Source organism: Chelonia mydas, chromosome 1, assembly GCF_015237465.2.
Source record: "Chelonia mydas isolate rCheMyd1 chromosome 1, rCheMyd1.pri.v2, whole genome shotgun sequence".
Classification (NCBI taxonomy): Eukaryota; Metazoa; Chordata; order Testudines; family Cheloniidae; genus Chelonia; species Chelonia mydas.
The window spans coordinates 2304070-2375770 of NC_057849.1; the positions used below are offsets into that span (position 1 = coordinate 2304070).

Sequence of the window (71701 nt, forward strand, 5' to 3'; positions counted from 1 at the left end):
TATATTGATGACATCTTCATCATCTGAACCCATGGAAAAGAAGCCCTTGAGGAATTCCACCATGATTTCAACAATTTCCATCCCACCATCAACCTCATCCTGGACCAGTCCACACAAGAGATCCACTTCCTGGACACTACGATGCTAATAAGCAATGGTCACATAAACACCACCCTATACCAGAAACCTACTGACCGCTATTCCTACCTACATGCCTCCAGCTTTCATCCAGACCACACCACACGATCCATTGTCTACAGACAAGCTCTACGATACAACCGCATTTGCTCCAACCCCTCAGACAGAGACAAACACCTACAAGATCTCTATCAAGCATTCTTACAACTACAATACTCACCTGCTGAAGTGAAGAAACAGATTGACAGAGCCAGAAGAGTACCCAGAAGTCACCTACTACAGGACAGGCCCAACAAAGATAATAACAGAACGCCACAAGCCATCACCTTCAGCCCCCAACTAAAACCTCTCCAACGCATCATCAAGGATCTACAACCTATCCTGAAGGACGACCCATCACTCTCACAGACCTTGGTAGACAGGCCAGTCCTTGCTTACAGACAGTCCCCCAACCTGAAGCAAATACTCACCGGCAACCACACACCACACAACAAAACCACTAACCCAGGAACCTATCCTTGCAACAAAGCCCATTGCCAACTGTGTCCACATATCTATTCAGGGGACACCATCATAGGGCCTAATCACATCAGCCACGCTATCAGAGGCTCGTTCACCTGCACATCTACTAATGAGATACATGCTATCATGTACCAGCAATGCCCCTCTGCCATGTACATTGGCCAAACTGGACAGTCTCTACGTAAAAGAATAAATGGACACAAATCAGACATCAAGAATTATAACATTCAAAAACCAGTTGGAGAACACTTCAATGTCTTTGGTCACTCGATTACAGACCTAAAAGTTGCAATTCTTCAACAAAAAAACTTCAAAAACAGACTCCAACGAGAGACTGCTGAATTGGAATTCATTTGCAAACTGGATACAATTAACTTAGGCTTGAATAGAGACTGGGAGTGGATGGGTCATTACACAAAGTAAAACTATTTCCCCATGTTTATTCCCCCCCCCCCCGCACCCCCCCACTGTTCCTCAGATGTTCTTGTCAACTGCTGGAAATGGCCCATATTGCTTATCACTACAAAGGGTTTTTCCCCCCCACCCCGCTCTCCTGCTGTTAATAGCTCACCTTAAGTGATCACTCTCGTTACAGTGTCCATGGTAACACCCATTGTTTCATGTTCTCTATGTATATAAATCTCCCCACTGTATTTTCCACTGAATGCATCCGATGAAGTGAGCTGTAGCTCACGAAAGCTTATGCTCAAATAAATTTGTTCGTCTCTAAGGTGCCACAAGTCCTCCTTTTCTTTTCACATATCCCCTATCATCCTCAATCATCACGGACAGTAGAAAGGATGAATCGAACTATTAAACAAATAAGATATTGAACAGAACCAGCCCCAGGACCGACCCTTGGGGCACTCTGCTTGATACTGGCTGCCAAATAGACATGGAGCTATTGATTGCTACCCTTTGAGCCCGATGATCTAGCCAAGTTTCTATCCACCTTATAGTCCATTCATCCAGCCCATACTTCTTTAACTTGCTGGCAAGAATACTGTGGGAGACTGTATCAAAAGCTTTGCTAAAGTCAAGGAATAATAATAAGGTCCAGAGTAACTTAGATAAATTGGAGGATTGGGCCGAAAAGAAATCTGATGAGGTTCAAAAAGAACAAGGGCAGAGTCTTGCACTTAGGATGGAAGAATCCCATGCACCACTACGGAAGAATTCCATGCACTGCTACAGGCTGGGGACCAACTGACTAAGCAGCAGTTCTGCAGAATAGGACCTAGGGGTTACAGTAAATGAGAAGCTGGATATGAGTCAGCAGTGTGCCCTTGTTGCCAAGAAGGCTAATGACATATTGGGCTGCATTAGTCAAAGCATTGCCAGCAGATCAAGGGAAGTGATTATTCCCTTCTATTCCACACTGGTGAGGCCACATCAGGAGTATTGCATGCAGTTTTGGGCCCCCCACTACAGTAAGGATGTGAACAAATTGGAGAGAGTCCCAGCAGAGGGCAATGAAAATGATTAGGGGTCTGGGGCACATGACTTATGAGGAGAGGCGGAGGGAACTGGGGTTATTTAGTCTGCAGAAGAGAAGAGTGAGGGGGATTTGATAGCTGCCTTCAACTACCTGAACGGGGGAGGATGGGGGGCAGGGGAAAGCTCGGCTGTTCTCGGTGGTGGCAGATGACAGAACAAGGAGCAATGATCTCATGTTGCAGTGGGGGGAGGTCTAGGTTGGATATTACAAAACACTATTTCACTAGGAGGGTGGTGAAGCACTGGAATGGGTTACACAGGGAGGTGGGGGAATCTCCATCCTTTGACGTTTTTAAGGCCTGGCTTGACAAAGCCTTGGCTGGAATGATTTAGTTGGTGTTGGTCCTGCTTTGAGGAGGGGGTTGGTCTAGATGATCTCTTGAGGTCTCTTCCAACCCTAATATTCTATGAATAGATTTGACTACTCGTAGGACAGAATGGAAAAATAGGATCAAACAAAACCAGATGTGAAGAAAAATCGTTTGAGGTAAAATATGAAATATGGTGCAAAGATGGCAAAAATGTGACTTGGGAATATCTAAAGCCAAATATTTGGAAGAGGAATGGAGGTTCTTTTACATACTAAGAGAAGATGACCTGATGTTTGGGCTTAATTATGATCAGAACAATCTGAATATGAGTACTCTGAACTGTACCTTTTCGAGTTTGGGATTTGATGTAGTCACTCTAGATGTGACTAATGAATAAGAAATGGCTAATATTCATGTGAAATGGAATGAGTCAATGTCTCTCAAATAATGTTGATATGGTATAATGGATTGTGTTGACTCAGGAAAATAAATTGGGGAATATATTTTCAGGCATGTGATCTTTTTTTTTATTTATTAATCAGATATCACTAAACAGAACTGCACCAAGAATCATGGCAGACGAGCATAGGAGGGGAGAAGTAAATGAAGCCCCAACTATTGTGGATCAAACAATCTGTTTGGAAGGAGCGCAAATAAATGCAAGTACACAACATCCAGAGTGTATGCCATATTCCTGGCCTCTATTACAAGCATGGAAACAACAATGGGGAGATGGTACTATAAGAATTAAAAGAGGTCTTACATTAGTGGTGTCAAAGTTTTTCATAATTCGTTTCTCTGAATAATGAAAATGTCATTTTACTGTGTGAGAAGAACGACCAATCTGTTTCACCCATGAGAACAATCTTCAGTAGGGCATCTAGTGTCTCATATTAACATTGTCTCTCCATCTAGGCATCTGCACTTCAACCATCACCCTAGACCCCGGGCACATGCAGAAGGTGAGGGGAACATACAGTACATGCAGGAGACACCGTTCTGCCTCAGAGTTGGACACCTTCTCCCCTACTCCATGTCAGATTCCAACACAACCAACTTCACCAACCCCTCCACCTTCATCCTGCTGGGCATTCCTGGCCTGGAGAAGGCCCATGTCTGGATCTCCATCCCCTTCTGCTCCATGTATGTGATAGCTGTCTGGGGGAACTTCACCATCCTGTTCATTGTGAAGATGGAGCCAAGCTTCCATGGGCCCATGTACTATTTCCTCTGTATGCTGGCTGTCACCGACCTGGTCCTGTGCACTTGCACCCTTTCCAAAACACTGAGCATCCTCTGGTTCAATTCCAGGGAAGTAGATTTCAATGCCTGCCTCACCCAGATGTTCTTCATTCACTGCTTTTTGGACATGGCCATGGCTTTTGACCACTATGTGGCCATCTGTGATCCTCTGAGACATTCCATCATCCTGAGAAATCCTGTTGTGGCCAAGATCAGCTTGGCTGTGGTGATGCATGGCTGCATGCTTGTAATGCCCTGTCCCTTGCTGGCAAGGCAGTTGCCATATTGCAGAACCAACATCATCCCCCACTCCTGCTGTGAGCACATAGCTATGGTGAATCTGGCCTGTGCCGACATTCACATCAATAGTTATTATAGCCTCATTAATGGCAATCTTGGTGATCGGTCTGGATGTATTTTTTATCGCTGTGTCCTATACCCAGATCCTCAGGCCATCTTCAGCCTCCCCACAAAGGACGCCCGGGTCAAGACTTTTCAGACCTGTGCCTCCCACCTCTGTGCCTTTTTAGCCTTTTACATCTCAGGTCTGTTCTCCGTCCTCATGTACCAGATTGGCCAGAACATGGACCTGCATTTAAATGTTCTCTTTACCAATGTGTGCCTCCTGGTACCCTCCATGCAAAACCCCATCATTTTTTATGTGAGGACCAAACAGATCCGGGACAGGCTGCTCCAGCTCTTTACTCATAAAGGGACCTAAAGTTTTCTCCTGGAGCTCCGTGGACAGCTGGCTTTTGACATGGTGCTGGGCCCTCCTCCTTGAATCCCTGACTTGACAGTCAGAAAGACATTAATCCCCTTCCTGACCTTACTGTGTACAGTCAGGGTGACAAACTGGGGAATCAGTCTATGTACAACTCATTGAGTTGACACCTTTTTAATTGCTTGTATTGGACCCCCAAGCCTCCCTCCTTGCCCCACTTCTTCCAACAAGGCCCCGCCCCTGCTCTGCCTCTTCCCCTCCAAGGCCCTGGCCTGGTTGCTTGCTCCTCTCCTCTCCTCCCCACGTCATGTGCTGGATCATCTCCTTGTCCCTCCTCCCCCCACCCCCATTTAAGGTTTTGGTAGGGGTGACAACTTTAAACATGATTCAAGGGGCTACTTAGGCACTAAAAACTATTTTTTAGCAGATAACTTATCAATTATCTGACTGGAGAACGGTATCTAATTCCTATGTGAAAGAAAGAAAAATAAGCAAATATTAGACCTCCTCAGCTCTGGTACAAAAATGTTCTGGCATCTTGGGGCAAGGAGGGGCAACCAGGGGCCTATGTAGAAGATGTTTTTTTTTTCATGGAGGGCTCTTATGCCATCCCTGGCTGGACTCCAGCATCAGTGCCCCAGTGAAAGGGGACTGGTGAGCAGTGGGGAAGACTAGAGACCCCTCTACAGGTGACCCAGGAGAGCCAGGAGGGACAATGGGAGATGTATTGGGCCCTGCATGAACAAATGGGGCAGCTGCTCTATGAACAGCAGGCCCTTGTAAGACTCCTGAGGAAGGAATCCAAGAGAAAAGCCCCGCAGCAGGGACAGGAGGCCAGTGGTGGAGTATAGGGCTTGTTACTCCTGCAGGAGGTGTGGACATTTAAGGAGGAATTGTCCCTACTGGGATGGGGGCAAGGAGCCTCACCAGAGAAGGGGAAGGGACGTGGCCCTGGGAATGCCCGCTGGGTGAGGAAACCCAAGGGACAACAGACATGTTGAGCCTGTGGGCAACACGGACACCTACAGTGGGAGTGCCCAGGCCCAAGATGGAGGGTCCAGTTGAACCCCAGTGAGAAGGGGCCCAAGGCAGCAGAGAGGCAGGGAGTCTGCTTTGGCTGCCATGAGTGGGGCCATATTAAGGGGCAGTGACCCTTCTGGGGAGGGCAGCCGAAGAAGGAGGTGCCTGGGGACCCAGAAGTGGCAAAGATGAGCGAGGTCAACATGGAAGTGAAGGCGGTAGACCTGCCTGAGAGCCACCAGCATGAGGTGGCAGAAAAGGGGACGGAGATGGAGTGGGCCCGGTGAGAGGTTGGGACCCAGGCTGTGAGGGAGCAGGCTACAATGGGAACCAAGACCCTGACATTACAGGGTCAGGAGGATGTTAGCCAATGGACGTGGCTGACGGCTGTGGAACAGGCCCACTAGACAGCAGAGGTGGAGCTGCAGATATTCCACAAGGAGAAGGAAGACCTGACCCTGAAGCTGAAGGAAAATGAAGAGACGCGAGGGCGGCTGGTGGGACATCTCTGGATTGCACATGGTAGAGGACTCCCCTACCCTAGGGCATGGTATTTTGAGTGGGAGGGTGTGGAGCAGGATGGTCACCCTGCTCCAGTTTGGACGGGGTTAAAAACAGCCCTGGGAAAGGGCTGCCCCGGGGAGTCAATCACAAGCGGGCTTGAGGCAGGCAATCAGGGCCCAGCAGGACGAGTATAAGAAGGGCTCCTGGGGAAAAGGAAGTGAGTCTTGCTCCAGCACTGGAGCAAGAAAGACCTAGCTGCCTGGGAGAGACAGGGGTACCTTGGACAGAGCAGTGCTGGGGAAGAGCAGACCGAGCTGGCGAGCTCTGGCCTGGCTACCTCCCAGGCTGAGGCCTTGCAGCAAAGGCCTGAGGAGATACTAGGGAGGCAGCTAGGACCTAGGGGTGACAGTGGACGAGAAGGTTTGGACCTGGTTGGTAAGTTACCATGCAGTTCTTCTGGTAATTGCATACCCAGCTATCTATGTCTCTAATATCAGAGGGGTAGCCGTGTTAGTCTGGATCTGTAAAAGCGGCAAAGAGTCCTGTGGCACCTTATAGACTAACAGACGTATTGGCGCATAAGTTTTGGTGGGTGAATACCCACTTCGTCGGATGCATGTAGTGGAAATTTCCAGAAGCAGGTATAAATATGCAAGCAAATATTTATACCTGCCTCTGGAAATTTCCACTACGTGCATCTGACGAAGTGGTTATTCACCCATGAAAGCTTATGCTCCCATACGTCTGTTAGTCTATAAGGTACCACAGGACTCTTTGCCGCTTTTATGTTTCTAATGATTGAATCCCCCATAACTATTAACTGTTTCTCCCTAATAATTGGAGTTGCCTCCTCCAGAGAGTTATCCTCAGTATGAGAGGGTCCCAAGACACCATCTAGAAGGAGGGTCCCAACTGCTCCAATTTGATGTTTTCCTTCCCTGAGACTTTCATCCTCCCCAGCAGCACAGAGGCTGTCAGACCAGGGGTGGGACCATTCTGCTCTGTCCCAGGAAATCTCATCTATGTAGCTCTCATCTCCCTTAGCTCCTCCAATTCAGCCATTGTGGTCTCCAAAGTCCATACATGGTCCTTAAGCACCTAACTCCCTCTGATTTGGGCTTCTAGGGGCTTGGCTGATGGGATGGAGATGGGGGCAGTCAAGGCTGATTCCCCGCTCTGGCACTTAGAGAGCAGAAGGTGGGGACCCGCAAAAGACCTTAAAAATACCTTGCCACTCCAGGCTTGTATTAAACTCCCAGGGTTACAGATTCTCCCTGGCCTTGGGTCGTATTTCTGCCACCACCCAAGTGCAACACCTCCTGAGAACCCAGGAAGTCTCCCTTGGGAATTCCTTCCTGTGAGACAACCTCAGCTCCTTCACCCCTCCTCTAGGGAAGAATCGAGAAAAGAAATGAGGAAAAGAACCAGCTCTTGCCACCCGCTGAACCTGGTGCCCTTTGTTTCTGCTAGTAGATAACTGAATAATACGCACAGACACCCTCTTCTTCTTAAGACACAGGAATCAAATCATGTTCTTAAAAAGGTGATTTTTATTGAAAAAAAAGAAGAAAGAAAACACACCTGGAAAATCAAGGCTGTTGATAGATATTAAAGAGCAACTGGAAAAGACTAAATCCCAGGAATTGCTTCTCTGGGGTTCAGCTTAAAGATTACAAAATGGAAAAAGCACCTTTGTTTAGCACAGAGGGCTCCACAAGCCCAAAATAAAGAGAGAATCCTGATCACATCTAACAAAACATTTTGTCCTACTTACATATTTGTAGTTTCAAATGAATAATTCTAGGTAGGAATGCTGAGGAATTTTCATGCCTGGCCCAAACTTCTTACAGCATACCTCTGGCATGGTCTCTCCAGCCGAGAGAACAAACCAAAAAACAGATGACAGAGCAGAAGTTTTTTTTTCCCAATTTGAAAGTTTCTACCCTTCCCATTGACTCTTTTGGCCAGGTGCCCACTCACTTCCTCTTACCTAAGCATTTCAGTGAGACTTCTTAACCTTTACAGGTAAGGCAATAGTGTACAGCTACTAAGAAGGATTTTTATTGCTAACTGACTAGCTGGGTGTCCATAAAAGTGTGCTGCCCTCCCCCCACATTTACCACAGAGGCATATTTTCATATGGGATTGTCATCTGTGAGCCCTCTCCTGGAGCGGGATGCCTAGGACAGATCAACGTTGTCTCATAAGAGACCCGAGAGAGACATGGGAGACCCAGATCCAAAATCTCTGCTCTATCTGATTTCAAGCAGGGACTTAAACACAGGTCTCCCACATCCCCCAGGAGTGCCCTGAGCACCAGGCAAATGGCTGTTCTGTGTGGAGCTCTCAGTCTGTCCGTCTGGAGCTCTTCTACTTTATAGAAATAAACCTTAAGTGGCACAGGGCTTTGAATCTGGGTCTCCCACATTCCAGGTGAGGGTGCTAAACCGCCGGGCTATGGGACATTGTGGGTGTGCACATGCAGGGACACACATCCACACACATACATGGATGCATGTGAAAAACACACAGACACATGAACGCACGTGCCCACACACGTGGACGCACGTGCATGTAGACACACGTATTTCCAGCCTGCAAGGCTGCATCCAGAAGTCATAATGGATTTGGCCTCTGGTGGAACCTTAGGCTCCTGCAGGGTCAGGCAACAGATGAGCCGGGGCTGAGAAACGAAGTGGTGCCTAAGTTCAGTATTTACCCAAGTGCCTTTGTGGATCTAGCCCCTGGAAACATTTCTGGAAGATGCTTTAGTCAAACACAAGTTGAGGTTGTTCAGTTCCAAGGGGGCTGGCTGGTGACGCTTGGAGGAAACAGCTGCATTCCTGGACGTCCACCTCTCACTTTCAAAGAACTCTTTCCTCTTTTCTTTGTACAAGGAGAAGGTTCCTGCAGCAAAACACATTTTTATAGGCTCTTTCCATCCTCCAGTGGCTCTCGTGTCCCAGCTGCTTGCCCTGCTAGGACCCTGGCAATGCCCCTGTATCATCTTTGTGTCTGAAGATTATTGGTTATGTACTGGTATCAGTGGAGCAGTGCCAGTGAGTGTCCAGAGCAATGGTGCTCAGGGGTCAGGGCTCCTGGTTTCTATTCCCAGCTCTGCCACCAACCCATTGTGAGGCCTTGGGTAAATCACTTTACCTCTGCATGGCTCAGTCGGTCCTTGACATGGGGATGACGCTGCCTAGCAGCCTAGCGAAAGAAATTCGAGATGTGGTGACCAAAAGTGTCATGCAGAGCGTATGTTAGACTCAGCTTCCCTGTCCAGCTTCAGCCCCTAAGAAATGGGTGCCCTGTAGCTCCAGCTAAGGTGCCGTGTACATGTGTAAATACCCGGCTAATGGCAGGTGTGCTGTTTATCTCACTCCCGGTGAGCTGTCAAAGCCACCCCGGCCTCTGCCCGGCACCCACCTTCCCAGCTAATGCAGGGGCTGATCCTTCTGCCTCTCTCAGCTCTTGTCCACCTAGGTACCAACCTGATCCCTTGCCCTGCCCCCAAGGCCAAGCTCAGGGAAAAGGGCTCCCAGCCCATCCCCATTGCCAGTACCCTGCCTGCTACGGGCTCCCAGCTGGGAGGAACAAAGGGGAACTGAAAGCTAAGGAAATAAGCCACACAATTGTCTCTGGCCTTAGAACTTTGTAGCTGAGCTTTAGGGCCCACAAGCTGTATGATGCAGAACCTCGCCCACCTATAACACAACCTTGCTCCCAACCCTCAGCTGCTTTTATACGGCTTCCTGGCTTCCCTCTCTGCTCCTTGTTGGTTCCAGCGCTGCAACCCCGCTGCACTCACTGAACGCTCCTTCTCAGGCTGCAGCAGCTCCTGTCCCAGCCCCGGAGCAGAGGGAGCCCAGCTGTGGGGGAGGGTGAGAGAGAGGTGGAGATGATACAGAGAGTGACAGGGGAGGAGAGAGGGACAGGGGCAGAGCCTTAGGAGAAAAGGCAGAGAAGTGGGTGGGGCCTTGAAGGAAGTTGGGGAGCAGAGGCGGGGCATCGGGGGTCTAGTTACCAGAAATAAGAAAGGTGGCAACCTTATGAGTTAAAGGGTTTGTCACGCTGACACAGCACAGTATGGTCAGGAAAGGATTTAATGTCTCTTTGGCCAGCCAACGATTCAGGAAAGAGGGCCCAGCACCCTGTCACCTGCCAGCTCCCCACAAAGCTCAGTCTGAGAACCAGAGGACCAGGAGAAAACTTTAGTGCCTTTCTGAGTAAAGAGTGGGAGGATCCTGCCCCAGATCTCTTTGGTCTTTATCCCATAGATAATGGGGTTTAGCATGGGGGGCACCAGTAGATATACATTGGCGCTGAGAATGTGGAAATACAGGGGCATATTCTGGCCAAACCGGGATGTGAGGGAGGAAAAGAGACGTGGGATGTAAAAGGCTGAGATAGCACACAGGTGAGAGCCGCAGGTCTCAAACGTCTTGAGCCGGGCATCCTTTGTGGGGAGGCTGAAGATGGCCCTGAGGATCTGGGTATAAGACATGGTGATAAAAACCACATCCAGACCAGTTACACAGAATACCACAAACAGGCCGTAGTAACTACTGACGTGGGTGTTGGTGCAGGCCAGCTTCACCACGGCCATGTGCTCGCAATGCGTGTGGGGAATAATGTTGGTTCTGCAATATGGCCACTGCCTGGCCAGGAGGAGATAGGGTAGTACAACTATGCCACCACGCAGCATCACAGCGAGGCCGATCTTGACCACCACCGAGTTTGTCAGGATGGTGGAATGTCTCAGGGGATGGCAGATGGCCACGTAACGATCCAACGCCATGGCCACAAAAATCCCAGATTCAGTCATGAAGAAGCAGTGAATGAAGTACAGTTGGGTGAGGCAGGCACTGAAATCGATCTCCCTGGAATTGAACCAGAAGATGGTCAGTGTTTTGGGCAGGATGGACGTAGACAGGACCAGGTCAGAAACAGCCAGCATGCAGAGGAAATAGTACATGGGCTCATGGAGGCTCAGCTCTATCTTCACAATGAACAGGATGGTGAAGTTCCCCAAGATGGCTATGGCGTACATGGCACAGAAGGGGATGGAGATCCAGACATGGGCCTTCTCCAGGCCAGGAATGCCCATCAGGATGAAGGTGGAGGGGTTGGTGAAGTTGGTTGTGTTGGAATCTGACATGGAGTAGAGGAAAATGTGTCCAACTCTGAGGCAGAACGGTGTCTCTTGCATGTACCGTACATTCCCCTGACTTCCTGTATGTGCCCAGGCTCTAGGGTGATGGTAACAGTAGAAATACCTGGATGGAGAGACAATGTGAATATGAGACACTACATGCACTACTGGAGGCTGTTCTCACGGGTGAAGCAGATTGGTCGCTCTTCACACACTGAAATTTGACATTTCCATTATTCAGATAAATGAATCATGAACAACTGACCCTCCTAATGCTAATTCCATATTTTATTGTGGTCCATGCATCAAATAATTCCTACACATCATGGTTTAGGAACTCTTAATAGACACCAGCAGGAAACACAAATGTCAATACTGGTTATCCCTAATTGTTTCTTAATGAAATGAAAGCCAGGCTCGGGAGTTCATGCTGTAGGGAGTTCACAATTCACATGGTTGCTCAAAATCTGAGAGTGGAAAAAAAACTTTTGCCAAGACATGTGCCAGAAGAAACATCCCAGCTAGAACACATCTCAGGGAAATGACCTGAGCATCATTGATGGCAGCTCCACAGAAACTCCTGCTTATTCGCAGCAGTGAGCAAAGAAAGAACATATCTGGATGCCGAAGAAATGAGATGTGCTCTATTTCGGTCATCCAGACTCTACTCTAAAGGGTATAGCAGTTATAAAGGGGCTTTCCACGACAGGCTGTGAAAATGCTGGAGGTTGCCATGTGCAGACAGATTGAAAAGTCTGGGACTGTTTAATTGAGGGAAAGACAAACACACGGTCATATGATACAGGAGGGAAAAATAAAAGATGGAACTGATCACATTTAAATGGGCAGACAGAGAACTGTTCCTTACCAGTAATATCTATAGACACTTAGTGTTTGAAAGGGGACTAATCCCGCAAACTTGAGGCAAATTATCAGAAAAAAATGATTTGGGAGGAAAAAGGTAGACAGCAAAATGGGAATGGAACTTGGAAGTTCTTTGAGAATAGTTTATTAGATTGCGAAAAAGCTACAATTCCATAATCAATGAGGGAGAACAACTTTAACTAAAAATCCAATCCAGTGGTAGAGGGAAGTCAGTAATCAGTGGGGGGAAAGGAATATATAGCAAATGGGGGGTGGGGGAAGGGAATACAGATAGCCAACCATACAAATTGGAAGTTATAAAAATTGATAGGGAATGTTAAAGACATAAGGGAAAGCTCCATGCTTGGAAAGACTAAGGATCAGAATAGGAGGTTAGTGAGTTTTTTAAATCCTAGAAAACCCTAGAAAAGATTTAGGCCAATTCCTAGAGGGAGAAAGGCATCTTGTTAATATTGCAAAAAAGGTAGATTTGTCTGATAAATATTTCTGTTCTGCACTGGGAGAGAAGCAGCGCGAGACGCCCATAGAACACGAGGGGATGAAATACTGTCCAGTTCATTAGGAGTAAAGGAGGATGTTAAACAGCAGCTGCAATAGACCATCGAGTTACAAACACCCGAGTTGCCACACGTCTCATTCGGAACCAGAAGTGCGCAATCAGCCTGTGCTGGTGTTAGGCTGATATAGCTACAGCTCTCAAGAGGGTGGATTTTTTTTTTGCTATTGCAAAAAATACAAAGGCAATTTCTGGTTGCATTAGGAGAGGCATAGTATGCAAGTCACGGAAGGTGATACTACCTCTCTATTCCTCACTGGTTAGGCTTCAGCTGGAGTACTGTGTCCAGTTTTGGTTACAAATATATAGAAAGGATGTTGAGAAACTGCAAAGGATCCAGAGGCGAGAGACAAAGATGATCAAAGGGATGAAATACAAGCTGTACTATCAAAGGCTGATGTTTAATTTAGAAAAGAGGAGATTGATTAGGGATGTGGCAACGGTCTTCAAATACTTGAGAAAAGGTGTTCTATCTTGCCACTGAGCTCAGGACAAGAGGCAGGGGGTTCAAACTCCAGCAGAGCAGATTTAAATCTCAGGGAAATCTTCCCAACTGTAAGAATAGGAGGCCTCAGGAGGTTGTGGAAGCTCCTTCAATGGAGAGTATAAAAAGGAGGCTGGATAGCCATCTGTCTTTGATGGTTCAGAAGCAACAAATACTGCATCTTCACAGGGGGTTACACTAGCTGACGTTTGTCATCCATTTTCACCCGGTGACTTTATGTTTCTATGATGTAAAATCATAGTGAAGACCAGGTCTTAGTCACACACAAGTCACTGGGCTCAATTCAGGGGTAACGGGGTGAAATTTAATGGCCTGTATATTACAGGAGGTCAGACTGGATGATCTAATGGTCCCTTCTGGCCCTGAACCCTATGAATCTATTGAAAAAGAAAGTAGATCAGACCTTTATATTTACTCCTTCTCACAACACATGAACAAAGGAACATTCAATTTTATAACACTCTGAACATATAATACTGATAAAATAAAATTATTTACATAATGCATATTTGGCCACTGGAACTCCTTGCCAAATACATTATTGGAACAAAGAGCTGAGCTGAATGGGATTCACAAATGGATTGGCCATTGTAGGTGGACCTGGTGGCACCGCTTTTAGTTATGGCTGTCTGACACCTTGAATTAGAAAAGCTCATTTTCTGATGCTTGTAAGTTTGCCAAACTTTAAGTGTTGGAACTTAAATTTCCTACGCTGGGTGTCTCCTTCTGGCTGAATTGCTTTTTGAACGTTTGATACATAACAGTTCAGCTGACTTCTTGAATGAAACTAGGAGAGAAGATGTCTTGTCCATGTTGAAAAAAAAATCATAATTATTCCAGTGAGGAGCCCGAGCACCTCCATGCTTTCCAGCAGATAAAAGTCAGGTAACAGCCCCCCAGTTAGCAGCCAAAGGTCTGAAATACAAGAGCAGGAGGTGACAGTGTCTGTGCATTAATGCACTGCTGGCTCCTCAGGTCTTTAATCAGTTCTTACTCCAAGGTGAATTTTGCCTTTGTGGGACCTAGGCAAACTATGGGCCACTGAAATGCAGCAACCTTGGAGTTGGAGGCCATCAGCAAGGGAGGGCACCAAATGGTGGGAAATTTTGGCCCATAATACTGGAGCAAACTCGTCATCAGCTGGAATTACCCTGGTGTACAGAGTGGAAAGGTTCACAGACCTATTCTCTACCCCATCACGCCCACATAGCTCTGGGTTTGTCGAGCAGGTGAGCTCCCCAGCAAGAGATGGTACCTGTGAATCCTGAGAGGGAAGTGTCCTCCCTGGGAATCCCCCTCAGGTATCTGTATCCCACACTTCACTCACCCCAGCATCTGCAGCAGTATCCCACACTAAGAGTGGACACAGGGGTGTGCACCATTTATAATCTAGCTCTATTAAATCCCAGTGGGTTCGCTTTCCCTCTAGAGGAGAAGTGAGCATCTGAATGTAAACAAACTGGAGACAAACCTGTCTGCGCTTCTATGCTATTTGTCCAGCATTAAGAATAAACAATAATTAAGAGACCTTCCCAAAGGGAGAGGAGAACTCTTGGGCTCTCTGCTGAGTCACTGAGGAACTGCCTGCTCTGTGTATTTGTGTATATTTAAAAATGTAGTTGATTAGGAAGAAAATGAGGGATAATGACTAGACCACCTTAGGGTCTGATATCCTGTAAATGCCCAGGATAGTGGGGTAGATAGCAGACAGATCTGCAGACAGATGACTGAGGGGAGACACAAACACTTTCTGCAGGCACACGGAGCTGTCGCCATGGGTTCAGAGATCAGTAATTCTCACCAGTAACTGTTATCATACTTGGCGACACCTTTAATTGAAGGATCTTGAAAACACGTAGCAAAGGAAAGTCACTTTGAACATATCTCCATTATATAGATAGGTAAACTGAGGTACGGGGTTATGTGATTTAGGCAAGGTCATACAGAGAATGACAGACAGAATCCATGAGTCCTCACTTCCCTGCTGTTATCACTGTTTCTCTGTCAGTAACTGAGAGCATGACAAGAAGGAAATGGACTCACAGTCTAGCAGGGCCTGTTCATTGGGTGGGACCTGGAACTGGGGTACTGTTGAGCCCTCTGGCATACCAGTCTGCGCCCCCTCTCACAGTGTGAGGCTGTGACAAGCTGCAAGCCTCTCCAGGTCATACACTTACACAGCCGCACAGAGACAGGAACAGAGCCAGCTGCAGTTACATGAAAACTTTCACTAGCCACTCATGAACCAACAATAGAGAGCCAGTTCCCTCCAGTTCCCCAGCCTAGGACCCCAGAGTCTTTCCCTGGTCAGAAGACTGACCAGTGTAAGTTTATTACCCTGTCTGCCCCCACTCGGTGTGGAGCAGAGTGTGCACCACCCTCTACTGCTGAGCATAATTCCCATTTGCGTTTCAAAGAACACACTAGTATAGGTAAAAAAAATAGAACAGATTCATTAAGTATGAAAGGTAGATAGTGATTATAATGAATAGCATACAGATTAGGGCTGTCGATTGATTGCAGTTAACTCACCTGATTAACTGAAAAAATTAATCGTGATTAATCACATTTTTTCACACTTTTAAACAGTAGAATATCAATTGAAATGTATTAAATATTTCTGGATGTTTTTCTACATTTGCAAGTCAGAATACAAAGTGTACAGTGCTCACTTTATATTGTTATTTTTATTACAAATATTTGCACTGTAAAAATGATAAAAGAAATTGTATTTTTCAATTCACCTCATGCAAGTACTGTAATGCAATCTCTTTATCATGAAAGTGCAAAACTTTAGCGCCTACAGGTCCACTCAGTCCTACTTCTTGTTCAGACAATCGCTAAGACAAACAAGTTTCAGAGTAGCAGCCGTGTTAGTCTGTATTCGCAAAAAGAAAAGGAGTACTTGTGGCACCTTAGAAACTAACCAAAGCTTATGCTCAAATAAATTGGTTAGTCTCTAAGGTGCCACAAGTACTCCTTTTCTTTTTAAGACAAACAAGTTTATTTACATTGTTCAGGGATAATGCTGCCTGCTTCTTATTTACAATGTCACATGAAAGTGAGAACAAGCATTTGCATCGTACTTTTTAAGCCGGCATTGCAAGGTATTTACGTGGCAGATATGCTAAATTCATATGCCCCTTCATGCTTCGGCCACCATTCCAGAGAATATGATTAAATGCTGATGATGTTACAGAAAAAGGGTTAATTAGATTTGTGATTCAAATCCTTGGGGGAGAATTGTATGTCTCCTGCTCCATGGTTTTGCCTGCATTCTGCCATATATTTCATGTTATAGCAGTCTTGGATGATGACCCAGCATGTGTTCCCCGTTTTAAGTACACATTCACCAGAGATTTGACAAAACACAAAGAAGGTGCCAGGGTGTTGTTTGTGGCAGAGACTGTGACACCTCCCCCCTTCATTTACTGCAGGAGTGTTAGTCACTAAGGTGGTAGTTTCCCTGCTGTGACAAGCTTTGAGCCTTTCTACAGCTATTAGCTGAGGAGCAGTATCCCCATAGGCATATATTTTATCAACGCTAGGCATTTCCAAATATTTTAATTATACCACACCTTCTGCTTGGATAATTTGGTTTGTTCAATACCTATTGTGTCTTTCAACTCCTCCCCGAACCTTAACCTGTGACTATTTACTGTTTTTCCTTCCCCCCTATTGTCTCCTTCAGTATGAGATTTCAGTGTAAAGTCATGTTTGGGATTGTTAGGGGGCTTATTCCTTCACCCACTTACTTCCCTGGTCCTTCTCGCATGAACAGAGAACAACAATACCCGAAGTCCAAAGGTGCAAACAATTCGATGTTTATTGGGGTGAACTTCCAGCAAGCACAATCCCAGTTTCCTTCCTTAGTGTCCCCCTTCCCAGCTCTGACACCACAGAGCCTTACCTGTGGCCCTGTTCCCATTTCCCCCCTTCGCCAAGCATGATTCCAATTTCCCCAGCCCCTTTCCCTGTTCCCATTTCCCCCCCACTTCCTGACTGACTGCAGACTATATAGTAAAACTTGAGATCTGCTTAGCTATACCTTAACCAATCATTCTCCTGAAATTTAACTAACCAATCCTAACATATTGTAACATGATTACGTAACCAATTATATCCCACCGCCGTAATTAGTTTACACCCAGCAAAATTAATTATACAGCAGACAGATACAATCAGAGAACCAGACAGAGATTATGCAGACAAACAGTAGGGAAATGGGGACTACAATGATCGAACAACACATGCATCCGATGAAGTGAACTGTAGCTCATGAAAGCTTATGTTCAAATAAATTTGTTAGTCTCTAAGGTGCCACAAGTCCTCCTTTTCTTTTTACAGAAATGAGGATTTCACATCCCAGCTATTCATAAGTGAGTTCTTGCCAGACAGGATGCTATCAAACTAAGTTTCCTTTTACATCCTCTAGGCACTTCCCTTTCTCTGGAGGCGATGGGCATTATCAGGACAGGATTGTATCCTCACAGCCCCATAGCACCTTTTTTCAATGTGACTAGGTTGGAATGTGAGGAGGTGACCGGTCGCTTCCCAGCTTATGGCTGCCTCTGCTGCTTAGCCAAAGGCCTTAGCCTAAGCACAGGGCCTCAGACTGTCACAGGAAGAGAAGGCCCTTACACCGGCAGACAGTGATTTTGATTCTTTCTTGTATACCTCTAGAACTAGCCAAGTGATAAGAATACACCTAAATTCTTAGAGTCTAGGCCTTTACAGACAGGCCTGAAATCTATATCCTAACGGGTCTTGGTATGCCAGGCTCTGGTGAGTTAAGGATCTAAGGGGAATTTGCATGCTGGCTATCCCTCTGTGGAGCTGCTTCCCAATCCCAGGGTTATGACCTTCCAAAAAATTCACTCCCCCACCCTGTCTAGTGGTTTCCCTGAGATCCCCACTGCCAGCATTGTGACTCCATCCCCCTTTTCTCAAGGGTTGTGATCTGTGCTCTCACAGCTAAGAGTATGTCTTTTCTCAGCAACCCTTTCACGGCTGCTATCTGTGTCTTCCCAAGCCAGACCATTTCCTCCTCCCCTCTGTCAGGCGGGTCATTCACATTTTCACAACCAACCATTTCTTCAGCAGGATCTACATCCTTTCTCGAAGAGAAAGAGTTAGTTTTCACAATCACATCAGAAACAAAGTCCTGAAAAATTGGGACCTGGATTGGCGTACCCTCTGTCACTCCTCTCTCTACCCCGAGAGGTCAATTGTGTGACTGCTCCCCTCCAGGAGGTCAGTTACACCTTTGTCTTTGAAAGTCTGAACCATGGGTTGGGTGCCTGAGTACACATAGAATCATAGAATCATAGAATATCAGGGTTGGAAGGGACCCCAGAAGGTCATCTAGTCCAACCTCTGCTCACAGCAGGACCAATTCCCAGTTAAATCATCCCAGCCAGGGCTTTGTCAAGCCTGACCTTAAAAACCTCTAAGGAAGGAGATTCTACCACCTCCCTAGGTAACGCATTCCAGTGTTTCACCACCCGCTTAGTGAAAAAGTTTTTCCTAATATCCAATCTAAACCTCCCCCATTGCAACTTGAGACCATTACTCCTCGTTCTGTCATCTGCTACCATTGAGAACAGTCTAGAGCCATCCTCTTTGGAACCCCCTTTCAGGTAGTTGAAAGTAGCTGTCAAACCCCCCCTCATTCTTCTCTTCTGTAGACTAAACAATCCCAGCTCCCTCAGCCTCTCCTCATAAGTCATGTGCTCTAGACCCCTAATCATTTTTGTTGCCCTTCGCTGGACTCTCTCCAATTTATCCACATCCTTCTTGTAGTGTGGGGCCCAAAACTGGACACAGTACTCCAGATGAGGCCTCACCAATGTCGAATAGAGGGGAACGATCACGTCCCTCGATCTGCTCGCTATGCCCCTACTTATACATCCCAAATGCCATTGGCCTTCTTGGCAACAAGGGCACACTGCTGACTCATATCCAGCTTCTCGTCTACTGTCACCCCTAGGTCTTTTTCCGCAGATATGCTGAACACATATGCTGAACCAGCCATTCTGTCCTGAACATTCTCCCCCATGTGACCAGTGAGGATATATTCTTGTACCCCATCTATTCCTACCCCAGTTTCCTTATCTGGGCATCCCTCTGGGACACATAACTCTATGCTCTCGAGGCTGGGATCTATCCTCTGCTCAGTTGCGAAGGACTGACAGCTAACAGTTTCGATAGTTGTCTCACTTACATTTGCTACAACCCCCGCCTTTCCTCAGTGGTGTTCCCTCCTGCTTCAGTGTTCTAGTAAACCTCACCCACCTCCTCAGTGGTTTCTATTATTCCATCCCCCTTCTCTGGGCTCTGCTCTGGGACACATCTCCCTATGCTCTCTAGCACTGGGTTTGTCTCTTGCTGAGCTGCAATCTGGACGTTTTTGTCCCTGACAGGCAATACAAACTCCTTCCTCACTGAGGAGACTCTGTCTTCACCTGTAGGGCAGGAGTTGGTCTCAACCACCCCCACCCCTGGAAGCATCAAAGTTTCCCCCCTGCTGCAGACAAATCAAGGAGACTTTCTCCCATTCCCTGAGCAGTTCCTAGGACTTTTCCCTTTCACTCTGAGGTCCCTGCAGAATGCTCCTTCTTCCTGCAGGCGGACACTTTAACGGCCTGAGCTACGTGGAAGAAATCATTACCAATTATTCTATCAACAGGGTTATGGTCTATGTCAGAGTTCCTTCCCCATTCTGAACTCTAGGGTACAGATGAGGGGACCTGCATGAAAGACCCCCTAAGCTTATTCTTACCAGCTTAGGTTAAAAACTTCCCCAAGGTACAAATTTGCCTTGGCCTTGAACACTATGCTGCCACCACCAAGTGCTTTTTTTTCCATAGATTCATAGATATTTAGATCAGAAGGGACCATTATGATCATCTAGTCTGACCTCCTGCACAACACAGGCCACAGAATTTCACCCACCACTCCTGTGAAAAACCTCTCAGCTATGTCTGAGCTATTGAAGTCCTCAAATCTTGGTTTAAAGACTTCAAGGAGCAGAGAATCCTCCAGCAAGTGACCCGTGCCCCATGCTACAGGGGAAGGCGAAAAACCTCCAGGGCCTTTTCCAATCTGCCCTGGAGGAAAATTCCTTCCTGACCCCAAGTATGGCGATTGGCTAAACCCTGAGCATATGGGCAAGATTCACCATCCAAATACTACAGAAAATTATTTCCTGGGTAACTCAGATCCCACCCCATCTAACAAAGAACAAGGAAAGAGCCCACTTGGAGACGTCTTCCCCCAAACTATCCCCCCAAGCCCTACACTCACCCCTTCCTGGGGCTTGAGAATAATATCCTCACCAATTTGTTACAAAATCATCAAAGACCCAAACCCCTGGATCTTGGAACAATGGAAAAATCAGTCAGGTTCTTAAAAGAAGGATTTTATTTTAAAAAAAGAAAGATAAAAATCATCTCTGTAAAATCAGGATGGAAAATACTTTACAGGGTATTCAGACTCAAAACACAGAGGATCCCCCTCTGGGCAAAACCTTAAAGTTACAGAAAACAGGAATAAACCTCTCTCTTAACAGAGGGAAAATTCACATAAAACAAAAGATGAACTAATCCGCCTTGCCTGGCTTACCTATACTGGTTGCAATAATGGAGACTTGGATTAGGGTGGGTTGGAGAAGATGGATTTCTGTCTGGCCTCTCTTAGTCCCAAGAGAGAACAAACATGTAAACAAAGAGCACAAACAAAAGCCTTCGCACCCTCCCCAAGATTTGAAAGTATTTTGTCCTCTTATTGGTCCTTTGGGCGGGTGCCAGCCAGGTTAGCTGAGCTTCTTAACCCTTTACAGGTAACAGGATGTTGCCTCTGGCCAGGAGGGATTTTATAGCACTGTATGCAGAAAGGTGGTTACCCTTCCCTTTATATTTATGACAGTCTACTACCCCCACTGATAATACAGCTTCCAAACCCTCCGTTTGTATGTGCACTTTCGCCAAAGGCACAAGGATTCAGTAACCTGCTACTAAAAAAGCTCTGCCATCTGTCCTGACAGTATGTCATCTTCCTACACTATATTCCACCTAACTACAGAAATTTCTGCCCCTGTATCTTCAAACCTAAGGCATTCCCTGCCATTAATTCTGACAGACTTGATCTGCTTCAGGCATACTTGTAGAAAGGCTAATTTTTCTCACCCAGTATGATAAGAATCAGCTGCCAGAGGGGCTTCTTTGCTCAGTATCATAGCATTCACATGGGGAACCTGATACCAATTTCCATACAGAGGCTGGGATTTCTCCTTTCCAGCCTAGGGCCACCTCCCCAGGAAAACTCTTTTTTCCTGTAGTCGTGTTTTCAGATATTCTGTCATGTTGGGAGTGAGACCAATGGTGATGATATTTCTCCCTTTTTTTAGTTTCTACCATTTGAGGGGAAACTTCATTTTTCCAAGCAAAATCCCCCAGCACAGATAGTGGAAAAGTACAGGCACAAGATGGAGTCCAGTGTCACATGAGCTGGTCACATGCCCTTAAATGACTCTATGTGTCATAGCAGGGGCTATCGCCCTTATTCTGGTGACAACATCCCCAGGAAAGTCCATCAGGTGAGGATAAATTTCTTCCATGGCCCATTGTGCTCATTGATGAGCCATGACCTTGAATAGTCCATTCACAATTTGCTGGCTAGACTGGATGTAAACTACCTTGTGATAGTTGTCAGAGGAGCAAACACATTTGAAACACAGGTACATAGTCAATATTCATAACTTCAGATAAAAAATGTGACATGCATACAAACAGGATAATCATATTCAGCAAACCAGGATTTCTCTACAGACACCTCACATGACATATTTTGTACAAGATTTGTTGCAATTATATAACTGGTAAATATGGGGGTTCCAGGATGTTGCTTTGGGGCACAGAAAGTCACAGAAATATATCTATAGAACTAGAGCTTTCTGAGACCTAATTTTGTATTTTTATATAAGTCATACATCCATGTCCTGAAAAAGACTACATTCTGGTATGTATCACAAGAGGAAAACAGAGAAAAGGAAAATGAAAGACTGTTTTCCCCACTACATATCACACACGCAATACGTGAGCCTCTGAAAACGTCCTTCTCACTTTCCTTGTTCAGCGAGTGTCACCTGCACTTTCTGTTTGTCGGATCTCAGCCCCACACACTTTACTGGATCAACAGACCATTTGCCACAGTATCTGGGGAGCCTTTCGTCCCGTCAGTCATCATCAACATCTTCGTGGCAAATCCCAAAGGAACGTAGCCTCCTTGAAAACCATGCGCTGCCCGGATCGATCTCTGGAAAGGTGATTAAGGGGATAAGGTTGTATATTTGCGCAGTGGCAGTCTTGTCGTGTCACCAAAACTTTCTTAACTACCTTTCTGTATTCAGAACTGTAAAATTCCTACTAGCTAGAGGCAAAACCCTTTCACCTGTAAAGGGTTAAGAAGCTAAGATAACCTCTCTGGAACCTGACCAAAATGACCAATGAGGAGACAAGTTACTTTCAAAGCTGGAGGGGGCGGGGAACAAAGGTTCTGTCTGTCTGTGTGATGCTTTTGTGGGGAACAGAACAGGAATGGAGTATTAGAACTTGTTAGTAAGTAATCTAGCTAGAAATGTGTTAGATTTCCTTTTGTTTAAATGGCTGGTAAATAAGCTGTGCTGAATGGAATGGATATTCCTGTTTTTGTGTCATTTGGTAACTTAAGGTTTTGCCTAGAGGGATTCTCTATGTTTTGAATCTGACTACTCTGTAAGGTATTTACCATCCTGATTTTACAGAGGTGATTCTTTTACTTTTTCTTTAATTAAAATTGTTCTTTTAAGATCCTGATTGCTTTTTCATTGTTCTTAAGATCCAAGGGTTTGGGTCTGCGTTCACCTATGCAAATTGGTGAGGATTTTTATCAAGCCTTCCCCAGGAAAGGGGGTGTAGGGCTTGGGGGGGATATTTTGGGGGGAAGACATCTCCAAGTCGGCTCTTTCCCTGTTCTTTGTTTAACACGCTTGGTGGTGGCAGCATAGGGTTCAAGGACAAGACAATGTTTGTACCTTGAGGAAGTTTTTAACCTAAGCTGGTAAGAATAAGCTTAGGGGGTCTTTCATGCAGGTCCCCACATCTGTACTCTAGACTTCAGAGTGGGGAAGGAACCTCAGCATGGTGGCAGAGTGGTGGGATCATTTTAAGATTTTTTTTAGATAATTTTGAGATTTTTTTTAGATCATTTTGAAGCAGAGGCACAGTGGGATTTTAAAAGGACATTTATTTTCCTTTGGGCTGCTTGGAAACAGGTTTTAAGCGAAAGCCGTTAGAGGTTTTTTTGTCTCTGCCTGGGGGCCAGAGCAGAGACAAAAGGGATTTGTCTTTTTTGAGCTGGAGTTTTCTCTACCTCGAGGCAGGGTAGTTAACCTCCTGCAGGGAAATTCACAAGTTTTTCACAGATCTGAAGAGGGTTTTTTGTTTGTTTGTTTTTGTTTTTTTAACCTAAGAGCAACTAGAGGGTTTTCTGTCTATTTGCCTGGAGACAAAGGATTTTTCTGTAGGCTGAGAATAGCTATCAGAGAACATAGGTATCATATTACAGCACAGCAAAATTTTACAAGACAAGTTTTTTGTTTTTTTTTAACTCTCGTGTGCAAAGTTAGTTAAAAACAGAGAGGCTAAGATGACAGAATCCAAGGTGGAAAAAGCCAAAGAGGCTGCCCACAGGAGAGAAATGGAGGTAAAGGAAAAAGAAATGGAGGCAAAGGCTAAAGAAATGGAGGAGAAGGAAAAAGAGAGGAAGCATACACTGGAGATGGAGAAAGCAAAGGCTCGCAGAATGTAGCGGATAACCCTAACAATCCTTACGCAACAATCCACAAATGGGAGTGACTGTGTCCACAGTATGATAAATCCAGTGATATTGCTGAATATTTTCTCACCTTTGAGAGACTGTGCACACTTCATCAAATTCCTGAAGCTCACAAGATGACCACATTGGTCGCAAAATTGACTGGAAGAGCTCTGGACATATTCAATAAGATGCCTATTGATGAGGCTTCTAATTATAATAAATTCAAGGATTTGGTTTTCAGGCAATTTCAAGTTACACCTGAAACTTACAGAATAAAATTTAGAGCCCTTAAGAGAGGACCTGGACTAAGTAATGTGGCTTATCTAAACCAGATAAAGGATCTGTGAGATTAAATGGGTCAAAGGAACGGGTGTCACTAGCTTTGAAGGAATGTGTGATTTGATGGCTCAGGAGCAATTCCTTAATATGTCCAAGGAGGAAATAAAACAGAGTTTATGGGATAAGAAAATAGACTCAGCAGGAAGTCTTGCTTCTTATGCTGATCAAAACAAGCAGTCCCAGAGCGCCAGAGAGGTGGGGAAAACCGGAACAAAATGGGTGGAGGGAGGAGAGAGAAACAACCCTGGTCGCAGTTTGAGCGGATACCAGAAGGGACAACCTCAGACCACACCCTACTACCGCAGGCAGCCCAAGGCCCGAACTACACACCAAGGAACACTCCAGACACCTTATCGTCCCACCACACTGTTCTCCAGCAACCCACCTTGCCCCAATGACCTGTCAGCTGGACAATGTTTTAAATAACAAGCCGGGGCATGTAAAGGCCAACTGCCCCAAGAACCCCAACAGATTACAGTTCATTGCACCGGAATCACACCAGAGGTCCTCAGGCCCAGATACCTCCCAGATACCCTCGGAGTGGAGGGAAACTGTGAGTATGGGCGGGAAGAAGGTCACCGCGTGGAGGGACACCGGAGCACAAGTGTCGGCTATCCATGCTTCCTTAGTGGACCCCAATTTAATCAACCCAGAGATCCAAGTAATAATTCAACCCTTCAAGTCCAACTCTTTCAATTTGCTGACAGCCAAGTTGCCTGTCCAGTACAAGGGCTCGTCAGGAATGTGGATTTTTGCAGTCTATGATGATTATCCCATCCCCATGCTGTTGGGGGAAGACTTGTCCAATCATGTGAAGCTAGCCAAGAGGGTGGGAATGCTTACCCACAGACAGGTTAAGCAAGCTGTCACGCCGAGCTCTGTTCTGGAAACTTCTACCAGGACCCAGTCAGAGGTAATGGATCCAGTCCCAGAGACCTAGACAGAGCCAATCCCAGAACCGGAACTGGCATAAGCAACCAGCACCAGAACCAGTGCCAGGTGATTCTTTTACTTTTTCTTTAATTAAAATTCTTCTTTTAAGAACCTGATTGCTTTTTCATTGTTCTTAATATCCAAGGGTTTGGGTCTTTGTTCACCTATACAAATTGGTGAGGATTTTTATGAAGCCTTCCCCAGGAAAGGGGGTTTAGGGCTTGGGAGGAAATTTTGGGGGGAAGACGTCTCCAAGTGGGCTCTTTCCCGGTTCTTTGCTTAACACGCTTGATGGTGGCAGCATAGGGTTCAAGGACAAGGCAAAGTTTGTACCTTGAGAAAGTTTTTAACCTAAGCTGGTAAGAATAAGCTTAGGGGGTCTTTCATGCAGGTCCCCACATCTGCACCCTAACTTCAGAGTGGGGAAGGAAACTTGAGATGCCCACTTCAGAATTTGCTAGTCTTTTATTCTAATAATGTGTCCCCAGTAAGAAATCTGCCAAAACCTACACCGCACTGAAGGGGGCATTTGCTGGCTTCAGCTTCGAATATCCTCAATCCTGATCTTGTGCTGCCCCTTTGTACGGAGCAGCTACTAGGGGACCTTGAGCATTGAAAATATCAGTCTGGAGTTCCTCAGCATTCCTCATCTCCCACCCCCCATTCACTCCCATCTGCTGGAGCTGGGGTACCCGCTGTTCTATAGAGCTACTGCTTTTTAGCAAGCCTGCTGCCACGACATCCCCACAAAGGCTGCAGAATGGAGCAGGGCAAACGATGGAACAAGGATACAGAAGATTCATAAAATCAAACGTGAGTTATTAGTTATGACACAGCATCAGAAAGGTTTATGCAACTAGGAAGCTAATAGACCTAAATTGATATTCTGTATGAGGAGAGATTACAGTGACTGGGACTTTTCGGTTTTGAAAAGAGACGACTAAGGGGGGACATGAGAGTGTAAATAAAACCATGAATGGTTTGGAAAAGTTCAGTCAGGAAGTGTTATTTACTCCTTCAAATAACACAAGAACTCGGGGTCAGCCAAATGAATTAATAGGCAGCAGAGGTAAAGCAAACAAAGGAAGTATTTCTTCACAGTTGACCTGTGGAACTCTTTTCCAGGAAATGTTGTGAAGGTCAAAACTATAACAGGGTTCCAATAAGAACTAGAGAAGTGAATGAAAGGTAGGTCCATCAATAGTTATTAGCCAGGAAGCCAACGCCATGTTCTGTGTGCCCCTGGCCTCTGTTTGCCAGAAGCTGAGACAGTATGATAGGGGATGGATCACTCAGAATTTTCCAGTTCTGTTCATTCCCTCTCAAGCACCTGGTATTGGGCACTGTTGTGAGCTAGGGTACAAGGTTAGATAGACCATTCATCTTACCCAGTATGGCCAATCTGATGTTATATGGACCCCAGATGTATCTGCCCCCCTGCCTTAGCCCACTGTACCCCACTCCCCTCCAGAGCCCCACTCCCCTCCCAGAAGGCCTGATGGGGTCTCTCTCTCTCTCTGTAGAGTTAGTAAGAAAGTAAGAAGATACATGAAATGTTTAAACCGAACCAGTGTCCTTAAGTGACCAGCCAAAAGATGTCAGAACACGTTAGTATTAGAGCTGAGTGAGTGGATTATTAATTTAATTGTATTAGTTGTATATAGGAATCTGATACAGTATTTCTCTCAGCTAATTGCTAAGTTATCTGTTAAAAACGTAAGATTTCAAGAGCCTAACTAGCCCCTGGAAGTGCACATGCATGAAGGTGGGTGGGAGGCGGTAATGATCCAGTGAGTGATAGGCGGAGGGGAGGAGAGGAGTGAGCAACAGGGGTGGGACCTTGGTGAAAGAAGTGGGCAGGGCCACAGGGGTCCTGTTACCTAAAATTAGAAAGTAGGAAACCCCATCAGTTAATGAGTTCTATGTAGAGGAATGCCCCAGTTTGTCCCACTGAAACAGCACAGTAAGGCCAGGAAAGGATTAATGTCACTTGGACTGTGCAGTCAGTGATTCAGGGAAGAGGGCCCAGCACCTTGTCACCAGCCAGCTCTGCTTGGAGCTTAGTGTGAGAGCCAGAGCACCAGGAGAAAACTTTAGGCCCTGTTATGAGTAATGAGCCGGAGAAGCCTGTCCCGGATCTGTTTAGTCCTCACCCCATAGATGATGGGGTTTAGCATGGGGGGCGCAAGGAGGTACATGTTGGCAATGAGAATGTGTAAATGCTGGGGCACATTGTGGCCAAACCGGTGCATGAGGGAGGAGAAGAGAGTTGGGATGTAAAAGGCTAAGATGACACAGAGGTGCGAGCCGCAGGTCCCAAAAGTCTTGAGCCGGGCGTCCTTTGTGGGGAGGCTGAAGATGGCCCTGAGGATCTGAGTATAGGACATGATGATAAAAAACATATCCAGACCAATCACAAAGAATGCCACAGAGAGGCTGTAGTAACTGCTGATGCGGATGTCTGCGCAGGCCAATTTCACCACGGCTATGTGCTCACAGTACGAGTGGGGGATGATGTTAGTTTTGCAGTATGGCCACTGCCTCGCGAGTAAGGGATAGGGCAGTATGAGCATGCCACCACGCAGCACCACGGCCAGGCCAATCTTGGCCACCACAGGGTTTGTCAGGATAGTGGAATGTCTCAGGGGATGGCAGATGGCCACATAGCGATCGAAAGCCATGGCCACAAAGATCCCGGACTCCATCCCTGAGAAGCAGAAAATGAAGTACAGCTGGGTGAGGCAGGCATTGAAATCTATTTCCCTCGCATTGAACCAGAAGATGCTCAGCGTTTTGGGCAGGATGGATGTAGACAGGACCAGGTCGGTGACAGCCAGCATGCAGAGGAAATAGTACATGGGCCCATGCAGGCTCGGCTCCCTCTTCACAATGAATAGAATGGTGAAGTTCCCCAAGACGGCTATGGTGTACATGGTACAGAAGGGGATGGAGAGCCAGACGTGGGCTGCCTCCAGGCCAGGAATGCCCAGCAGGAGGAAGGTGGAAGGGTTGGTGAAGTCAGTTGTGTTGGAATCTGGCATGGAATAGGGGAGAAGATGTCCAACTCTGAGGCAGACCGATATCTTCTGCATATATCATATGTTCCCCCAACTTCCTGTATGTGTCCAGGCCTAGGGCGAAGGTCTCATTACAAATGCCTGGATGGAGAGACAGTGTTAATATGAGACACTACATGCACTACTGGGGGATATTCTGATGGATGAAGCAAACTGACTGATCTTCACACATTGAAAAATGACTTTTTCCTTATTCAGAGATAAGAATTATGAAAAACTAACCCCACTAATGCCAATTGCATATTTTATGGTGCGCTGTGCTTCAATAAGTCCCACACATCATGGTGTGGGAAACCTTAATAGACACCAGCAGGAAACTTCAGTGTGGATACTGGGTTATCAATCCTTGTTCCTTAGGCCTTTTCTACACTGCCAAGTTTTTTCACCAAAAGGCAGCAACAGTGGAGGAGGACACTCTGCAAAGCCACTTTTGATGGCGGAACTCGGCAGTTTCAGTGACACAATAAAACTACCTTGAGAAGAGTTGTAAGGCTTTTTACACAAAAGTTTTGTCACTAACGTGCCAGTGTAGACACTTGCAATTGATTTTATCAGAGGAATAGGCCTCTGGAAGGTGTCCCACAATGCCCATCCTGACCACTCTTGTCAGAAGTTTGAACTCCTCTGTCCACCCATCCCCCTTTGAAGGCCCGGGAATTTAGAAATTCCCCTTCCTGTTTGCTCGGCATGGAGAGTTTACATCACGTTTTCCCAGGTGGCCATGGCTGCTCCACCCAGGAAACACTCTCCCACTTGGACCACTGCAGAGCTGCTGGGTCTCCTAAGTATTTTGGGAGAGGAGGTTGTGCAGTGCCAGCTGCACTCCAGCTGCAGGAAGTTTGATACCTATGGGCAGATTTCACACAGCTTGTGGGAAAAGAGCTGTGATCAGGACACACTGCAGTGCACAGCAAAGGGGAAGGAGCTGAGGCACATGTGCCTGAAGGCAGGGGAGGCAAATAGTTCCTCTGATGCTGATCCCCAGACCTGCCATTTTTATAAGAAGTTGAATGCTATCATAGAATCATAGAATATCAGGGTTGGAAGGGACCTCAGGAGGTCATCTAGTCCAACCCCCTGCTCAAAGAAGGACCAATCCCCAACTAAATCATCCCCAACTATCCTCGGTGGCGACCCCTCAACAATGACCAAGACCCATGTGGATACTTCCACGGGCTGGAGCTGACAGAAACTGGAGCTAACCCAGAGGAGGAAGTCATTGATAAAGAGGTGGAGGCAGAAGGAGAAATGGAGGCCATGCCAAGGTCGCCTGTTGCTCTGTCCAGTCAGGAGCCAACTCTTCTGCCTCTCCATTCTGAACATTTACCATTTATTCCTACCCTTTGTTTCCTGACTTTTAACCAGTTCTCAATCCATGAAAGGATCTTCCCTCTTAACAGCCAACTCTTCTGCCTCAGCAAGCCACCCCTGAGAACACTTGTCATCCTCCCCTTCACAGTTATTATGCAATGTGCAACACATGGCTTCGACCATGGGGATATCTTCCTCATTGAGGTCTAACCTACAATAAAGGCATCACCATGTGCCTTTATTCTGCCAAATGCACATTCCACAGTCGTCCTGCACCTACTCACTCTATTGCTGAAACTCTCCTGACTGCTATCCAGGTTTCCCACGTATGGCTTCATGAGCCATGACATTAAGAGATATGCTGGATCTCTCAGGATCAGTATGGGCATTTTGACATCCCGTATGGGGATCGTCTGGTCTGGAAAGAAAGTCCCACTTGCACATTTTAGTAAAGGATGGTGTTCCTAAAGATTCGTGCATCATGCACTTTTCTAGATAGCCCTGCATTGTTGTCAGTGAAACACCTATGATGATCCACGAGCTCCTGCAACACCATGGAGAAGAATGAATCTGAAGATGGCCCAGTGCCAAAATTGGAATATGTGTGACCTCTAACACACCCTTGCAATTGGGGAAACCCATTTCTGCAAAGCCATCCAGAACTTCATGAACATTCCACTAAACTTTCAGCAAAAAATCTCACCCAGTCTAGACATAGCCTTAATGAAAACAAAGCCAGGCAAGACATTCCATGCTCTGGGGAGTTTCCCATTCACCTGTTTACTCAAAATATGAATGGAAAAAAATCAAACCTTTGCCAAGACACGTGACAGGAGAAACACCCCAACTAGAACACACATCAGGGAAAAGACCTGTCTGTTATTGGTAGCAGATCCATAGAAACACCAAATTATCAGCACAGAAATCTAGAAATGAATTACCCAGAAAAATAGGAATGAATATTGGCAGTGCTTGAAGAAGAGGGAAATAGAAAGGGGAAATAGAAAAATCCATGCTTCACAGGGCTAAGGGTCACAAAGAGAAGGTTTCAGCCGTGTTAGTCTGTATTCACAAAAAGAAAAGGAGGACTTGTGGCACCTTAGAGACTAACCAATTTATTTGAGCATAAGCTTTCGTGAGCTACAGCTCACTTCATCGGATGCAAATCTTATGCTCAAATAAATTGGTTAGTCTCTAAGGTGCCACAAGTACTCCTTTTCTTAAAGAGAAGGTTATTTATTATATTAAGAACAAAAGAAATCCTAGTAAAGGTTTAGGCCAATTTCTAGAGGGAGAAAGGAGACTTAAGGTTGCAGAAAAGGTACCTGTGTTCAACAAATATTTTTATTCCACATTTCTAAAGAAGCAGTATGAGGTACTCGTATCACATGAGGTGATGAAATGCTCTCCAGTCCATTAGCACTCAAGGATGATGTTATACAGTGTCTACAGTAGAACCTTAGAGTTACGAAAACCACAGTTACAAACTGACCGATCAACCATTCATCTCATCTGGGACCAGAAGTACGCAATCAGGCAGTAGAGCAAGAAAGAAAGAAAGAAAGAAAGAAAGAAAGAAAGAAAGAAAGAAAGAAAGAAAGAAAGAAAGAAAGAAAGAAATACATGACAATACTGAGTTGAAAGTAAACAATTAAAAATAAATGGAAAGTTTTTAAAAAAGATTTGATAAAGTTAGGAAACACTGGGAAAGCTGATACAGTGTTAGTTTAAAAAAAGTCTAGGAATATAATTAATGCCAGTCAACAACAGGGTTTATGGAAACAGGGCTTGTTAAATAAACCCAGTGTCATCCTTTAATGAGAGTACACATTTGTTTGATCAAGGGAATCACACAGATGAAATGGACTTTGATTTCTCTGAAGCATTTGATTTAGTGGGGGACAATATTCAGATAAAAATGAATACTATCCAATCTCAGTAGAGCACACATAAAACGGACTAAAAACTGTCAGTGGGCCATTGTTAGCCAGCGGGGATGTTTCTAGTGGGGTTTGCAGGGATCAGTTCTAGGCCTGATGCTATTCAATATTTTCATCAAGGCTCTGGAAGCAAATAGAAAAGCATTGCAGATAAAATTTGTGGACGACCCAAATATTGGTAGAGTGGTTACAATGAGGAGGCCAGAGGAGCTCACTGATACATTCAGAGCATTTGGTGAGATGGGCCCATTCAAAAAAAAGGTTCTCACAAAGTCAAATGCAAAGTTATCCTCTCGGAACAAGGAATGCAGGCCCGACCCACGGACTAGGGTACTATGTTATCGAAAGATCATAGAATCATAGAATATCAGGGATGGAAGGGATCTCAGGAGGTCATCTAGTCCAACCCCCTGCTCAAAGCAGGACCAATCCCCAATCAAATCATCCCAGCCAAGGCTTTGTCAAGCCTGACCTTAAAAACTTCCAAGGAAGGAGATGCTACAACCTCCGTAGGTAACGCATTCCAGTGTTTCACCACCCTCCTAGTGAAAAAGTTTTTCCTAATATCCAACCTAAACCTCCCCCACTGCAACTTGAGACCATTACTCCTTGTCCTATCCTCTTCTACCACTGAGAATAGTCTAGAACCATCCTCTCTGGAACCACCTCTCAGGTAGTTGAAAGCAGCTATCAAATCCCCCCTCATTCTTCTCTTCTGCAGACTAAACAATCCCAGTTCCCTCAGCCTCTCCTCATAAGTCATGTGTTCCAGACGCCTAATCATTTTTGTTGCCCTTCGCTGGACTCTCTCCAATTTATCCACATCCTTCTTGTAGTGTGGGGCCCAAAACTGGACACAGTACTCCAGATGAGGCCTCACCAATGTCGAATAGAGGGGAACGATCACGTCCCTCGATCTGCTTGCTATGCCCCTACTTATACATCCCAAAATGCCATTGGCCTTCTTGGCAACAAGGGCACACTGCTGACTCATATCCAGCTTCTCGTCCACTGTCACCCCTAGGTCCTTTTCCGCAGAACTGCTGCCTAGCCATTCGGTCCCTAGTCTGTAGCTGTGCATTGGGTTCTTCCGTCCTAAGTGCAGGACCCTGCACTTATCCTTATTGAACCTCATCAGGTTTCTTTTGGCCCAATCCTCCAATTTGTCTAGGTCCCTCTGTATCCTATCCCTGCCCTCCAGTGTATCTACCACTCCTCCCAGTTTAGTATCATCCGCAAATTTGCTAAGAGTGCAATCCACACCATCCTCCAGATCATTTATGAAGATATTGAACAAAACCGGCCCCAGGACCGACCCCTGGGGCACTTCACTTGACACCGGCTGCCAACTAGACATGGAGCCATTGATCACTACCCGTTGAGCCCCACAATCTAGCCAACTTTCTACCCACCTTATAGAGCATTCATCCAGCCCATACTTCTTTAACTTGCTGACAAGAATACTGTGGGACACCGTGTCAAAAGCTTTGCTAAAGTCAAGAAACAATACATCCACTGCTTTCCCTTCATCCACAGAATCAGTAGTCTCATCATAGAAGGCGATTAGATTAGTCAGGCATGACCTACCCTTCGTGAATCCATGCTGACTGTTCCTGATCACTTTCCTCTCATGTAAGTGCTTCAGGATTGATTCCTTGAGGATCTGCTCCATGATTTTTCCAGGGACTGAGGTGAGGCTGACTGGCCTGTAGTTCCCAGGATCCTCCTTCTTCCCTTTTTTAAAGATTGGCACTACATTAGCCTTTTTCCAGTCATCCGGGACTTCCCCTGTTCGCCACGAGTTTTCAGAGATAATGGACAATGGCTCTGCAATCACAGCCGCCAATTGCTTTAGCACTCTCGGATGCAACTCGTCCGGCGCCAGGGACTTGTGCACGTCCAGCTTTTCTAAATAGTCCCTAACCACCTCTTTCTCCACAGAGGGCTGGCCATCTACTCCCCATGTTGTGTTGCCCAGCGCAGCAGTCTGGGAGCTGTCCTTGTTAGTGAAGACAGAGGCAAAAAAAGCATTGAGCACATTAGCTTTTTCCACATCCTCTGTCACTAGGTTGCCTCCCTCATTCAGTAAGGGGCCCACACTTTCCTTGGCTTTCTTCTTGTTGCCAACATACCTGAAGAAACCCTTCTTGTTACTCTTGACATCTCTTGCTAGCTGCAGCTCCAGGTGCGATTTGGCCGTCCTGATTTCATTCCTACATGCCCGAGCAATATTTTTATACTCTTCCCTGGTCATATGTCCAACCTTCCACTTCCTGTAAGCTTCTTTTTTATGTTTAAGATCCGCTAGGATTTCACCATTAAGCCAAGCTGGTCGCCTGCCATATTTACTATTCTTTTGACTCATCGGGATGGTTTGTCCCTGTAACCTCAACAGGGATTCCTTGAAATACAGCCAGCTCTCCTGGACTCCTTTCCCCGTCATGTTAGTCCCCCAGGGGATCCTACCCATCCGCTCCCTGAGGGAGTCGAAGTCTGCTTTCCTGAAGTCCAGGGTCCTTATCCTGCTGCTTACCTTTCTTCCCTGTGTCAGGATCCTGAACTCAACCAACTCATGGTCACTGCCTCCCAGATTCCCATCCACCTTTGCTTCCCCCACTAATTCTTCCGTGTTTGTGAGAAGCAGATCAAGAAAAGCTCCCCCTCTAGTTGGCTCGTCTAGCACTTGCACCAGGAAATTGTCCCCTACGCTTTCCAAAAACTTCCAGGATTGTCTGTGTACCGCTGTATTGCTCTCCGAGCAAATATCAGGAAAATTAAAGTCACCCATGAGAACCAGGGCGTGCGATCTAGTAGCTTCTGCGAGTTGCCTGAAGAAAGCCTCATCCACCTCATCCCCCTGGTCCGGTGGTCTATAGCAGACTCCCACCACTACATCACTCTTGTTGCTCACACTTCTAAACTTAATCCAGAGACACTCGGGTTTTTCTGCAGTTTCGTACCGGAGCTCTGAGCAGTCATACTGCTCCCTTACATACAGTGCAACTCCCCCACCTTTTCTGCCCTGCCTGTCCTTCCTGAACAGTTTATAACCATCCATGACAGTACTCCAGTCATGTGAGTTATCCCACCAAGTCTCTGTTATTCCAATCACGTCATAATTCCCTGACATCACCAGGACCTCCAGTTCTCCCTGCTTGTTTCCAAGGCTTTGTGCATTCATATATAAGCACTTGAGATAACCTGCTGATCGCCCCTCATTCTCAGGATGAGGCAGGAGCCCTCCCCTCACAGACGTTCCTGCCTGTGCTTCCTCCCGGTATCCTGTTTTCTCACTTACCTCAGGGCTTTGGTCTCCTTCCCCCGGTGAACCTAGTTTAAAGATGTGATCCTGAAAAGGATGTAGGGGTCATTGTGGACAACCACCTCATCGTGTGTTCCCAGTGTGATACCGTGGCCAAAAGGGATGATGCGACCCTTAGATACATAAACATGGGAGTGGTGAGTTGGAGCAGAGGAAGGATTTTACTTCTGCACATGGCATTGGTGAAACCAACTGTGTCCAGTCCTGGGATCCACACTTCAAAAAGGTTTCAGAGTAACAGCCGTGTTAGTCTATATTTGCAAAAAGAAAAGGAGTACTTGCGGCACCTTAGAGACTAACCAATTTATCTGAGCATAAGCTTTCGTGAGCTACAGCTCACTTCATCGGATGCATACTGTGGAAAATATAGAAGACGTTTTTATACACACAAACCATGAAAAAATGGGTGATTATCACTACAAAAGGTTTTCTCTCCCCCCACCCCACTCTCCTGCTGGTAATAGCTTATGTAAAGGGATCACTCTCCTTACAATGTGTATGATAATCAAGGTGGGCCATTTCCAGCACAAATCCAGGTTTTCTCCCCCTCCCCAACACACACACACCCACTCTCCTGTTGGTAATAGCTTACCAGGAAGTGCCAACATTTTTATGGCTGACTTAGAACAATGCTTCCTCAGATCTTGTCCCCTAATGCCCCTACTCTACTTGTGCTATATTGATGACATCTTCATCATCTGGACCCATGGAAAAGAAGCCCTTGAGGAATTCCACCATGATTTCAACAATTTCCCTCCCACCATCAACCTCAGCCTGGTCCAGTCCACACAAGAGATCCACTTCCTGGACACTACAGTGCTAATAAACGATGGTCACATAAACACCACCCTATACCGGAAACCTACGGACCGCTATTCCTACCTACATGCCTCCAGCTTTCACCCTGATCACACCACATGATCCATTGTCTACAGCCAAGCTCTACGATACAACCGCATTTGCTCCAACCACTCAGACAGAGACAAACACCTACAAGATCTCTATCAAGGATTCTTACAACTACAATACCCACCTGCGGAAGTGAAGAAACAGATTGACAGAGCCAGAAGAGTACCCAGAAGTCACCTACTACAGGACAGGCCCAACAAAGATAATAACAGAACACCACTATCCATCACCTTCAGCACCCAACTAAAACGTCTCCAATGCACCATCAAGGATCTACAACCTATCCTGAAGGATGACCCAACACTCTCACAAATCTTGGGAGACAGGCCAGTCCTTGCCTACAGACAGCCCCACAACCTGAAGCGGATACTCACCAGCAACCACATACCACACAGCAGAACCACTAACCCAGGAACCTATCCTTGCAACAAAGCCCGTTGCCAACTGTGTCCACATATCTATTCAGGGGACACCATCACAGGGCCTAATCACATCAGCCACGCTATCAGAGGCTCGTTCACCTGCAGATCTCCCAATGTGATATATGCCATCATGTGCCAGCAATGCCCCTCTGCCATGTACATTGGTCAAACTGGACAGTCTCTATGTAAAAGAATAAATGGACACAAATCAGATGTCAAGAATTATAACATTGATGAACCAGTCGGAGAACACTTCAATCTCTCTGGTCACGCGATTACAGACATGAAAGTTGCGATATTACAACAGAAAAACTTCAAATCCAGACTCCAGCGAGAGACTGCTGAATTGGAATTCATTTGCAAATTGGATACAATTAACTTAGGCTTGAATAGAGACTGGGAGTGGCTAAGTCATTATTCAAGGTAAACTATTTCCCCTTGTTTTTTCCTACCCCCCCCCTTCCTCAGACGTTCTTGTTAAACCCTGGATTTGTGCTGGAAATGGCCCACCTTGATTATCATACACATTGTAAGGAGAGTGATCACTTTACATAAGCTATTACCAGCAGGAGAGTGGGGTGGGGGGAGAGAAAACCTTTTGTAGTGATAATCACCCATTTTTTCATGGTTTGTGTGTATAAAAACGTCTTCTGTATTTTCCACAGTATGCATCCGATGAAGTGAGCTGCAGCTCACAAAAGCTTATGCTCAAATAAATAGGTTAGTCTCTAAGGTGCCACAAGTACTCCTCTTCTTTTTGCACTTCAAAAAGGATGTTGAAAAATTGGAGAGGGTTCAGAAAAGAACCACAAAAAAGATTGAAGGCTGGAGAAAATGTCAGACAGTGAGAGACATAAAGAGCTTCATCTTTTTATCTTATCAAAAAGACAAGTGGAGATTTTCATGGGGAGAAAACCGTTGGTAATAACAGGCTCTGTAAATTAGGAGAAAAGACAGATCAAGGTCTAATGGCTGGAAGCTGAAGCCAGACAAATTTCAGTTGGAAATAAAGGCCAAATATTTAGCACTAATGGTGGTTAACCATTGGAACATGCTGCAAAAGGAAATGGGTGGATTCTCCAACTCCACATGTCTGCAGGTCCAGGTTTGATGCTTTTCTGGAAGATCTGCTTGAGGGCTTGTCTACACTTAACCCGCTACAGTGGGGCTGCTGTAGCACTTCAGTGTAGACACTACTTACACTGACAGAAGGGGTTCTCTCCTCAGCACAGGTAATTCATCTACCTGAGAGGTGGTAGCTAGATGAATGGTAGAATTCTTCCATCAACCTCATGCTGTCTACACTGGGGTTAGGCTGATATAACTGTATCTTTTATGGGTGTGGATTTTTTGCTATTGCAAAAAAAGAAAATACAATATTAGGTTGCATTAGTGGAGACATAGCATATAAAGTCATGGTGGGTGATAGTACAACTCAACTTGGCACTGGTTAGATCACAACTGGAGGCCTCAGCTGGATACTGTGTCCAATTTTGGTCACCAATGTACAAGAAGGATGTAGAGAAACTGGAAAAGGTCCAAAGGCGAAGTGACAAAGATGATCCAAGGGATGGAATATAAGGCATACAAGCAAAGGCTGAAGGAACTTGGTATGTTTTATTTTGGAATATAGGAGGTTAAGGGTGGATATGATAGCAGTCTTCAAATAGGTCCCATCAGTGGCTATTACCCATGATGGGCAGGGATGGTGTCCCTAGCCTCTGTTTTCCAGAAGCTGGGAACAGGCGACAGGGTATAGGATCACGTGATGATTCCCTGTTCTGTTCATTCCCTCTGGGGCACCTGGCAGTGGCCACTGTCAGAAGACAGAATACTGGGCTAGATGGACCTTTGCTCTCAGCCCGTATGGCCATTCTTATGTTCTTATCTTCTTATGTAATACTTGAAAGGCTGCCATAAAAAAGAAGGAGAAAAGTTGTTCTCTCTTCCTGCAGAGTTCAATGCGTTCAAACTACAGCATAGCAGATTTAGATTAAATATCAGGAGGAACTTCCTAACTCTGAGAACAGTAGGACACCAGGATACATGCCTTGGGAAGTTGTAGAAGCTCCTTCTCTGTAGGTTTTTGAGAGGAGGCAGGATAGCCATCTCTCCTGAATGGTTTACATGCAACAAATCCTGAATTTTAGCAGAGGGTTAGACTACATGACCCTTGCTATCCCTTCTCACCATGTGGCTCTACGATTCTATGATATGAAATTCTAGTGTAGACAGGGACCTTTGTCAAACACAAATTGTGGATCTCAGTAAATGAGTAACTGGGTGAAATTTAATGGCCTGTGTTATTCAGGAGGTCGGAATGGATGATCAAATGGTCCCTTCTGTCTTTAAACACGTATGAATCTATCTATAAAGAAAGTATATCAGGAATGTATATTTACTGTGTCTCATAACACAAGTGTAAGGGAACATTGAATTACAATGACCGTTTCAGTGTCGCTGAATGGGTTTCACAAATAGACTTGGGCATCGTAGGTGGTGCTGGTGGCACCGCCTTTAGTGTAGGGTGTCTGACACATGGAATCAGAGATCCTCATTTTCAGTTGCTTATAAGTTTGCCAAACATTAAGTGTTTGGCCTGAAATGTATCATGGTGGGCATCTGCTTCTGGCTTAACCTTTTTTTAAAAAAAGTTCAGACAGAACAGATCAGGCAACTTCTGGAATAAAGCTAGGAGAGAAGATTTCTTCTCTACGTTGACATTTTTTTATAATTATTCTAGTTAGAAGCCCGAGGACCTCCATGTTTTCCAGTATATATAAGTCAGGTAACAGCCACCCTGTTAACAGCCAGAGCCCTGAAATGCAATAAGGAGGAGGTGAGAGTCTCTGTGCATTAACACACAGCTGCCTCCTGAGGTCTTTACTCTGTTCTTAATGCAACGAGATTTTTTCCTCAGTGGCGACTGGCCAACGTATGGGCCACAGCAACAGAATTTGGCCTTTGTATTGTACATCTACTAATACCTTTAATCCTGAGGATCCTCTGTGCCACTGAAAGGCAGCCGCCTTGGGGCTCGAGGCCATCAGCTTCAGGGGCACAACATACAGGGACATTTTGGCCCATGATATGGGAGGAAACTCATCTCCTGTGGCAAGGCCCTGGAATGTTTAATGTCTGTGCAGAGCAAAAAGGATAACAGACCTATTCTCTTTTCCATCACACCCAAGTTGCACAGGGTTTCTCAAGCACCAATTGCTGGGTACCTGTGAATTCTGAGAGAGAAATGTCTTCCCTGGGAATCCCCCTCAGGTCGCCGTGACCCACACCCCACTCACCCCAGCAGCTGCAGCAGCATCCCGCGCCGACAGACGACACAGAGCTGTGCACCGTTTATAATGGAGCTCTGTGCAATCCCAGGTGGCTTCGCTCAGCCTTTAATGGAGAAAAGAGCATCTGAATGCAAAGAGGGTGGAGACAAGCCTGTCTGCACTTCTGTGCTATTTATACAGTTTTCGGAGTAAACAGTAATTAAGGGACCTTCCCAAAGGGAGATGAGAACTCTTACGTTCTGTGCTGAGTCAGAGCATAATTGGCTACTCTGTGTAGTTGTGTATATTTAAAATTATCGTTGATTAGTAAGAAAATTAGGGCTAATGACTTGATCTCCGTAGGGTCTGATACCCTGTAAATGCCCAGGATGGATGGATAGAGAGTAGACAGAGATGTGAAGACAGATGACTGAGAGTGGATACAAACACTTTCTGCAGGCACATGGGGCTGTCGCTAAGGGATCAGAGATCAGTAATTCTCATTAGTAACTGTCATAATGCCATGTAGCATCTTTCATTGGAGGATCTTCAAAACACCTTGCAAGGGAAAGTCACAATGAACATATCCCCATTTTACATATAGCTAAACTGAGGTACAGGGAGATGTGACTTGGCCAAGGACACACACAGAATGACAGACAGAACACAGGAGTCCTTGTGCTTCTCTGCTGTATCCATGGTCTCTCCATCAGAACTGAGCACATGACAAGACTGCCTTCAGGAGCAAACAGTTATGAGTCCAAGCCCTCCATCAGGGCAGGGCAGCAAAGAGTCTATGCCTTGAGCCTGTGTTAAGGGCCAAGCAGCAGACAGTCAGTTATGAGCCCCAGTTCCTCAGTCAGGGAGGGGCAGCAAAAAGTCAAGCTCAGGACTGTATTCAGGGCCGAGCAGTAAGATGGTCGGGCATCCCAACGTCTGTGGATGGCCAACGGTCGCAGGCTCCTTGGTCTACAGAGTGGGGGACTTCCGCCCCAGTGGTTGGGTGGCAGGGGAGGGCTGACCGTCGTCCCTCCCAACTCCACTAAGTCCCAGTCCAAGGCCCAGTCCTCAGCTTGGTGGGGAACTGCTGCAGTTTCCCAGCCTAGGAGTGGGCAAGATGCATCTGTACAAGTGCAGCCCAACTTAGCCCCAGGATCGGCCCTTTCTACTTCCTGGTCTGACCTCTGACTTCCAGTCGGAGAGCCATGGGCTGGTTCAGCCCACCAGGGTTCATAGAGTTGTCCTTCCCCCTCTGGATCAGTGGGAGGCCCCTTGGCCTCCCTACAGTGGCTGGCCAGTTTGCTCTGGCTACCCTGCTGGCTGGAGCTCTCCCTGGCTGACGCTGCATGCAGCATGTTGGTTCAGTCCTGCCCCCATCTCCTTTGGGAGATGGATCACAACTCCTGCTTCTTCTATGCCCTGAAGAAAAAGAGGGGGGTCAAGAAGCACATCACCTGCCTTTTGGTACTGGACGGTTCCACCCTCATCCAGAGCATTCAGAGGAGATGCGTGGAAGGGTCAGTTTATCTTTCCACCGCACATCTTTCTTTGCAGGAGTATTGGCAGGATTTGAAGGGCAGGGTGGCTGGGCAGCTATGCAAATGGACAGAACTGCTTCAGTGCCTTAGTCCGTGAGGGAGGGAACTGGTGCTTAACTAAATGGTCCTGTCCATGCTCCTGGCCCGGCTCCAGAGGATGGCTCTGGAGTTCTTCTGGCCGGGGCTGCACTGGGTCTCTGCAGGGGTTCCGAGTCTCCCCTGAAGGAGGAAGGACAAGACCTGGTCTGCCTCCACAGCCAGGTCCATGTCTTCCACCTCCAGGTCCTGCAGAGACTCCTTTATGGTACAGGCAGTCTGAAGCACGTTGGCACACACCTTCCTCTGCCTCTTCCAAGGGCTCTGATACAACCAGCATGTCTTTTACCTCCATTTGAGGGGTCTTCCACGAGACCTACCTGAGCTTCTACCAGGACTTGCTCCTGACCTGGAAGCTGCTATTGTTTGTCAGGCCCATGGTGGCCACTGAGGGGGCAGGCCACCTTGCAGAGGTGGCCTGTCCTCTCTACTCTACAACTCCCATTTCCGTGTGCAGGTGGCAGGGTGTCCTTCAGTGCGCCGGAGGCTAGTCCTGGCAGAAGCCACCAGAATGAGAGCCCTCCTGGACTACGACCAGGGGGACTGGGTGGATCCCCAGACACTTGGTTGGCACATGGGGCTCGCCCACCCCACCACCCAACTCCCCCTCCCCCCGCATTTGGTTTGAATTGCATGCTGGAAACTGTGGCTCTGGCACGGCTCTGGCACGACTCTGGCATGATGGATACCGTGGTTCTGGCATGACAGGCAGATTTATCACCCACCACTCAGGTTTTCCTTGAGCAGATCCTGCGAGAAGGTGCTCCCCGCCCTACGCACCATTCGAGGCCCTCTGGAGTTTGTCATCAGGCCCCTGTGAACACCCCCAGCCCTCTCCCTTCCCTAACCCAAGGCAGCGACATGCCCTGCTGCGAGCTCACTATCAAACCACACCTAGGGAACAACTGTTCATGCTCATGCTCCACAAGTTTCACTTCCTCACCCTCGTACCCTGATACCAAGTGGCGGGACCTAGTGCCACCTGAGGGGGGTGAGGAATCTTGGTGGGCCAGCCTAGACTCCACGCTGGTCCCGCAGCCTGCCGGGATATCGGTTGGCGGTTCCTTCATGAAGCTGTGAGCATGGGTGTGTACTTGGAACGGTTCACTCCAGTCTCCGATGCTTGCCCTTTTTCTGTGTGAAGGAGACCTGTGGGGGTTCTGGCTGCACTTTTCCCCACACCTCTTCTTATATGCACACCTTGTCCAGGGCCCCATTGAGTGACAAGACCTCCTCATCAGCCTCCTCCTGGCGCTGGCCAAAGTGACAATCCACAACTGCAGGAGGATGCTGGACAGTGAGGTGCTCTGCAAATGTGGGGACTATTTCTGCTCCTCCCTTGTCTCAAGCATCCAGACATCGTTGCGCTTGGCGATGACCACTGGTTTCCTAGGCAGCTTTGAGGAGGAGTGGGTGCTAAAAAGGGTTCTGGCCTCAGTGTCCCCCTCTGGATCTCTAGTTTGGACCCTATGAGCTCCACTCCAGAACCAGTTATTCTTGCTTTCTCGTCCCCTGCACTCACTTGGATCTTGGATCTCGTGGCTCCTCCTACAAGGCTGGGGAAGGAGCCTTTAGATGAGCCCACCTGCATCCTGGAATTCAGTAAGGCCTCACTGCAATGGCTAGCCAGTTCTCTTTGGCTCCCTGCTGGCTGGAGGTCTTCCTGGCTGCTGCTGCTCTTATCTGGGGCCCCTGCCTGCCTGCTCTCCCGAGGGAAGTGAGGGACCCCCGCACCATCCCTGGGGTCTCTCCTTGGTGATGGCTGTTGCTCACTGCAGCTGCACTGGAGGCTCCTGCTGCTGTCGTCAAGGAGTAGGAAGAGGAGGACTGTTGTGGGACACTGTGGAGGGGGTTTCTGGCTGGACTGAGTGACTTTCCATCTTTGCTCCTGTGGTGGTGGTAGATATCCCCCTTTTGGGGAGCTGGGGGAGTGGCGTGGAGTCCTCCCACTAGCCCATCTACCCCCCCAACACTGCCTCTGCCCCCTCCACCGACCGCCACCTGAACCTGTCCATCACCCCTCAATACAGCTGCTTGCTTCACCTTTCTCAAGATCCTTGTCAGAGACTGAGTTGTACAAGTGCCCCCCTCCCAGGTGCATTTGGCTGGTGGGCTCCCCCCATACACAATGCTTTGCCCACTGACCTGCCTGCAGCACTTTGCCCCCGTTTCCCTCACTGCCCACCCTGCCCACCCCTTGTTCCCCATTTTACTCCCCCCTGCCCAGGCCCCCTTGGAAGTTCTGTGTTGGTTAGTTTGCCTGTCCCGCCCTCACCTCAGCAGTTCCTACTTCTGCTCTTCCTGCCCCACCCTGGTCTGCTTTTCCCCTAACCTTAACTTGCCACCCCCTTGATTACCTCTTGCTCCATGCACCCATGTCCCCTCCCTAAGGGCTTGTGCCCCTTCTCCCTTTTAAATTGCACCCCTTGTTCACTGCACCCCATCCCAATGATATTGCGGCTGGAGAGCCAGTATACCAACCTCGTACTGGTGATCAACCCCCCTTCCCTGCCTCAGTCATCTTCTTCATGCACTCCCACCCACCCACCGCCTTTGGTTTGAATTGCATGATGGAAACCGTGGCTCTGGCATGACGAGAAACTGTGGTTACGGCAGGGAAGTCAGGACTCCGGGGTCCTATCTGTCCTCCTGTGTCCTATCTGTTTTCCTTCCACACAATCTCTGTGTGACCTCAGCAAATTTATGCCTCCTGGTGCCTCAATTTGCCTATCTGTGTAATGGGGACATGTTCATAGTGACTTTTCTTTCCTAGGTGTTTTGAAGATCCTTCAATAAAACGTGCTGCACACTGTGAGGATAGTTACGGATTTAGCCAAAGGTGGAAGTCCTTTGTTTCAGTTTGACTCTCTCCCAGTTCCTGATGGAGAAGTACATGGTTTAAGATGGATTCCAGTATCAGCTGACTTGGCCACCTCTCTTTGCAGGGACCCCGTTGCCCCTCCTGCTTGCAGGTGCCCCCCAAAAATACAGGACAAAACCCATTCACAGCCAATTGCTCGATTTAAATGGAGCCATCGTTTCCCTGAAATACCATTCATGGCCCTCACTTAGCATGACTACATCAGTAATACAAGTTTATACTTCAGATTCCTACCTTCAGTCATAAAAATGATACATGCATACAAATAGGATGAACACATTCAGTCGATTGTACCTTTTCCAATAACACATGAGAAGAGGCATTTCACAGAAAGCATATGCCATTAAGGTCAGATTCATATTCATGAGTATATTTCCATAAAGCATATGGAGTGCAACGTCAAACAGCCAATTCCTCTCTGCCTCAGCACAGAGCCCAGGAGTTCTCATCTCCCTTCGGAAGGTCCCTTACTACTGGTGTCCTAAATATAAAGGGAAGGGTAACAGCCTTCCTGTATACAGTACTATAAACTCCCTCCTGGCCAGAGGCCCCAAATCCTTTTACCTGTAAAGGGTTAAGAAGCTCAGGTAACCTGTCTGGCACCTGACTCAAAGGACCAATAAGGGGACAAGATACTTTCAAATCTGGGGGCAGAGCCGGGGGGGAAGGTTTTCGTCTGTCTGTTCTGAGTGCTTGCCAGACACAGATCAAGGAAACAAGCAATCCGACTCCATTAGAATCGCTAAGTACTAGCAAGGGAATACGTTAGCTTATTTTTGTTTTGGCTTGTGATTTTCTCTGTGCTGAGAGGAAGGTGTATTCCTGGTTTTCTTTTTGTAACTTTAAAGTTTGGCCTAGAGGGAAATCCTCTGTGTTTTGAATCTGATTGTCCTGTACGATTACCTTCCATCCTGATTTTACAGAGGTGCTTCTTTTATTTTTTCTTTCTTTCCAATTCCTCTCTGCCTCAGCACAGAGCCCAGGAGTTCTCAACACAGTCAAATCCTTGCCTCGAGGGCATCCGAGACAGACCAGAGGGCTGAGAAGAACAGACAAAGAGAAAAGAAGCCGTATATAAAATTGGCAACCCCCTTCTTTGCGTGCCAAGCAGCACTGCGTGGGGCCAGCACAGGAACTGCTTGTGTATCTCTGTGAAACAGAGGTTCATTTAGGGGAATGTAAAGCTCTTAATGTATAGCTTTGTCTAACACAGGAGTTATGTGCTTGATATGACCCATCACAGCTTGTGTAATTCCTTCTCAATAAAAAGCTGTGTATTGCGGATAATTCTTGTGGACGTTTTCACTGGTAGGACAGTCATCCTCTCCACTGGGAGCCGCTAAAGACCCATTTCAGGGGTAGTAGCGCCCCCTAGTGTTAATATTTGATAGCAGAGCATGGTTTACTGTCATGTCTACGTGAATAGGTTTTTCAACTGAATGGATGCTGTTTCTGGACTGGCTTCTTGGTAAGAGGTTGCTATCCTGGATCACTGGTGTTGACCAACTAATTTAAATATTGTGCTGAATCAGTTCTGACCTATTATTTATGGCTCGGGGTTTGCAAATGCAGACTGTGAGGGGTCATCATACCGAGGCTGAAGGGGATGCCGCGAACCCTCCGGTTATGGTGGAGGGATGTTTACTGAGATAGGCACGTGAGGATCTTGGCTCTGTTCTCCGGCTGCTAAACGCTGTTCCTGTCCTGTTCAGGGAAGGGTGTTTGAATGACATATTATTAAAATATCAGACTTGTGGCACTCCCACTCCTAAAAAAGGAACAAATGACAAATGCTGCTGTTTGGATTATGTATCAGGCTGTGAATAAGTTTGCAGAGGAGCATGATATCTGGAAAGATGATAAGGAAAATTTGCAACAGGAGCTGCAGAAGCTGAGATTGTAAAATGAGGGGATGCAAAGAGATTTACAAATTTCTCTGATGCAAAATATAGCCAATGCCCAGCTATGGTTGCGTTAACTCAGACTTGTCAGGAATTGGAATGTGATATGAATGCACAAATGCAGGAAAAACAAAAGTATCAATTGGAGGCAAAACGATATAAAGGGGCTGTGTCCGTTTTAACTGAACAGGCTACAAAGCCCCCTGAAAAAGAAAATCATAAGAAATGCTGTGAAGTGATTAATAAGCTATTCTCGAGTTAAAAGGATAAAAGGACTTCCCCCCACCCAACTCCCCAGGAGCTAGGGGAGAGAGAGGTGTGTCCTCCATGTCATTACACAGTCCAAGGTCCTCCCCCATCAGTCCCACACTAATATCCATTCCCAGACACACACCCCCACGTCAACCCCACACAAATATGCATTCCCAGACAGGTCCCACCCCCCATCACCTGCATAGATAATATTGATTCTCAGACCCCTCTCCCCCATCAGCCCCACGCTAATATCCATTCACAGACCACCCACTCCGTCAGCCCCACGCTGATATCCATTCTAAACCCTCCACCCTGCTCTCCCAACTCTCCACCCCAAGATGCTAGGGTTCCACACCACTAACCACCCCTTCACCCTGATTTCCAGCTGGAACATCGAGTCGAAAAGGGGATCTGACAGTGTCCAGTTATAGCAGAGTGTATGTGGGGGGACAAAACCGTGTCAATAACTCACATCAGCCCCTGCTCAACTGGGGCTGCGTCCTACAAGCAGGAAGGATCCTCATCAGGCTTCTGAAACTCCCGTTCCAGCCCCGGCACATAGAGGATGCAGCTGGGGTAGAGAGGGGATGAAGACAATCCAGCGAGTAATAGAGATAGTGGAGGAGAGGAGTGAGAGACAGGGGCAGGACAAACGGGGGAGGAGGTGGGCCAAAGTGTGGGGCCTCAGGTGTCCAGTTACCAGCAATAAGAAATGTGACAACCCTCTGAGTTGTACATCGATGGATTCCCCAGATTGTCAGGTTGATACAGCACTGTAAGGTAAAGAAAGGATTTCATGTCTCTAGTCAGTGATTCAGGGAAGAGAACACAGCATAATGTCAACCATCAGATCTCCACAGAGCTTGGTCTGAGAGCCAGAGCACCAGAAGTAAACTTTATTCAATATGAGTAACGTGCCAGAGCAGCCTGTCCCGGATCTGTTTGGTCCTCACCCCGTAGATGATGGGGTTTAGCATGGAGGGCAGTAGAATGTACATGTTGGCCATGAGAATGTGGAAATGCGGGGGCACATTGTGACCAAACCTGTGTGTGAGGAAGGAGAAGAGACCTGGGATATAAAATGCTAAAATGACACCGAGATGGGAGACACAGGTCCCAAAAGTCTTGAGCCGGGCATCCTTTGTGGGGAGGCTGAAGATGGCCCTGAGGATCTGGATATAGGACACAGTGATAAAAGACACATCCAGACCAATCACTAAGAATGCCACAGAGAGGCCGTAGAAACTACTGATGCGTATGTCAGCGCAGGCCAGCTTCACCACGGCTATGTGCTCGCAGTACGTGTAGGAGATGATGTTGGTTCTACAATATGGCCACTGCCTCGCCAGGAAAGGAAAGGGCAGTGCAAGAATGCTGCCACGCAGCACCACGGCCAGGCCGATCTTGGCCACAAAGCGGTAGGTCAGAGTGGTGGAATGTCTCAGGGGATGGCAGATGGCCACGTAACGATCCAAAGCCATGGCCACGACGATTCCAGACTCCATCACTATACAGCAGTGAATGAAGTAGAGCTGGGTGAGGCACAAACTAAAATCTATCTCCCTGGAATTGAACCAGAAGATGCTCAGCATTTTGGGCACGGTGGATGCAGACAGGACCAGGTCGGTAACGGCCAGCATGCAGAGGAAATAGTACATGGGCTCATGGAGCCTCGGCTCTGTCTTCACGATAAACAGGATGGTGAAGTTCCCCAAGAGGGTGACGGTGTACATGACACAGAAAGGGATGGAGATCCAGACGTGGGCTGCCTCCAGGCCAGGAATGCCCAGCAGGATGAAGGTGGAGGGGTTGGAGAAGTCGGTTGTGTTGGAATCTGACATGGAGTTGGAGAGAAGATCTCCAACTTTGAGGCAGAACGGTGTCGCCTGCATCTACTGTAAATTGCCTCGACTTGCTGTATGTGCCCAGAGTCTAGGGTGGTGGTCACATGAGAAATGCCTGGATGGAGAGACAATGCCTGGATGGAGAGACAATGCCATTATGAGACAATACATGCACAACTGGAGGCTGTTCTCGCGGGTGAATCAAACTGATCATTTTTCACACACTGGAAAATGGCATTTTCTTTATTCAAATAAAGGAATTCTGAATAACTGACTCAAATAACACCATTCCGTACTTGACGGTGCTCCATGGGTCAATAATTCCTACACGCCATGATGTGGGAAACCTTAATAGGCATGAGGAGGAAACATGTGTGCAGATACTGGTTATCCGTCATTGTTCCTTAATTCAGTGGAAGCCAAGCTAGTGAGTCCATGCTGTCTGGACTTCCCCATTCACCTGCTTGCTCATTCGCAGTAGTGGCTGTTAGGATATAGATATTCAGGCCTGTTGGTAAAGGCCTGTACTCGAAGAATTTAGGTGTATTCTTATCACTTGGCTAGTTCTAGAGGTATAAAAGAAACAATCAAAAATCACTGTCTGCTGGTGTAAGGGCCTTCTCTCACTGTGACAGTCTGGGGCCCTGTGCTTAGGATAAGGCCTTTGGCTAAGCAGCAGAGGCAGCCATGAGCTGGGAAGCAACCGGTCACCTCCTCACATTCCAAACTAGTCACATTGAAAGAAGTTGCTATGGGGCTGTTAGGATACAATCCTGTCCTGATAGTGCCTGTTGCCTCCAGAGAAAGGGAAGTGCCTAGAAAATGTAAAAGGAAACTTAGTTTGATAGCATCCTGTCTGGCAAGAACTCACTTATCAATAGCTGGGGTGTGAAATCCTCACTTCTGTATTGTTTTCTCATTATAGTTCCCACTTTGCTATTGTTTGTCTGTATAATCTCTGTCTGGTTCTGTGATTATTCCTGTCTGCTGTATAATTAATTTTGCTGGGTGTAAACTAATTAAGGTGGTGGGATATAATTGGTTACATAATCATGTTACAATATGCTAGGATTGGTTAGTTAAATTTCAGGAAAATGATTGATTAAGGTATAGCTAAGCAGAACTCAAGTTTTACTATATAGTCTGCAGTCAATCAGGAGGTGAGTGGGGGTTTGGGTGGGGGAAATGGGAACAGGGAGTGGGGGTAAGGAAATTAGAATCATGTTTTGCTAAAGGGGGAATTGGGAATAGGGAATGCGGGTAAGGAAATTGGAATCATGTTTGGTTAAGGGCAGGAATGGGAACAGGGACACAGGTGTAAGGCTCTTTGGTGTCAGAGCTGGGAAGGGGGACACTAAGCAAGGAAACTGGAAAAATCCATGCTTGGCGGGCTCAGGATAATAAAAAAGGTGGTTATTAAGTGTATAAAGAAGAAAAGAATCCCTAGAAAAGGTTTACTCCCATTCCGAGAGGTAGAAAGGAAACTTGTTAATTGTACAGAAAAAGTGGATGTGTTCAAGAAATACTTTTGTTCTGCAGTTGGAAAGAAGCAGTATATCACATGAGCGGATGAAAAACTTTCCAGTCCATTAGCTGTCAAGGAGGGTGTTGGAGACCCCAGGGCATGGCCACTAGTTAAGTTGAGGGGATGGAAGGCCATAAGGGTCGAGGAAGTCTCCCTGCTGAAGGCCTAAGGGCTTCTTTTCAACCCCCCTTAATAGAACTGAGGCCTGGCTGGTTGGACTAAGCTCTTTTGCTCTTAAAACAATGTTGCAGCCGCAGATAATGCCTTATAGTGTAAGGTTTGCTGACGCCAAGTTAAAGATAACAGGAGAGACAGCTACAAGGCCAGACAGAATGTGCTGGTTGTTTAAGTTGCTAGGAATGCTTGTTAGAGGTTGCAGAAAATAAATATTGTTGTAACCCATATAAGAAAGGCAGAGTATTTGTGCAAAGTTTTGATTGGCTAATGTGTAGTGCAGTAGCATTAAGGAATATAAAAGTGTGTAATGACCTGCTCTGGTGTGCAGGATAAAAGATTCTATTCTCCCTGTACCTTGTTTGCAGCTGCAAATAAACTTTTCTGCTTCTCCACCCCGTTGTGATTATTAAGTGAAGCACACCGGGTAATGAACCCCCCCTACTGTTGTTCGCCTCTGGCACTGGGTGCCGGCAACAAGGGGGTTAAACAGCATTGACAGTCGAACCTTAGAGTTACGAACGCCAGAGTTAGAAACTGATAGATCAACCACACATCCGATTCAGAACCAGATGGACGCAATCAGGCAGTTGCTAAGGGATAGATCAGCCACACGTCTCATTCGGATCCAGAAGTACACAGGCAGGCAGCAGCAGAGCAAAACACCAAAGCAAATTCCTGACCGTTCTCTGTTAAGAGAAAACTATTCAAAAAAAGGAAAAGTTTAAAAAATTTCACAAGGTGAGGAAACAATGGAGAAGCTGGTATGTGATTCATTACAAAAATGTCGAGGAATATAAATAATGAAAATAAACTACATTTTTGTAAACAGGTTTTGTCAAACAAACCCGATTTCATTCTTTAGTGAGAGTATTTGTTTAGGTAATTAAGGGTATCTGAGGCATTTCATTTCATGGGAAAACCTTCAGATAAAAAATGAACACTCTACAATATCAGTAAAGCATACTTTAAATGGACTAAACACGGGCTAACTGACAGATCTCAGAAAGCAGATGTCAATGGGCCATTGCCAGCGAATGGGGGTGCTCAGGTTGGTGTTCTGCTGGGATTAGTTCTAGGTCCGAAGCTATTCAATATTTTCATCAATGATCTGAGAGCAAATAGAAAATGTCCACATGGCATTGGTGAAAAAACATTCTGCACAATGGTGTGTGTAATCTACCAGAGAAAGGCAGCGCAAGGCCTAATGGCTGGAATGTGAAGCCAGAGAAATTCCAGTTTGGGGGCCAAATGTTTAGCACTAAGAATGATTAACAATTGGAACAAACTGCAAAGGGAAGTGGTAAATTTTCCAACTACCCATATCTCCAGAACCACTTAAACAGCTACAGCAGCCTGGCCATCACACTTCAGTGCAGACAGTACATACACTGATGACAGGGGTTCACCCACCAGTGTAGGTAATCCACCTCCCCTAGAGGTGGTAGCGAGGTAGATGCTGTCTACTCCAGGGTGAGGATGACACAGCTACATCTCTCAAGGGTGTGGATGTATTTGCTGTTGCAAAAAAAAAAAGGCAAATGCAATGTTTGACACCAAACTGGGAGGAGTGGTAGATACGCTGGAGGGTAGGGATAGGATACAGAGGGACCTAGACAAATTAGAGGATTGGGCCAAAAGAAATCTGATGAGATTCAACAAGGACAAGTGCAGAGTCCTGCACTTAGGATGGAAGAATCTCATGCACGGCTACAGACTAGGGACCAAATGGCTCGGCAGCAGTTTGCAGAAAAGGACCTAAGGGTTACAGTGGATGAGAAGCTGGATATGAGTCAACAGTGTGCCCTTGTTGCCAAGAAGGCCAATGGCATTTTGGACTCTTTAAGAAGGGGCATTGCCAGCAGATCAAAAGACGTGATCATTTCCCTCTATTCAACATTCGTGAGGCCTCATCTGGAGTACAGTGTCCAGTTTTGGGCCCCACACTTCAAGAAGGATGTGAGAAAAATTCAAAAGCGTCCAGCGGACGGCAACAAAAATGATTAGGGGACTGGAACACATGACTTCTAGGGAGAGGCTGAGGGAACTGGGATTGTTTAGTCTGCGGAAGAGAAGAATGAGGAGGGATTTGATAGCTGCTTTCAACTACCTGAAGGGGGTTCCAAAGAGGATGGATCTAGACTGCTCTCAGTGGTAGCAGATGACAGAACAAGGAGTAATGGTCTCAAGTTGCAGTGGGGGAGGTTTAGGTTGGATATTAGGAAAAACTTTTTCATTCGGAGGGTGGTGAATGCGTTCACTGGAATGCCTAGGGAGGTGGTAGAATCTCCTTCCTTTGAGGTTTTTAAGGTCAGGCTTGATGAAGCCCTGGCTGGATGATTTACTTGGGGATAGGGCAGGTGGTTGGTGCTGGTGGTTGGGCAGGTGCTTTGAGCAGGTGGTTGGACGAGATGACCTTCTGAGATCCCTTCCAACCCTGATATTCTATGAGTCTATGATGCTATGGTTTGTTGTATTAGCAGAGGCATAGCGAGCAAGTGATGGGAGTGTGATAGTACCAGTCTACTCGGTGCTGGCTATGTCTCAGAAGGAACACTGTGTCCAATTTTCTTCACTGCTAATAGAAAGATGTAGAGAAAGTGGAGAGGATCCAGAGGAGAGTGAAAAAAGATGATCAAAAGGATGGACAGCAAGTCATATCTACAAAGGCCAAAGGAACTGCTTCGGTTTACTTTGGAGAAAAGGAGGTTAAGAGGGGACATGATAACGCTCCTTAAATACAGAGCACATGACAAGAGGCAATGAGTTCAAACTACAACAGAGCAGATTTAGATTAACTCTCAGGTCAAAATTCCTAACTTTAAGCACAGTAGGACAATGGAAGAGGTGCCTCAGAAATTGATGAAAGCTCTTTCACTGGAGGTTTTCCAAAGGAGGGTGGATAGCCACCGGGTTAGATACAACAAGTCCTGACTCCTGGCAGGGAATCAGACTAGCTGACCCTTGAGGTTCCTTCTCACCCCGTGGCTCTATGATTCTGTGATGTAAACTCCTAGTTTAGACCAGGCCTTGGGCAAACACAAGTCAAGAAACTTAATACAAGGGTAATAGGGTAAAATGTAATGGTCTGTGTTATACAGGAGGTCAGACTAGACAATCTAATGGCCCCTTTTGACTTTAAACCCTATGAATTTACCAATGAAGAATGTAGATCATGCATTTATATTTACTCTTTCTCACAACACATGAATAAGGGAACATAAGGACATAAGAATGGCCATATGGGGTCAGACCAAAGGTCCATCTAGTCGTGTATCCTGCCTTCTGACAGTAGCCAGTGCCAGGTATCCTGGAGGGAATGAACAGAACAGGCAATCACCAAGTGATTCATCCCCTGTCACCCATTCCCAGCCTCTGGCAAACAGAGGCGAGGGATACCATCCCAGCCCATCCAGGCTAATAGCCTTTGATGGACCTATCCTCCATGAAATTAATGAGTTCTTTTTGAACTCTGTTATCGTCTTGGCCTTCACAACATCCTCTGGCAAGGAATTCCACAAGTTGACTGTGTGTTCTGTGAATAAATACTTTCTTTTATGTTTTAAACCCACTGCTTATTATTTTCATTTGGTGACCCCTAGTTCTTGTGTTATGAGAAGGAGTAAACAACACTTCCATATCTACATTCTCTACACCAGTCATGATTTTGTGCACCTCAATCACATCTCCCCTTAGCCATCACTTTTCCAAGCTGAAAAGTCCCAGTCTTATTAATCTCGCCTCATACAGAAGCCGTTCCATACCCCAAATCATTTTTTTGTCCTTTACTGAACCTTTTCCAATTCCAATATAACTTTTTTGAGATGGGGCGATCACATCTGCACTCAGTATTCAAGAAGTGGGCGTACCATGGCTTTATACAGAGGGAAGATGGTATTTTCAGTCCTATTATCTATCCCATTCTTCATTATTCCCAGCATTCTGTTTGCTTTTTTGATTGCCTCTGCAAATTGAGTAGATGTTTTCAGAGAAGTATTCACAATGACTGCGAGCTCTCCTTCTTGAGTGGTAACAGCTAATATAGACCCCATCATTTTATATTAAGAGCCTTTGGTGAGGGACCTTGTCAAAGGCTTTCTGAAAACCTAAGTATACTATATCCACTGGATCCCATTGGTCCACATGTGTGTTGCACACCTCAAAGAATTCTACTTGATTGGTAAGCATGATTTCCCTTTCCCAAAACCGTGTTGAATCTTCCTCAACAAATTATGTTCATCTATATGTCTGACAATATTCTTCTTTATTATAGTTTCAACCAGTTTGCCCGCTACTGAAGTCAGGCTTACAGGCCTGTAATTGCCCGGATCACCTCTGGAGCCCTTTTTAAAAATTGGCCTCAAATATAATATCCCCCAGTCATCTGTTACAGAAGCTGTCATTTATGGTGTCAACTGCATCCCGTCCTGAGGTGAGATGAACCCAATCAATATGGGGATAATTGAAATCCCCCATTATGATTGTTTTTTTTTTTTAATTTCAATATCCTCTGTAATATCCCTGAGCATTTCACCTTCACTATCACCATCCTGATCAGGTGGTCAGTAATATATGCCTACCCCCATATTCTTATTATTAGAGCATGGAATTTCCATCCATATAGATTCTATGATACAGTTTGATTCATTTATGATTTTTACTTCATTTGATTCTATGTTTTCCTTCACATGTAATCTCACTCCCCGACCAGCACGACCTCTCCTCTCCTTTTGATATATTCTGTACCCTGGTATTACTGTATCCCAATGATTATCTTCATTCCACTCAGTTTCTGTGATGACTATGATATCAATATCCTCATTTAATATGAGGCACTCTAGTTCACCCATTTTATTATTTAGACTTCTAACATTCTAGAAGTTGTAGCATTCTCTAACATGTCTGGGACATGTTGAAAAATTGTCATTATTGTTCGGAGAGGAGCCCTATCACTTTCCAGCAGATAAAAGTCAGCTAAAAGACCCCCTCCCCATCAACAGGCAGAGCCCTGAGATGCAAGAGGAGGCGGCAACAGTTTATTTGCATTAACACACGGCGGGCTCCTGAGGTCTTTATTCAGTTCTTACTCCAATGTCAGTTTTGTCTCAGTGGGGTCTGAGGACACTATGGCCAATGGCATCAGAATTTCGCCTTGTCTTATACATCTACTAACACCTTTCATCCTGAAGGGTCCACTCTGCAGCTGCCTTGGACCATAGAATCATAGAATATCAGGGTTGGAAGGGACCTCAGGAGGTCATCTTGTCCAACCCCCTGCTCAAAGCAGGACCACTCCCCAATTAAATCATCCCAGCCAGGGCTTTGTCAAGCCTGACCTTAAAAACTTCTAAGGAAGGAGATTCTACCACCTCCCTAGGTAACGCATTCCAGTGTTTCACTACCCTCCGAGTGAAAAAGTTTTTCCTAATATCCAACCTAAACCTCCCCCACTGCAACTTGAGAGCATTACTCCTTGTCCTGTCATCTGCCACCACTGAGAATAGTCTAGAACCATCCTCTCTGGAACCACCTCTCAGGTAGTTGAAAGCAGCTATCAAATCCCGCCTCATTCTTCTCTTCCGCAGACTAAACAATCCCAGTTCCCTCAGCCTCTCCTCATAAGTCATGTGTTCCAGACCCCTAATCATTTTTGTTGCCCTTCGCTGGACTCTCTCCAATTTATCCACGTCCTTCTTGTAGTGTGGGGCCCAAAACTGGACACAGTACTCCAGATGAGGCCTCACCAATGTCGAATAGAGGGGAATGATCACGTCCCTCGATCTGCTCGCTATGCCCCTACTTATACATCCCAAAATGCCATTGGCTTTCTTGGCAACAAGGGCACACTGCTGACTCATATCCAGCTTCTCGTCCACTGTCACCCCTAGGTCCTTTTCTGCAGAACTGCTGCCTAGCCATTCGGTCCCTAGTCTGTAGCTGTGCATTGGGTTCTTCTGTCCTAAGTGCAGGACCCTGCACTTATCCTTATTGAACCTCATCAGATTTCTTTTGGCCCAATCCTCCAATTTGTCTAGGTCCTTCTGTATCCTATCCCTGCCCTCCAGCGTATCTACCACTCCTCCTAGTTTAGTATCATCCGCAAATTTGCTGAGAGTGCAATCCACACCATCCTCCATATTATTTATGAAGATATTGAACAAAACCGGCCCCAGGACCGACCCCTGGGGCACTCCACTTGACACCGGCTGCCAACTAGACATGGAGCCATTGATCACTACCGTCTGAGCCCAACAATCTAGCCAACTTTCTACCCACCTTATAGTGTATTCATCCAGCCCATACTTCTTTAACTTGCTGACAAGAATACTGTGGGAGACCGTGTCAAAAGCTTTGCTAAAGTCAAGAAACAATACATCCACTGCTTTCCCTTCATCCACAGAACCAGTAATCTCATCATAGAAGGCGATTAGATTAGTCAGGCATGACCTTCCCTTGGTGAATCCATGCTGACTGTTCCTGATCACTTTCCTCTCATGTAAGTGCTTCAGGATTGATTATTTGAGGACCTGCTCCATGATTTTTCTGGGGACTGAGGTGAGGCTGGCTGGTCTGTAGTTCCCAGGATCCTCCTTCTTCCCTTTTTTAAAGATTGTCAGACCAGAGGCCATCAACCAGCTGGGGAGCCACCGCAAAAGGAGATATTTTGTCCCGTGGTACTGGAGGAAATTCATCACCCTTAGCAAGGTCTTTGAGATTTTTCATGGGTGTGCACAGCAGAAAGGACCACAGACTAACACACAATATCTCTCAACACACATTACATTACGTTTGTCGAGCTGGTGATCCCCTCTGCGTGAGATGCAGTACCTGTGAATCCTGAGATGGAAGTGTCTTTCCTGGGAATCCACCTCAGGTAGCCGTGTCCCACATTTTTCTCACCGCAGGATCTGCAGCAACATCAGACAAGAAGAGAAGGCACAGGCATCTGCACTGTTTATAATATGGCTCTGTGAAATACCAGGGGGATTCGCTCAGCCTCTAGGGGAGAAGTGGCGTCTGAATGTAAACAGACCAGAGACCAGAGATACTCTAACCTATCTCTCTCTTTCCATGTCTGCACTTCTGTTTAAACAGTAGATAAGGGACCTTCCCAAAGGGAGATGAGAACTCTTGGGCTCTGTGCTGAGTCAGAGAGGAATTGGCTGCTCGGTGTATTTGTGTATACTTAAAAATTATAGTTGATTAGTAAGAAAACGAGGGATAACGTCTATGTCTCCATAGGGTCTGATATCCCATAAATCTGCAGGCACACGGGCCTTATGCTAAGTGATCAGAGATCAGTAATTCTCATCAGTCACTGTCATCATGTTGTGCAGCACCTTTCATTTAAGGATCTTCAGAACACTTCGGAAAGGAAAGTCACCATGAACATATCCCCGGTATGCAATAGGAAAATAGAGGCAAAGGGACACATGACTTGGCCAAGGTCACTGAGAGAATGACAGACAGAACCAAAGAGTCCTGACTTCCCTGTCATAATCACGGTCTCTCTGTCAGTAATTGAGCGCATGACAAGAGGGAAATGGTCTAGAAGGATTTGTTCATTGGTGGGTGTGACAGACTTCCCCGGCGTGCAACCAACCACTGAGCCCTCTTGTGTGTCAATCTCTGCCCCGCTCTCACATTGTGAGGCTGTGGGAAGGCACAATCAGTTCAGTCCTTTGTTCCTTTGGTGTTTAAAGGTGTTGACTTGTAGGGGGAGTAAGACCAAGTGATGATGTCTCTTCCACTTGTCATAGCTTTTATCATGTGAAGGGAACCTCATTTTTCCAAGCAAAAGCCCTCAGCACAGTTAATGGAAAAGTACAGAGACAAGGTGAACTGGTCACATGCCCTTGTATTCTTTGATAATTCATCCTGGCTAGAATGTTCACAGGAACGTCCATCAGATGGGGATCATCTTTGGCCTATTTTGTTTCTTAATGGGCCATAACCTTGAATGGTTCATCCACAATGTGCAGCTTAGACTGGATGTAAATTACCTTGTGGGTGTTACCCAGGAGCAAACACATTTGAACTACTGGTACATAACCTAAATGTTCATAACTTTAGGTACAAAAATGATACATGCATACACATAGGGTCATGATATTCAGCAAATCATACTAGTTCCATTGATATATTACATAATATAATATACTTTGTATAAAACGCATCATAATCATATCACCATCTTAAATATGGGGGGTGCCACAATATTACTTTGGGGCACAGAGAGTCACACACACACACCGTTAATTTACTGAAGGAATGTTAGCCCCTGACTAATGCGCAGGTCGTGTGCCCAAGGACCTCTTTATGTAAGTAAGGGGCTAGAAGCGTGGCCCACTATCCCGCTGGCTATCGGGCAGCAGTGGCCACCCATTCAAATGTCAGAAGAAAGGCCTCGGGAACATCTCCATGCCCCGTCTTCATGAGTCTTAGCGGGAGGACAGGCAGTAAATATCCTGGGTTGAGGTCCTGTAGAGAATTAACCAAAGGCCCTGCTGGCTGGTGGAAAGCTGCTCTTTGTTGGACGAGCACCTGCTGCTGAGTAGCCGACTCCCGCATCACGGCCTGTTGATGGGCAGACACCTGGGGCTGTTTGTATTGCTGTTCTTGCTGTGCAGCTTACTGCTACTGGCTTTCTAGGAGCCATTTCAAGACTATCCAAATCCATGGTGGTATCCGCTAATTTCCGGTCATTAGCACGCAAAGGCGATCGAGGGGAGAACCATACCCTCCTCCAATCTGCTGGGTTTAGGCTTCTCCTCAGGCCTGGGCCGCTGCCCACATTCACCTCCACGTGTGACAGGGTTGGGGAACACCCCCTCCAGTACGGGGTGAGTGCGCTGTGTTTGCCCTTAATACCTGGGTAACGTGTCCCATTGGCCAGAGGCAATAGATTTGCCCAGGTCAACATGCAGTAAGGCCCCATGGCTACAGTCTATAAATTCACCCCGGTAAGCAGGGCTGTAGGGACCAGTGGCTACCATCGGTAAATTGGAAGCAGTCACAAGGGAAGTGAGGACTAGTGGCCACAGTCAGTAAATTCTCCCCTGTCAGCACAGCTATAAGGACTAGTGACCAAAGTCTGTAGATTTGCCCCTCGTAGCAGGGCAGTACGGTTTAGTGGCCAAAGTCAGTAAATTTGCCCCCATTAGAAGGGCGGTAAGGCTTTGTGGCAAAGTGGTGTCAGTCAGGAAGGGGGCCACCATGTAAAAAAAACAGGGTTGGCAGCCCAGCTAGGGGAGTCTCAGCCCTCCTTCTCCATTGGACCCCAGTCCAGGGCTCCGGTAGTGGCTGGAGCGTATGCCGGCGAGTCAGTGGGGGAGTTCTGGCTGAAACACACTGACTCAAAAGTCCAGTTCTCTTACTAAGCCACTATTTAATCCCCCTGGGCTGCTTCCTGCTGTAGTTCCTGCTGCTGTTGTCTGGGTGTCCAGGTTGGGTCTGCGCTCTCCAGTGTGGGCTGTTTCTGGCAACTCTGCGAGGCCTCTGTGATTGCCTTAGCATCTGCCTGGGTTGATGTGTCTCTGATTCCCCCAGTCTCAAGCTTCGCTGGAGCCACTGGCCTATGTCCTTCCACTCTGGCAGTCAGCCCCAAATTAAGCTGAGCTGCTCCCTTTTATCCTCGTGTTTTTGAAGCATGCCCAGTAGAGTTGAGGGGCATGGCTTCTGCTGGTATGGTGCTGAATTATTATGAATTCCTAGAGTTGTTATGAATGAATGCAGTGAGCCTGATGTTGGTATCGCTTGACATGTCTGAATTTGCTAGAGGATTCGGGGAGCAGGTTCTCTTAGCATCAGGCAATTGATGTGGAAATTCACTGGCTGGCTCTATTCTGTGTGTATGTCCTAATACCGACCCTTGTCAGGAAATATGCCAGCTTGCAAACAAAAAAAAAAAAAAAAAAAAAAAAAGTAGTAAACATACGTTCAGTGAGCTGGGGAAAAATGAGCGCTGTCAAAGAACATCACTCTAGGACCTGGAGGGAATCATTGATGAGAGGGTAAACAAGGAGCACTCTTTTGTCTATACTGTGAAGGGTTTGGTCACAGAGACCATCTTGAGACTGTCACTGGATGTGTTGGGATACCACTGAGAACAACCCCTCTGCCAGAATGGGCACCCTCACCTCTGTCTTCTTGAGCCAGACCCTACAGGTCTCATCCAGCACTGACCCAGAGTTAGGTCCACACCCCGCGGCAGAACAAAGGTACCGAGATTCACTCAGCCCTGGGGCTTCTCAGTTCAAAGGGACTTGCCCCAGCACTCAGTATACAGCCTTTCTGGGAGCCTGAGCCCCAGATAAATTCATCTCACACCGTATAACATTTTATTCAGTGTGAGTTCATATTATGTGCCCTCTTTCTGGAAGTAAAGAGAGATAAAGAGAGGTATGCAAAGGTTACAATTTCTTACACAGGGTTTATTAATAAACAAAAGTGATTTTATGAAGTATAAAGAGTAGGATTTAAGTGATCAGAACAGATTACATACGGAACAAAGTAAGTCACTAAGGAAAATAAAACAAACATGTAAGGCTAAGCCTAATCCATTAAGAAACTGGTTATATGTAATATCTCATTCTCAAAGATGTTCCAATAAATGTCTTTTATAGATTAGACTCATTCCTAGTCTGGGCCCAATTCTTCCCCCTGCTTCAGTCTTTGTTAGTTCCTGCAGATGTCTTAAGTGGTAAGCAGGGGTTTTCTCAGGACTGGCAGTCTTCTTTGTCCTGATCCCCACCTTGATATAGATTTGGCCAAAGGCAGGAATCCTTTCTCTCAGTTTGACCCCCCTCCCAGCCCATCTCCTCATGGGAAAGTAGATGTTTTAAGATGGTTCCAGGACCAGGGGGCCTGATCACATGTCTCTGAGAGATCCATGTCTCTATACTGTATGGGCTGGCCCACACGTCCACAGGAAGGCTACATGAAAACAGAGCCATTCACAGCCTCTGGTTTCTTGCTTAAGAGTCATCGAGTTTCTGAAGTGTCCTTAATGGCCCTTGCTTTTCATAATTGCATAAGTTATTCAAGTGTATACCTTATATTTCTAACTTCAGACATAGAAATGATACATGCATACAAATAGGATGAACACATTCAGCAGTTTATAAGCTTTATAATGATACCTTACAAGGGGTAATTAGCATAAAGTGTATTCCAGTTGTGTCATATTCATATTCATAAACATATTTTCATAAAGCATATGGAATGTACCGTAACAGATCCCTCCTCTCCAACCCCCTTCCAGAATATTAATTAGGAGAAAATTATTAATGAAACGCCCATAGGGCATGTTTCTGGAATATGTGACAGAGTAGGAAAGCTTCTGCTTCATGGGATCCTTGTAGGACTTTAAACCGGAGGGTGTCTATGCAGCCAAGGCCTTGCCTCGGGGGATCTTCAATAGACCTGGTGGGGGAGAAGAGAAGTGAAGAGAAGAGGTCTTCATTTAGAATCGGTAGTTATAACCACTTTGTTTGCCAATCAGGATAGTGTGTAAGGCCAACATACTTACTGGGGGTTTATGCTTGGGGAATTGAGGCTCACTAAGGAGACATGCATTATATAACCTTAAACGGCTTGTGTAATTCTTTCTCAGATAAGCTCCTGAGCACCAGGTAAATTGAATCCGAATTCTCACTTGTACTGATAAATATTCTGCCCATTATCAACAGCTTCCTCAGCCCACAATGTAGGGTTAATCCTTCCCCATCCAGTGTGGGGCGAGTGTGCCGGGTCACATCATCACGCACAAAACAGGTGACCCACTGAAAATGTCCCTCTTACTTTTCTTCATCAGCAGGTATCAACTGTGCTTTCTGTTTGTCAGACGTCAGCCTCACACACATTACTGGATCAATGGACTGTTTGCCATGGTATCTGGGGGGGCCATTCATCCCATCAGTCATCATCATCATATTCATAGCAAATCCCAAAGGAACGTAGCCGCCTTGCAAACCGAGCGCTGCCCGGATCGATCTCTGGGAAGGTGATTAAGGGGGTCTGTCAGGATTCCCTCCCCACTCTGAACTCTGGGGTATAGATGTGGGGACCTGCATGAAAGACCCCCTAAGCTTATTTCTGCCCGCTTAGGTTAAAACTTCCCCAAGGCACAAATCCTTTCCTTGTCCTTGGACGGTATTGCTGCCACCACCACCAAGTGATTGAGACAAAAAAATCCAGGAAAAAGGGGCACTTGGAGTCCCTCTTTCCCCAAAATATTCCCCCAAGCCACTTCACTCTCTTTTCTGGGGGGGCTTGAGAATACTATACTAACCCAATGGCTACAAAGTGAGCACAGACCAAACCACTGGGTTTTTAGGACACTGAAAATCAATTAGATTCTTAAAAGAAGAATTTTATTAAAAAAAAAAAATAAAGAATCACACCTGTAAAATCAGGATGGAAGGTAAGTTTACAGGGTAATAAAAAGATTTAAAACACAGAGGATTCCCCTCTGACTTTGCTTTCCAGTTACAGAACAGGCATGAAATTACCTTTGAGCATAGGGAAAATTCACAAGCTAAAACAAAAGATAATCTAATGCATTTCCTTGCCTTTATTTACAGTTTCTGTAACTGAAAAGTATCGTTTGTAGCCTATAGGACTAACCTGCTTGCTTGCATATCTATATCTATATCTTTTCTTAGAGTGTAAGTATTTGATGTATTGTAATAGGTGCATAGATTTATATTAAAATAAGTTTGGCTGCAATGCAAGAGACCTACAGGCCATATCCTGTATGTTAATCTAAGGCAAAGTTAGCATATTGATATTAAGACCTTTTACCCAGAAAAGTAAAGTTGACCTATATCTTCTTACCGAAATAAATAAGTCTCCACGCATATGCCTATGATCTTTTATCTAGACCAATAGACAATAGAGAATGACATTTTTTTTTTTTTTTTCAATCTTGTACCCACAGACTTAACAGGTACACCACTAGGAAACTTGTGTGCATTGTGACGGGGAAGGGCTGTATTAAAGTAGTGAGGAACAGGTATGTTAGCCCCAGGCTAAACAAATCCCTGGTACCATGGTAACCAAATGGCAGTTGCTCCAGGTGAATCAAGACACCTGCGACCAATTAAGATCCTTCTAGAAAGCAATGGAGATAGCTAGGTTGATTGGGACACCTGAAGCCGATCAAGGGCTGGATGGAACGAGTTGAAAGCCTCCCAGGTAGTCAGTGAGGCGCAAGTGTCAGGAGCTGTAGGAGGAAGCCGTGCTGTTGGATGAACTAAGTAGTACAAATCCATATGAGGCGCAAGGAAGGAGGCCCTGAGGTAACGGTGAAGGAGATATTGAGTGGGGGCTGCTGTAGGGAAGTGGCCCAGGGAATTCTACACGTTCTATTTCCAAAAAGTCAGCTACCATAGCTGATACTATTAGGGTCCCTGGGCTGGAACCCGGACTAGAGGGCGGGCCTGGGCTCCCCGTCCCTTCCCTGATTAATCAGTGAGACTGGGAGACAATAGAAACTGTGCAAGGGAGGCTTGCTTCTCCTCATCTCCCTTGCTGGCTTATGATGAAAATAGCTCAGTAGGCTGTGAGGCTTGCCTCTAGAGAGAGAAGGGCTACGTGGAGGGTCACAGTGAGCTTCTGAGGCTAGCGAAATCCACCAGGTAACGTGGTACCCACAGAGACAAGGACAGAGCTTTGTCACAGCGTATATACCTGTCCTCAATATGCACAAACATACTAGCCTATGGAGTAAGCATACTCTAACATTTTGTGGGTGAGGAATGAAATTTGGGCATAGGAGGAAGGACTTCCGTCACTTTGTTCTATAAAAGAGGTGACCCACCTCGATAGAGTAGTCCATTTCTATTCTTACTTATTCTATTTCTAATCTATCTTTCTCTTTCGATTCTAACTATCAACGATGACTGCTATGATTAGTAGGGTGTATTTGGTCTTCTTAAACTTTCTAAGTTTCAAGGGAACTAGGCAAAGCTTGGTTTCCCTAAGTTTTTATTCTTAGTTTATTTGGTTTTGATTTTAAGTTTAAGTTAATCAAGTAAACCCTAATTTCGTCTTGATAGCTCTTAGCATTAGATTCTTTAAGCACTGCATCCCTCACTCAAGAATTGAGAATCCTGAACCGCAAGGCTGTTCCTGTGCCTATACCACCAGGTTATCAAGGATGGGTGTGAGCATATTGACCAAAGCTTTGTTGCATATAATACAATATTATCAGATGTACCTTTTGAATAGCAGTAATGCAATTGTAATTTTGTCACTTTGGGTATTTTACCATTTACTTACTATTATTGATTTTAAAAAAAAGTTGTGAAGGCTATATCTGTCTCAGCATGAGCTTCCTGTCATACCCCCGAGGGTCCTCTGTAAATTCTGTGAAGCTTGATTTGGGACAGGAACTTTTATCTTCTGTTCAAACAGATTGGTGAGCCTATAATGCATACTAATTAATATTAATAATTAGTTATTAATATTATTAATTAATTAAAAATAAAATAAAGTAAAATTGATAAATTAACTTAATATTTTCAGTACACCCTAAATCGGACTACACATTTCAGGTATCATTTCAGAAGATGGTTTACCTGCGTGGTCTCTCTCTCTCTCCAGAGAGGGAACCTCTGGCCAGGAAGGATTTTATATTACTGGCTACATAAAGAGTTGTTACCCTTCCCTTTATATTTATGGCAGCGTCTGGCTGTATATTTGTGCAGTGGCAGTCTTTCCTCCCACCGAAACTTTTCTTGCCCACTTGATCGCTGGCCATGTAGAGGACGTCCTTGGTATGCCCAATTCAGAATTTGCTGGTCTTTCACTCTAATAATTTGTCACCAGTACAAAAGCTGCCAAAACCTACACAGGGCCGATGGGGACAGTTGCTGGCTTCAAATATCCTCAATCCTGATCTTGTGCTGCCCCTTTGTACAGAGCAGCTGCTAGGGGACCATGAGCATTGAAGGTATCAGCCTGGAGTTCCTCAGCCTTCCTCACCTCCCACCACATTCCCACCTCCTGAGGTCCCCTCCAATCCTGATGCTCTATGATTCTATAATAGTAATGGGCAGGGAATTAGTTTTACCTGGATTAATACAAAGACTAAGGCACACTGCTTTTGGCCTAGCCGGATGAGCTCTCAGATGCAGCAATTCACAGTGCAATTGCCACTGAATTTTTGGGAATAGTGCCTTCAGCATTTATAACTGGCACCTAAAGTGGGATGCACATTAGAAGTGGAAGAGAGAAGGAGGCGTGTGAGTGGGCGGAGTTACAAAGGAAAGGGAGCGATGGAGGAAAATGCACAGAGAGAGAGAGAGAGAGAGAGAGAGAGAGAGAGAGAGAGAGAGAGAGAGAGAGAGAGAGAGTTGAAATGAAATCAACTAGAACAGGGATTTCCTGCCTCTTCCATTCTGTGGAACACTTTCCAATGGAGAGATAAACCCTCTCTTTGACCCCAAGCCAACACTGCCTGGTTCAGGAAACATTTCCTTCGGGGAGCCTGGCTGGATCAGTCCAGGAATGAGAACACTCAGGGAAACACTGAGGGCAGAGGAGCCACATCTGGGTGAGGAGAACATCTTGTGGACACCTCCCTGCCCAGCCCCATTCCCCTTCCACTCACAGTCCCCTAGCATCCCTGTAGCAGCTCAAGGTTTGCTGTCACAACCCTGCTCAAGCTCCAGCTGCTGGAAGCCCAACGGGTGACTTTGTTTGGGTTCCACATACTGGATCCCTGAGTGTTTCTATGATTTCCTGCTTAAGATCCATGTTGAGGCCCTGTCTCTGGCTCTGGGTTTCCAGGCCCACTCTCAGGGTGCAGCTTCCCTTCTAGTACCTCCCTCTGGGAGTGGAGATCTGTGCACCAAACACCAAGGCCCTGAGACCAGTTTTGGCCCATCTCCAATAAACTCTCCAGTTGCTTCAGCACACCATTCCCAGAGCTCCCCCTTGGGTGCACTCTGTTTCCAGTTTCTCTATTTTGGGACACAGGGTCATGACAGCAAACAGATGCAGGCCTTGCAAAAGGGGTTTCTAAAACAATTCCTCTACTTTGGACAGCACAAGAGATACCAGATGTAGATAAAGACAACGCAACACCTGAATGCAATTCCCTGCCTCAGTGTCCCCACCGCCCTGGAGCATTCTTTGGGATTTGGTCACAGCCTTCTAGGATGCACAAGGTCAATCTCCATCAAGTCATGGCTTCACCTGCAGCTGGACTCTGTCTCTCTGCTGCAGCCATAGCCCTGGAACAAAATAGTGCCCTCTGCCACCTTTGTGTCTCTCCCCTGCCCCAGCTTCTTCTGACTCATCCAGCCTCTGTATTTTTGAAGGGCTGGACCAACCCATCTTCTCTCTGTTCCCTCTTCTGTGGCGGTTCCATTCCTTCCATGCCCACCCCTCCACAGAGAAGCAGAAGAAAACTGGTTCTATTTGGAATGCAGTTACTCCTTTGTTCTGTTCAGGCAATTCTCATTATGTGCTGAGCGTCTTTAGTGACCAGCCTCTTTGTTCACAAGTGCCTCCACCCCAGCTTCCTGCCCCTTAGCACAAGCAGTGTGAGCAAAGAGTACAGGAAAAGCCAAAAGACATAAGGATGCAGATGATTCATCGAATCAAACGTGAGTTATTAGTTATGACACTGCATCAGAAAGGTTTATGCAACTAGCAGGCTTATAGACCCAAATTGATATTCCGTATGAGGAGAGATTAAAATGACTGGGACTTTTCGGTTTTGAAAAGAGACGACTAAGTGGGGACATGAGAGTGTAAATAAAACCATGAATGGTTTGGAAAAGTTCAGTCAGGAAGTGTTATTTACTCCTTCAAATAACACAAGAACTCGGGGTCAGCCAAATGAATTAATAGGCAGCAGATTTAAAGCAAACAAAGGAAGTATTTCTTCACAGTTGACCTGTGGAACTCTTTTCCAGGAGATGTTGTGAAGGTCAAAACTATAACAGGGTTCCAATAAGAACCAGAGAAGTGAATGAAAGGTAGGTCCATCAATAGTTATTAGCCAGGAAGCCAACGCCATGTTCTGTGTGCCCCTGGCCTCTGTTTGCCAGAAGCTGAGACGATAGGGGACGGATCACTCAGAATTTTCCACTTCTGTTCATTCCCTCTGAAGCACCTGGTATTGGGCACTGTTGTGAGCTAGGATACAGGGCTAGATAGACCATTCATCTTACCCAGTATGGCCAATCTGATGTTATATGGACCCCAGGTGTATCTGCCCCCCTGCCTTAACCCACTGTACCCCACTCCCCTCCCAGACCCCACTCCCCTCCCAGAAGGCCCGATGGGGTCTCTCTCTCTCTCTCTCTGCAGAGTTAGTAAGAAAGTAAGAAGATACATGAAATGTTTAAACCTAACCAGTGTCCTTAAGTGACCAGCCAAAAGATGTCAGAACATCTTAGTATGAGAACTGAGTGAGTGGATTATTAATTTAATTGTATTACTTGTATATAGGAATGTGATACAGTATTTCTCTCAGCTAATTGCTAAGTTATCTGTTAAAAACATAAGATTTCAAGAGCCTAACTAGCCCCTGGAAGTGCACATGCATCAAGGTGGACAGGAGGTGGTAATGATCCAGTGAGTGATAGGCGGAGGGGAGGAGAGGAGTGAGCAACAGGGGCGGGACCTTGGTGAAAGAAGTGGGCATGGCCACAGGGGTCCTGTTACTTACAATTAGAAAGGAGGAAACTCCATGAGTTAGTGAGTTCTCTGTAGACCGAGTCCCCAGTTTCTCCCACTGAAACAGCACAGTAAGGCCAGGAAAGGATTAATGTCACTTTGACTGTGCAGTCAGTGATTCAGGGAAGAGGGCCCAGCACCATGTCAGCAGCCAGCTCTGCTCGGAGCTTAGTGTGAGAGCCAGAGCACTAGGAGAAAAATTTAGGACCCTTTATGAGTAATGAGCCAGAGCAGCCTGTCCCGGATCTGCTTAGTCCTCACCCCGTAGATGATGGGGTTTAGCATGGGGGGCACAAGGAGGTACATGTTGGCAATGAGAATGTGTAAATGCAGGGGCACATTGTGGCCAAACCGGTGCATGAGGGCAGAGAAGAGAGTTGGGATGTAAAAGGCTAAGATGACACAGAGGTGAGAGCCGCAAGTCCCAAAAGTCTTGAGCCGGGCATCCTTTGTGGGGAGGCTGAAGATGGCCCTGAGGATCTGGGTATAGGACATGATGATAAAAAAGACATCCAGACCAAAAAAAAAGAATGCCACAGAGAGGCTGTAGTAACTGCTGATGCGGATGTCTGCGCAGGCCAGTTTCACCACGGCTATGTGCTCACAGTACGAGTGGGGGATGATGTTGGTTTTGCAATATGGCCACCGCCTCGCCAGTAAGGGATAGGGCAGTATGAGCATGCCACCACGCAGCACCACGGCCAGGCCAATCTTGGCCACCACGGGGTTTGTCAGAATAGTGGAATATCTCAGGGGATTGCAGATGGCCACATAGCGATCCAAAGCCATGGCCACAAAGATCCCAGACTCCATCCATGAGAAGCAGTAAATGAAGTACAGCTGGGTGAGGCAGGCATTGAAATCTATTTCCCTCAAATTGAACCAGAAGATGCTCAGGGTTTTGGGCAGGATGGACGTAGACAGGACCAGGTCGGTGACAGCTAGCATGCAGAGGAAATAGTACATGGGCCCATGCAGGCTCGGCTCGCTTTTCACAATGAATAGAATGGTGAAGTTCCCCAAGATGGCTATGGCGTACATGGCACAGAAGGGGATGGAGATCCAGACGTGAGTCGCCTCCAGGCCAGGAATGCCCAGCAGGAGGAAGGTGGAAGGGTTGGTGAAGTCAGTTGTGTTGGAATCTGGCATGGAGTAGGGGAGAAGGTGTCCAACTCTGAGGCAGACCGATATCTTCTGCATATATCATATGTTTCCCCAACTTCCTGTATATGTCCAGGCCTAGGGTAATGGTCTCATTACAAATGCCTGGATGGAGAGACATTGTTAATATGAGACACTACATGCACTACTGGGGGATATTCTGATGGATGAAGCAAATTGGTTGATCTTCACACATTGAAAAATGACATTTTCCTTATTCAGAGATAAGAATTATGAAAAACTAACCCCACTAATGCCAATTGCATATTTTATGGTGCTTCTTGCTACAATAATTCCTACACATCATGGTGTGGGAAACCTTAATAGACACCAGCCGGAAACATGAGTGTGGATACTGGTTATCAATCCTTGTTCCTTAGGCCTTTTGTACACTGCCAAGTTTTTTCACCAAAAGGCAGCAACATTGGAGGAGGACACTCTGCAAAGCCACAAGAGGCCAGTGAAGAAGCTTGGCAACATGTGACCTCCAGAAGAGGTAAGCGGAATGTCCGGGTTCCAGTAACACAGACACAGGTAACTAACCGCTTTCATGTTCTCTCCACAGGTACCATTGCGGAGAGTGGACCAGATGATATGTCTGGGGGGAGAAAGCAGAAGGAGACTCCACTGGTTGGAAGGCATGAGATGCGATGTCCTGAGGTTGGGGGTTCCACGACCACCACTCCCAAGAGGAGAAGGCGGGTGGTGGTGGTCGGGGACTCTCTCCTCCGGGGGACTGAGTCATCTATCTGCCGCCCTGACCGGGAAAACCGAGAAGTCTGCTGCTTGCCAGGGGCTAAGATTCGCGATGTGACGGAGAGACTGCCGAGACTCATCAAGCCCTCGGATCGCTACCCCTTCCTGCTTCTCCACGTGGGCACCAATGATACTGCCAAGAATGACCTTGAGCGGATCACTGCGGACTACGTGGCTCTGGGAAGAAGGATAAAGGAGTTGGAGGCGCAAGTGGTGTTCTCGTCCATCTTCCCCGTGGAAGGAAAAGGCCTGGGTAGGGACCGTCGAATCGTGGAAGTCAATGAATGGCTACGCAGGTGGTGTCGGAGAGAAGGCTTTGGATTCTTTGACCATGGGATGGTGTTCCATGAAGGAGGAGTGCTGGGCAGAGACGGGCTCCATCTTACGAAGAGAGGGAAGAGCATCTTTGCCAGCAGGCTGGCTAACCTAGTGAGGAGGGCTTTAAACTAGGTTCACCGGGGGAAGGAGACCAAAGCCCTGAGGTAAGTGGGAAAGCGGGATACCGGGAGGAAACACAGGCAGGAATGTCTGTGAGGGGCGGGCTCCTGCCTCATACTGAGAAGGAGGGGCGATCAGCAGGTTATCTCAAGTGCTTGTATACAAATGCACAAAGCCTTGGAAACAAGCAGGGAGAACTGAAGGTCCTGGTGATGTCAAGGAACTATGACGTGATTGGAATAACAGAGACTTGGTGGGATAACTCACATGACTGGAGTACAGTCATGGATGGTTATAAACTGTTCAGGAAGGACAGGCAGGGCAGAAAAGGTGGGGGAGTAGCACTGTATGTAAGGGAGCAGTATGACTGCTCAGAGCTCCGGTACGAAACTGTGGAAAAACCTGAGTGTCTCTGGATTAAGTTTAGAAGTGTGTGCAACAAGAGTGATGTAGTGGTGGGAGTCTGCTATAGACCACCGGACCAGGGGGATGAGGTGGATGAGGCTTTCTTCCGACAACTCACGGAAGCTACTAGATCGCATGCCCTGATTCTCATGGGTGACTTTAATTTTCCTGATATCTGCTGGGAGAGCAATACAGCGGTGCATAGACAATCCAGGAAGTTTTTGGAAAGCGTAGGGGACAACTTCCTGGCGCAAGTGCTAGGGGAGCCAACTAGGGGGGGCGCTTTTCTTGACCTGCTGCTCACAAACCGGGTAGAATTAGTGGGGGAAGCAAAAGTGGATGGGAATCTGGGAGGCAGTGACCATGAGTTGGTTGAGTTCAGGATCCTGACGCAGGGAAGAAAGGTAAGCAGCAGGATACGGACCCTGGACTTCAGGAAAGCAGACTTCGACTCCCTCAGGGAACAGATGGCCAGGATACCCTGGGGGACTAACATGAAGGGGAAGGGAGTCCAGGAGAGGTTGCTGTATTTCAAGGAATCCCTGTTGAGGTTACAGGGACAAACCATCCCGATGAGTCGAAAGAATAGTAAATATGGCAGGCGACCAGCTTGGCTTAATGGTGAAATCCTAGCGGATCTTAAACATAAAAAAGAAGCTTACAAGAAGTGGAAGGGTTGGACATATGACCAGGGAAGAGTATAAAAATATTGCTCGGGCATGTAGGAATGAAATCAGGAGGGCCAAATCGCACCTGGAGCTGCAGCTAGCAAGAGATGTCAAGAGTAACAAGAAGGGTTTCTTCAGGTATGTTGGCAACAAGAAGAAAGCCAAGGAAAGTGTGGGCCCCTTACTGAATGAGGGAGGCAACCTAGTGACAGAGGATGTGGAAAAAGCTAATGTACTCAATGCTTTTTTTGCCTCTGTTTTCACTAACAAGGTCAGCTCCCAGACTGCTGCGCTGGGCATCACAAAATGGGGAAGAGATGGCCAGCCCTCTGTGGAGATAGAGGTGGTTAGGGACTATTTAGAAAAGCTGGACGTGCACAAGTCCCTGGGGCCGGACGAGTTGCATCCGAGAGTGCTGAAGGAATTGGCGGCTGTGATTGCTGAGCCCTTGGCCATTATCTTTGAAAACTCGTGGCGAACGGGGGAAGTCCCGGATGACTGGAAAAAGGCTAATGTAGTGCCCATCTTTAAAAAAGGGAAGAAGGAGGATCCTGGGAACTACAGGCCAGTCAGCCTCACCTCAGTCCCCGGAAAAATCATGGAGCAGGTCCTCAAAGAATCAATCCTGAAGCACTTACATGAGAGGAAAGTGATCAGGAACAGTCAGCATGGATTCACCAAGGGAAGGTCATGCCTGACTAATCTAATTGCCTTTTATGATGAGATTACTGGTTCTGTGGATGAAGGGAAAGCAGTGGATGTATTGTTTCTTGACTTTAGCAAAGCTTTTGACACGGTCTCCCACAGTATTCTTGTCAGCAAGTTAAGGAAGTATGGGCTGGATGAATGCACTATAAGGTGGGTAGAAAGCTGGCTAGATTGTCGGGCTCAACGGGTAGTGATCAATGGCTCCATGTCTAGTTG

At 46.4% G+C, this 71701-nt stretch overlaps 5 protein-coding genes across 5 annotated transcripts; 1 reads left to right on the plus strand and 4 right to left on the minus strand.

The window, feature by feature from the left end:
- The first annotated feature begins 3609 nt into the window (after positions 1-3609).
- On the plus strand, positions 3610-4431 carry LOC102948164 (olfactory receptor 52M1). Its single transcript, XM_007069930.3, has one exon. It carries the CDS (start codon positions 3610-3612, stop codon positions 4429-4431), a length of 822 nt encoding a protein of 273 aa, XP_007069992.3.
- Positions 4432-10090: 5659 nt separating this feature from the next.
- LOC102948393 (olfactory receptor 52R1) lies at positions 10091-11119 on the minus strand. Its single transcript, XM_037889666.1, has one exon. The coding sequence runs from the start codon at positions 11117-11119 to the stop codon at positions 10091-10093; it is 1029 nt and encodes a 342-aa protein (XP_037745594.1).
- A 16162-nt stretch (positions 11120-27281) lies between these two features.
- Positions 27282-28310, minus strand: LOC102929504 (olfactory receptor 52M1). The gene has a single exon (XM_037907510.2). It carries the CDS (start codon positions 28278-28280, stop codon positions 27282-27284), a length of 999 nt encoding a protein of 332 aa, XP_037763438.2. The 5' UTR covers positions 28281-28310.
- Positions 28311-47008: 18698 nt separating this feature from the next.
- On the minus strand, positions 47009-47953 carry LOC119565199 (olfactory receptor 52K2-like). The gene has a single exon (XM_037889671.2). It carries the CDS (start codon positions 47951-47953, stop codon positions 47009-47011), a length of 945 nt encoding a protein of 314 aa, XP_037745599.1.
- A 19597-nt stretch (positions 47954-67550) lies between these two features.
- On the minus strand, positions 67551-68549 carry LOC119566961 (olfactory receptor 52E4-like). The gene has a single exon (XM_037907606.2). It carries the CDS (start codon positions 68547-68549, stop codon positions 67551-67553), a length of 999 nt encoding a protein of 332 aa, XP_037763534.2.
- Between the last annotated feature and the right edge of the window lie 3152 nt (positions 68550-71701).

Excerpts from the sequence above, each read along its gene's own strand:
- LOC119565199 (XM_037889671.2), bottom strand. The coding sequence starts at position 47,953 with ATGTCAGATTCCAACACAACCGACTTCTCCAACCCCTCCACCTTCATC.
- LOC102948393 (XM_037889666.1), bottom strand. The coding sequence starts at position 11,119 with ATGTCAGATTCCAACACAACCAACTTCACCAACCCCTCCACCTTCATC.
- LOC102948164 (XM_007069930.3), top strand. The coding sequence starts at position 3,610 with ATGTATGTGATAGCTGTCTGGGGGAACTTCACCATCCTGTTCATTGTG.
- LOC102929504 (XM_037907510.2), bottom strand. The coding sequence starts at position 28,280 with ATGCAGAAGATATCGGTCTGCCTCAGAGTTGGACATCTTCTCCCCTAT.
- LOC119566961 (XM_037907606.2), bottom strand. The coding sequence starts at position 68,549 with ATGCAGAAGATATCGGTCTGCCTCAGAGTTGGACACCTTCTCCCCTAC.